General features: G+C 37.0%; 3 protein-coding genes and 1 long non-coding RNA gene across 5 annotated transcripts; 1 reads left to right on the top strand and 3 right to left on the bottom strand.

Annotated features, from left to right (window-relative positions):
• Window positions 1-30,713: 30,713 nt before the first annotated feature.
• Window positions 30,714-32,018, bottom strand: LOC127104593 (uncharacterized). The gene has a single exon (XM_051041774.1). The coding sequence runs from the start codon at window positions 32,016-32,018 to the stop codon at window positions 30,714-30,716; it is 1,305 nt and encodes a 434-aa protein (XP_050897731.1).
• An 11,205-nt stretch (window positions 32,019-43,223) lies between these two features.
• On the bottom strand, window positions 43,224-48,709 carry LOC127132688 (uncharacterized). Its single transcript, XM_051061655.1, has 7 exons — window positions 48,539-48,709; window positions 48,085-48,152; window positions 46,550-46,674; window positions 45,976-46,118; window positions 43,966-44,113; window positions 43,728-43,887; window positions 43,224-43,622 (listed from the first exon to the last, which is right to left on the bottom strand). Exons 2-7 carry the CDS (start codon window positions 48,098-48,100, stop codon window positions 43,528-43,530), a joined length of 687 nt encoding a protein of 228 aa, XP_050917612.1. The 5' UTR covers window positions 48,101-48,152; window positions 48,539-48,709; the 3' UTR covers window positions 43,224-43,527.
• Window positions 48,710-49,539: 830 nt separating this feature from the next.
• LOC127132678 (uncharacterized) lies at window positions 49,540-50,706 on the top strand. 2 transcript variants are annotated; one of them, XR_007806796.1, is made up of 3 exons: window positions 49,572-49,865; window positions 50,050-50,179; window positions 50,279-50,706. It is a non-coding gene; the product is annotated as an uncharacterized LOC127132678 (long non-coding RNA). The 2 variants fall into 2 exon arrangements; XR_007806795.1 differs by having other exon boundaries at window positions 49,540-49,865; window positions 50,050-50,706.
• A 9,733-nt stretch (window positions 50,707-60,439) lies between these two features.
• LOC127104576 (secreted RxLR effector protein 161-like) lies at window positions 60,440-61,027 on the bottom strand. The gene has a single exon (XM_051041759.1). It carries the CDS (start codon window positions 61,025-61,027, stop codon window positions 60,440-60,442), a length of 588 nt encoding a protein of 195 aa, XP_050897716.1.
• Window positions 61,028-72,089: the final 11,062 nt, after the last annotated feature.

Raw genomic sequence — 72,089 nt, 5'->3', positions numbered from 1 at the left:
TAGAAACAAAAGTTGTGAAGTTATGGTTTTGGTTGAGAATGAATGAGAAGTTTGCATGAATAGTTGAGTTTCAAGGAGTTTGTCATATTTCCCTAGCCTCTACAAGATTACTTCTGATCTCTTAAGATTGTTTATGATCTTTAGGGACAAGTTTCAAGGGTGAAAGAGTGAGTTGTTGGCATAAAGCTTGCTTTATCAAAGTAGTAATGTGACCTTTTGCAAATTCACCCATAAATGGTATAATGCAATGGACAAAACCTCAACTCCTTGTGTAATGCACTTAGGATTCATATAAACATCTGATTATGGAGAGATTTATACACAAGAGGACCTGCAATCAAGAGATTTTCACATTTGAAATGATTTTCCTCCAAAAATTCATCATGAACATGACTTGAAATTCAAGTTTGGAATCCTAACTTCCCATTTTTGAAACTCACAGATCATGCATGGGAAAAAATGTACTTGTACTTTTTAAAAAGCCCCAAACATGCTCTACAACTTTCATGTTTTGAGTTTTTTCTGAATCAAAGTGGATCATGATGAAAACTGGCTGTAAAGTTTATCACTTTTTAGGGATCAAAGCTGACTTGAAAATTTCCTAAGTGTTTAAACTTGAGATACCAACTTTATGTCCTCATAACTCAAAATCCTTGCATTTTTAGGGAATCAACCCTCTAGGACAAAGTTAAAGTATGGAACAAGAGATTTCATTTTAGCTTTGGAGCAAAGAAAATGGTTGCTCAAATTGGAAGTTATGGATTGAGAAAGTAGTGCACTTGAACATGAAATTTGGATACTTAGTGAAATTTTCAATGTTTTCAAGATTGCCCTTTTTGCAAGTAACCTCATTTATCTTGATTTTTCTTGATCAAATTCATCAATTAAATATATAATCATGAAATTTAACTTGAGAAGTTCATATTTGATCATAAATCTCAAAAGTCAAAGGTTTGACTTTGTAGTGCATTGATTGTGTATTAGATGAATTTGAATTTCTTGATCTTCAATGAATTCAAACTCTTGAGCCAATTGAACATCATGGATGGGATCTAAGATGTACTTTACTATGTTGATCCATGTCTCAAGGCTTGATATCATATCTTGATCAAAATTCTCAGATGAAATTGAATGTTGCTGAGAAAACCTAATTAGTGAGCCAGATGAAAGTGAAGCTTGATGCACTTGTGATTAGGCCATAATACCCTTATTTGTTGATGGAGAGAGATCTCTTGAGTGCATGAGAACTTTATTTATTTATTATTAATCCAAAACTTTGATTGATCAATCCTTTGAGCTCTTTGAGGGAAACCCTAATTCACATATGAAACAAACCAGGCATATCTTGATCTTGAGGTTAGCTATGCATGAATGATGTCTAGGATGAAAATGATTATGAAATCTAGGGGTAAAATTTGGGGTGTGACAGTTGCCCCTATTTAAATGAATTTTCCAGATGGCATGAGTGATGATAATACTCATGAAATCAGGGTGAAAAGTATTTAAATATAGAAATAACCGGAAATTTTTCCCTTAGATGCAATGGCATGCTATGTTATGGACAAACAAACTCTCTTTTTGGTATTTTTTTCTTCAGTTGGGGATATGATGCAAAATGCAATGAATTCTAGCATGATGATTTATGATGAATGATGAATATGATATGTAGAAAATGATGGAGATAAAGTATAATGTCAATGACCACGAGCAACAACTCACTGGGGATAACATGTACTGGGAAAAAACAAATTGGGGAATATTCAAAGCAGTTGATCACGAGATTCAGGCATGACCGAATGATACTGAGAATAACAAGAAATAAACAAACTAGAAAGAAGTGATTGATCACCAGGTTCAAGCATGACCGGATGACACTAAAAATAGAAAGTTGGAAGTATTCAAAGTGATTGATCAACAGGTTCAAGCATGACCGGTTGACACTAAAAATAGCAAATTGGAAGTATTCAAAGTGATTGATCAACAGGTTCAAGCATGACCGGTTGACACTAAAAATAGCAAACTGGAAGTATTCAAAGTGATTGATCAACAGGTTCAAGCATGACCAGTTGACACTTAGAAATATCCTCATTGGAGTTTTCAAACAAGATAAAACATCCAATCCTCTGGAAATTCCTTACAATGAAGAGTTCAAACATGACCTTCGGGAACCATCAGGAAGAATACAGGGTAATTAAACTCTTCTGTATGTGCCAAATCAGATTCGATTTTATACCGCAAGCAAAGGTATCACGACCATCTTCTAGCGGATTTAATGCCAACAACAACTGGACTTTAACAATGATGTCAACAATAATTGGACTTTCAAAGTAGAATGCCAGTAACAACTGGACTTCAAGGGGAATATTGGGGTTAACCAATTGGACTTTCACAGGGGACACCAATAACTTACTGGACAAAAACATTGGTTATGTTCAAACTTCAAGGTACCAACAACAATTGGATTTTCAACTGGAGTTCCAATGATAGCTGGACTTTTGGAGTTAGAAGAACGATAACTAAGAACAAGGATTTAGATTAAATGTCAAACACACATGATTGAGCATGATGTGAATGATCATGATATGCAAATGCTGACTCTGGAGAGACAAAGAGTTTTGTGGAGACTTACTGGGGAATACATCCTCAACACCAGTAACTTAAATAAGTATCACAAGATGGACACTAGGGAGATCCTCAAACTTGAGAGTTGCACACAATCGAAGGATTTATCCAAAAGTGCTTGTCAGTTTAGACTTCAATGGGGATTTCTATATTGACAATGTAAAAATGCTTCTGCAACCTTGAGACTTATTGGGGGGACAAAACATTTCCCTTTCAATGTTTCTATATATCAAAGAAAAATTATGTTTTTCAAAGTTTTTTCAAAACATTTTCTTTTCAAAACCTTTTCATTTTCAAAAATTATTATTAACAAACAAATAACGTTTTGCATAACAAGGAAAGGTAAGAGAAGTACAAATGAGAAAATTGAAAGGAAAAGTCTATTTTTTTATTCAAGAATGGTAGCTTGCAAGTGGAAAAAGCTCCATGGAGTATTACATTTCGAAGATGGCAATAGGGAAAGGTTTACATTGAATCCAATAACCACTACTATCCCTAATAACTAAGATTTTCCCAAAACTTTGCTTCTGACGAGAGCAACTAGATTGATCTTCAACTTTGATTCTTTAGTAATGGTAAACAATCTGATACAGTCAAATGCCTTTTGTCCCTAATTTTTGCCTGGACCGCCCTTTCGGGTTTTCAATCCACCAGAACGCTCTTTTTGCCTAAGCCGCCCTTTCGGATTTTCAACTTAGCGAGCTTTCATTTTTTTTATTTTTACCCCTAACTTTTGCCTGGATCTCCTTCATAGGTTATGATCCACCGGGATACTCATTTTTTTTGCCTTAGTCGCCTTTTTAGGTTTTCGACTTAGCGGGTTTTATTTAGGCATAATATTTTTTGACCGCATCAGAGTTCACAGGGTGTGCAAGCTCTTCACCGTCCATAGTTGTGAGAATCAAGGAACCTCCGGAGAATGCTTTCTTCACAATATATGGGCCTTCATAGTTCGGACTCCACTTTCCACGTATATCCTTGCGTACTTGCAAGATCTTCTTGAGTACTAGATCTCCTTCTTTGAATTCACGAAGACAAACTTTTTTGTCAAATGCCCTCTTGATCCGCTTCTGGTACAACTGACCATGACACATAGCAGTCATTCTCTTCTCATCAATGAAGTTTAATTGGTCATATCTACTCTGGACCCATTCAGCTTCCTCTAGCTTGGTCTCCATCAAGACTCTCAAAGATGGTATCTCTACTTCAATTGGGAGAACTGCATCCATCCCATATACTAGAGAGAAAGGGGTTGCCCCTGTTGAAGTGCGAACTGAGGTTTTGTATCCATGCAAAGAAAAGGGTAACATTTCATGCCAATCTTTGTAAGTTTTCACCATCTTTTGCAGGATTTTCTTGATATTCTTATTTGCAGCTTCAACAGCTCCATTCATCTTCGGACGATACGGAGAAGAGTTGTGATGTTCAATCTTGAAGGTCTCACACAACTCTTTCATTTTTTTGTTCAAATTTGTCCCATTATCCGTGATAATTCTTCTTGGAACTCCATAGCGACAGATAATCTGGTTCTTAATGAAGCGGGCAACCACTTGTTTCGTCATGTTGGCGTATGACGTAGCTTCTACCCATTTGGTGAAGTAGTCAATTGCAACAAGGATGAAACGGTGACCATTGGAAGCTTTGGGCTCAATTGCCCCAACCATGTCAATGCCCCACATTGAGAAAGGCCAAGGTGATGATAAAATATTCAACAGTGTTGGAGGCACGTGCACCTTGTCAGCATAGATTTGACATTTGTGACATTTTCTAGCATAGTTGAAACAATCAGACTCCATGGTCAACCAATAATAACCAGCTCTCAAGATCTTCCTAGACATGACATGTCCATTTGCGTGAGTTCCAAATGATCCTTCATGAATCTCTTTGATCAACAGGTCTGCTTCGTGTCTGTCCACGCATCTGAGCAGAACCATGTCATAGTTTCTTTTATATAGCACCTCGTTGCTAAGGAAGAATTTGGATGCCAATCTCCTTAGAGTCTTCTTATCTAGGGTTGTTGCATTCACTGGGTATTCTTGATTTTATAAGTAGTTCTTGATATCATAGAACCACGGTTTCTCGTCAATTTCTTCTTTAACCAATAGACAATAGGTTGGCGCAATTTTCCTCTCAATTGTGATAAGTGGTGCCTCATTGAGAAATCTGACTTGGAACATAGAGGCTAACATAGCCAAAGCATCTACTATCTGATTTTCTGCTCTCGGAACATGATGGAAGGTGATTTCATCAAAGTACTTTATCAATTCCATAATATGGGCACCGTATGGGATTAACTTCTCATCACGAGTTTCCCATTCTCCTTTGACTTGGTAGATCACCAAGGTTGAGTCTCCATATACTTTAAGGATCTTGATTCGGGTGTCAATTGCAGCTTCAATACCTAAGATACATGTTTCATACTCTGCAATATTGTTGGTACATTCAAAACACAATCTTGATGTGAAAGGAGTATGCCCACCATTGCGATTCATCAACACAGCTCCCACACCATGCCTCATGCAATTGGAGGAACCATCAAACATCATCTTCCAACAGGAACCTGGCTCGGGACCTTCATCTGAGCTTGGAGTTTCACAATCTTTCACCAACATAATGTCTTCATCTGGGAAATCAAACATTAATGGCTCATAGTCTTCGACAGGATGATTAGCGAGGTAGTCAGATAAAACACTTCCTTTGATAGATTTCTGGGTTATGTACTGGATGTCGTATTCAGATAACAACATGTGCCAACGGGCAAGTCTTCAGTCAAAGCAGGCTTCTCAAAGATATACTTTATTGGATCCATTTTGGAGATCAACAAAGTAGTGTGACAAATCATATACTGCCTAAGACGTCTGGCAGTCTATGCTAAAGCACAACAAGTTTTTTCTAAGAGTGAATATCTGCTTTCACAATCAGTAAACTTCTTGCTCAAGTAGTAAATGGCATGTTCTTTCTTTCCAGTTTTATCATGTTGACCTAGTACGCAACCCATGGATCCTTCGAGCACAGTCAAATACATGAAGAGAGGCTTCCCTGGAATGGGTGGAATCAAGATAGGAGGTTCTTGCAGATAACCTTTAATCTTCTCAAAAGCTTGCTGACAATCAGAATTCCATTCAATTGCTTAATCCTTTCGGAGCAATTTGAATATAGGCTCACATGTAGCAGTCATGTTGGAAATAAACCTGAAAATGTAGTTCAATCTTCCAAGAAAACCTCTAACTTGCTTTTCAGTTTGTGGAGCCGACATTTCTTGTATCACTCTGACCTTATCTGGATCTACTTCAATTCCTCGTTGACTAACAATGAAACCAAGTAACTTCCCTGATCGGACCCCAAATGTACACTTAGCAGAATTCAGACGCAATCTAAATTTTCTGAGGCGCTCAAATAGTTTCAATAAATGGTCCAAATGATCCTCCTCACTCTGTGATTTGGCAATCATATCATCTACATAGACCTCAATCTCCTTATGCATCATGTCATGAAAGAGGGTGACCATCGCCCTTTGATAGGTTGCCCCTGCGTTCTTGAGACCAAAAGGCATAACCTTGTAGCAGTAAGTTCCCCATTGTATGATGAAGGTGGTCTTTTCCATGTCATTAGGATCCATCTTGATCTGATTATAGCCTGAAAATCCATCCATGAAGGAGAAAACAACAAACCTAGCAGTGTTATCAACCAAGGTGTCAATATGTGGGATAGGCAAATCGTCCTTTGGACTAACTTTATTCAAATCCCTATAGCCCACTAACATTCTGACCTTGCCGTCCTTTTTAGGTACTGGCACAATGTTATTTACCCATTAAGGGTACTTTGCAACTGCAAGGAAGCCAGCACCAAAATGTCTTTTGACCTCTTCTCGAATCTTCAAAGCCATGCCTGGTCTTATTCTTCGGAGTTTTTGTTTTACTGGTGGATAATCTGGTCGGAGTGGTAATTTGTAAACAACAATGTCTGTGTCTAAATCGGGCATATCTTGATACGACCATGCAAACACATCCACATATTCTTGTAAAAGCTTGACCAATATTTCTTTGATGTTTGCCCCAAGTGTTGTACCAATCTTGACCTCTTTCTTTGCTTCCTCGTGTCGCAACGCGAAAAACAACCGGCGGAATAAACATGGTTACAAAGCCGCCACCGACGATATTCATCCTATGACGGAAAGGAAGAGCAGGACTAACCTAAGAAAGAGAAAAGGAACGGTCTTACGACCAGAGATTGCAAGGTACGGGAGTCGGTTACGCAAGGGGAAGGTATTAGCACCCCTCACGTCCGTCGTACTCGACGGGATCCACGCTCAAAAGAATAGAAAAAGGTTGCTAAATAACTGCTCAAAGAGAATGCACACACTGGAATAATAAAACAGGTGAAAGAAGATGGGGGAAGCGGACTCGGCAGGATGTCGCATCCTGGGCCTACGTAGTTTGTCAGACACAAACATCAGAGTCGACGTAGTTCGGGGAAATGGGAAACATGCTCGCTAGGATATCGCATCCTATGCCTATGTATCTTCTCTATTCAGAGAAGAATCAGAACACTCGTAGTTCGGCTAACGCACGCCGAAACAAAATACACAACAGAGACGCTGAGACGTCAAAAGAAAAACCCAACAAGGAAACAGACTGCCAATAGCTGGACTTACATCCGACTCCAAACAAACAAACAGGAAACAGAATGCCAATAGATGGGCTTACATCCGACTCCACACAAACAAACAGGAAACAGAATGCCAATAGATGGTCTTACATCCGACTCCAAACAAGCAACAAACAAGGAAACAGAATGCCAAACCTGGACTTACATCCGACTCCAAACACAAGCAAACCAGGAAACAGAATGCCAATAGATGGGCTTACATCCGACTCCAAACACACACATGCTAACCAGCGAACACCAAAGAAAAAGATTATCAGATTGACAAGATAACAGGGAGTCTGGAACTCGAGCCTAATAGCTATCACAAAAACACAAACAAAAAGGAAAAAGGTTGCCCGGAGAGATCTCGCACGATCTCCTGCCTACGTATCTCATCTGGTATGAGAATCAGGGCGACGTAGTTCCCTTTAACAGGGGAGAAACTCTCTCCTAACCAGAGACCAGGTAACAAACTAAAAGGGAGACTGACTCGAGCCTAAAAGTTGTCATGCAATCCACAATAGCCCTAGGTTGAGGTGTCTAAACAAAACCTAACTCGCACATGCAGCAAGTCAAAACGAACAGCAAATAAAAATGTATGAAAAGCAAACACACAAGCAATCATCACACTCTATATACAAACAAGAGGCTCAGACAAAATGATTGGACTTTAGTCCAGGGGTCATATCAACCTCAACAAACAAGCCAAAACTGTAGGGGTATGTCGAAGCTCTTAACCACTGACATTGACCGTCAGGGTGAGTAGATGAAAGGTAATGAGGGTTAGACCTCATAGCTCTTAACCCTAGCCTGGGTGAGCTCAAATCAAAGAAAGTGTGGGGGTCCAGAAAGAGGGACCCTATTCCACTTGACTGACATTGTACAAGATCTTGGGTTAGGTTCAAGAGCATCAGCACGTAGTGCGAGCATAATGAACGACTCAACGACTAACAGGGGACTGATTGCTAGTCCCTTCTATCTGTCAATTGCCTCTTCACTTAGGAGGACTTAACAAGTAACATGCCTCGACAAGGAGGTCTTCAGCACAAATATAAACAATCACAGTCATTGCCTCTTAAGGAGGACTTCAGCCAAAACGCCTGCCAAAAAAGTGGCAGGACTTCCAGACTACATGGAGTTAGAAGGCTAAGCTACCTCAGTGGTGTACCAACCACACTCCAAAGCAAAGCTCAAGCAAGAGCTAAAAGCGACTAATGTACCTGTACAAAAGCCAACCAGTCAGTATTGTATTCAGACAGATTAAACAGACAACAACAGTAAGACAATTCCAATATGTACACAAAGCAAGTCATAAATGCAATCACTCAAGTGAGTTCACCACATCAAAGGACCTACAACACAATAAGAGTTAGTTATTAAAGCAACTTGCATCTCAAGTAATGAGATCACATCAACCCTTAGAACTAGATGCTTGAACCTGAAATACAAAACTCAAATGGTGAGTACAAACCACTAGTGCAAAGACTAGGGTCAAAGGCAAAGCAAATAGTCAAAACAGAAGTTGATATTTCACATGAAGCACATTTAATCAAACAAGCACATGTCCTAAAAAGGATCAAAGCCAAATCATAAGGCAAAGCCATCACATGAACAAGATAAGGCAAAGGCAAATAATGTGATCAAAATTGGACATCAAGAATAGAAAATTCACATTAAAATAGAAATGAATCAAATGATCATGAAAATTTTTATACAAGCTTATCATATTAATAACAAACATCATACAAAAATTCAACTCCAGAAGAGATCAAATGGCATGTGAATGAAAATGTACAAATGCAACATACAAATTGTGACACAAATTGTCACACCCAATGTCCATGTATCCAAAACAGTGGTAGAACAAGATAAAAATGCCAAACCAATTCTCGAAAATCCAGTCACATGTTAGGAACAAGCATGTCAAATTTCAAGCCAATTGGACAAATCATGAGCATTTTACAATCAAATGAATTCAACATGTCAAAATGAACACATGTGCAAACAAAAAATCATCATTAAAAATCCAGAAGCACACAATTCATGTAATTAATGCTAAAAAGTAAAAGACATCAAAACAAGAATGTGGAATAAAGTTGCACTCAATTTGGATCATTCTACAATTTTTAATGAATTTTGGAAGTTGAATGAAAATAAAATGAAATAAGGAAAATCATGTTAACATTGGAAATATGAATAAAATATGGAAATGCCATCACCAAGTGTTGAACACAGGTCCTGCAGGTTACAAAAGGCGCTCACAAAATAATTGGAAGTTAGCAACATGCAAGAATCGAACCTATGCGCTTGAGGTCACAATAAGCGCTCAAATATTAATTCACAAATCATGCATTGCCAAGGATCGATCCCAGGCCAAGGAGGTTACCAGCGCTCAAGAAAAAAATGAACTAGAATTTAAGAAACGCGCTGAGCCAGGATCGAACTGAGGTAACAAGGGTCAATGGCGCGCTCAGGGACAAAACGACGTCGTTTAAGCTTGAAACCCTAAGCCATTTACAGGCGGTGGCGGACGGTGGTTTCCACCGTCTTCTCCGGCCGTCTCCGGCGGAGCGCCACCGTGCCAATCACCAGAATTTGATGAAATTTATACCGTTGGAAAGGTCTTTCAGTGTACATTCCAGATCTATGATTATCTAAGCCTAATTCCTAATATATTTTCTGGATCGAACGAAAGGAGTTTCATGCACCAAACTTTAAATCCATATATCTCCCTCAATTCTCAACCAAAATTAATTCTAAGCATATCAGAATCATCATCATCACAAGATCTACAATATCATGTACATGGAAAGGCAAAATAAGACGATCAAATTTTCACCAACATGTTGTGCAGTGATCAAAAACAGTGTTCTTAGGTGCTCAACTTCTCCAGATCTCCTCCTCTCTTTGTGTCTTGAAGCTTTATGCACGAAATAGCAATTGAATCCACTTGAATGAAGCTTAATTTCCAAGATCCACCTTCATGTTCAAGCTTTGAATATGCATGATTCTTGCTCAAATTTTTCAATCCAAACCTTGATTCATACTCAATCATCCATGATAAACCAGAATATGCAAGAATTTTGATGAGTTGTGTGAAGAATTTTCAAGTTTGAATTGAGAGAATTTTTGGAGGGAAATGAAATTTCTAGATCTAGAATTGTGATTATGAGCAAATTCTGTTATGATTATCTATTTATACCATGTACTAATCACTTTACTAATCCCACTTAAGCTTGGTTAATTGAAATTAAACAGAAATAAGGTGAATGACCAATTTGGCAAGTGTGTGGTGCATGGAGATTTTACACGTGAACAGTGCACATGCATGGTTCAAAGTCACTTAAAATCATCCAAAGATCACAATGGCATTGGTATTTTTCATGTATGATCAATAGAATTTGAATTCTCCATTTTCCCTCCAAAATATACATGCATGGACAAATGATCATGTGAGTTAATTTCATGCAATGCAATGTTTGATTTGGAAAATATTGGTCATGATAAGCATAATACAAAAAGAGTGGACCAATTTGGAGTTTTGGATCAAAAGTTATGCCATGTTGAACTTTCATGTACACTTTGCAATCATTGGATCATAACTTCTTAACCATTCATCAGATGAACATGATCTTGGACTTTTTGAAAAGAGGAGAGAAAGATCTTCAACTTTCGTGTTCACCAAAAATCCATTTGAAGCTTCTTTGATGTTGGAAAGTCAAGTTGAATGTGGACCAAAAACTTGCCATTTTTGGAAACTTGAAACTACAGGTCACTTTCCATTTTGGGAAACTTTTGCCCTGACTTCAAAATCTTCAGGATAGATGTTTGAAATGACAAATGAACCTCTTTTGAACATGATGGAGATGTTGAAACTTATTTCCCCACCTCATAGCCCTCAGCTCTTGCACAGTTGACTGTATAGGCCCTCAGATGACCTTGACATGCTCTGATCAGCTTAAGCCTCTACCACTTGAGGAAATGGCTCAGAAATGAACCCCTAGCTCATATAAGCTTAATATAATGATCATGTGATTCCCATCTCAATAGAATACCTCTTCTCCTTGAAAAACCCTGGCTGAAGGAATGGCATTGATTAGGGTTAACCAGAGGTCAAAACCCTAATCCCAAGGAACTGGAGGATGAATCATGAAACCCCTGGTGATGACATAACCATGATGATGGTGATATACCCTTGCACACAAGATAATACTAAACCTCCTTGAAGAACCAAGAAAACCCTAATTGAAGCACACACCCTCAAATGGTTGATCCTCAGTTCATAGAAACCCTCAGGCTTGAATCATGCAACTTCCAATCTTCTGAAAAGACTTTGGAGGATGACTGTCTTATTTTTGTTTCCATATGATATGCAAAATTCAATGCTTAATGTCCTAAGAAATGAAATGCAATGCTAAACTAGTCCCAAGAAAAGGAGGGCAAATTTTGAGGTGTTACAGCTGCCCCTATTCAATCCACCGTGAACCTGTCGATATGAACAACCTCGGCTTTCAGATGATCAGAGTGAAGAGTGGTTGAATACCAAGAACAGACGAACAATTTGCGCTCCGCTGGGAAATAAACAACAATGCCTGTCAGAATCGGCAAAGAAGTAATCTTGAAAGAAAAATTCGTCTGGTACGGTGAAAGTCGGTCTGAATACCGAAAAGAATGTTAACCTGGATACCAAAATAAATAGTAACACAAGAATAACCCTGGCCTGAATTCCACAAGCTGCATCGATCTGAACTTCAGAAGCTTCTTCGATCTGAACATAGGAAGATATGAGATTATCAATATTGGTCTGAACACCGAGAGATTGGCCTGGACGCCACTTCAGTCTGAATACTGGAAAGCTGACCTGAACGCCACAAGTGCTTCGACCTGAACGTCGGAAACTTCTTCGATCTGAACATCGGAAAACTGGCCTGAATGCCACAAGTGCTTCAACCTGAACGTCGGAAACTTCTTCGATCTGACTATCGGAAAGCTGGCCTGAGTGCCACAAGTGCTTCAACCTGAACGTCGGAAACTTCTTCGATCTGAACATCGGAAAAATTGGCCTGAGTGCCACAAGTGCTTCAACCTGAACGTCAGAAACTTCTTCGATCTGAACATCGGAAAAACTGGCTTGAGTGCCACAAGTGCTTCAACCTGAACGTCGGAAACTTCTTCGATCTGAACATCGGAAAAACTGGCCTGAGTGCCACAAGTGCTTCAACCTGAACGTCGGAAACTTCTTCGATCTGAATATCGGAAAAACTGGCCTGAATGCCACAAGTGCTTCAACCTGAACGTCGGAAACTTTTGTCGATCTGAACATCAGAAAAACTTCATGCCTGTCAGCATCGGCAGAAATAAGGAAAAGTGATAAATGAGGCGGCACGCGGGCCAACGACCTATGATGGGGATAATAAGTCATAAACAGGTTGGTCTTTCATTCAATCCACTGTGAACCCGTCGATATGAACAACCTCGGCTTTCAGATGATCCGGGTGAAAAAGTGGTTGAATATAAGGAACAATCGAACAATCTGCGCTCCGCTAGGGATTATTCTTTTATTACTATTATTTTTTGCATTTCTTGAACCCTAAAACTTTTTGATCTGATTTTTTCCTTGAACCCCGGTACTTCTTTTATTGATTTTGCGCGGATAATCCCTAATCACCGCATTTGGACCCTGACAACTTCATGTCAAACTTACTGCCAAACAATGAACCCCGTTCTCCATTCTCTTGTGATAATTCCGCTGGCAACGTCGGAAATAACACCAAACACCATTCTGATGGCGACATATCAGAGGGTACACCTTCACAACAGGAAGGTAACCATGTGCATTTCTTCCCTCGAAGACACCCATAACGACTTCTCTTGGCCTCGCCAAAGTCTAAGGTGACACATGATCAGAAGACAATCCTGAGGACCTCATCCCGGATACAATCTTCAACTCCAATCTCCAATTGAACCCCGTTCTCCAGAAAATGCCCCGCACTTCCCTTTCTCCATTTGAACCTCGCTCTCTAGAAAATGCCCAGCACTTCCCTTTCTCCATTTGAACCTCGTTATTCGCGCTGATCGCGTAACATTCTCTGATCTTCATTTCCATCTCCGCCCGACGGAAAATTTTCCTCCAATATCGCACTACTGGGGAATATTGTTGATTCAGAATCACGACGCTGAACTCCTCAGAGTAACATCTTCACCATCCGGCGAAACCAACTCTCAAACGGTAACCACGGCTTGAGTCGCGCTGATCCAACGTCATGATGCTAAGCTCCTCAGAGTAACATCTTCACCATCCGGAGAAACCAATTTTCAAACGGTAACCACGGCTTGAGTCGCGTTGATGCTTGCAATGCTGATGCTGATCTTCCAACCGGCGAAACCAATTCTCAAACGGTAACCACGGCTTGAGACTAGCTTATGCTTGCAATGCTTATGCATGAGTTTTTTTTCAACGTAATGCTCCATAACCATGGAAATGCTACGCAATGAGTTATGCAATATGCTATGCTTCTCTAAATGATGAATGCATAAAAAAGTATCCCCCTCAGGGGACTCTACTGGGGAGCTCGAGGCACTCTGCTGAGGAGCTTGATACCACTCCAATCTCCACCCTGCTGGGGAATAGCACTGCTGCCGGGGAAAGAACAACCCTCACCAGGGATGAACTCCACTGAACTTGATCCGCTTGGGGACTTCGCTGGGGAAGAATCCACCGACGCACACCTCCGCTGGGGAAACGGCAACCTTCCACCTTGCTGGGGATATAACAATCTCAACCCTACTGGGTGAAACAACAACCTTCAGACCTGGCTGTTGAGGAAATACCGATCTCGAACCCGCTGGGGAGATATGGAATATTTGACATGGAACATCTGTCGACTCATCGAACACCGGCATTCACCATCTGACCATGGTGTCAACTTTCCATTTCAGACTTTGAAGAGTCTTCTTGATTAATCCTCAAGGATCGTCACAATTCTCTTCGCCGTCTTTTCACCATTCTTCAATCCCTTGTCCCTCATTAGACTCCACGGGGATCTTTTGTCAAAAGGCTTCACATCACAACCTGCGAGTGAGTGAAAATATCTAACAGCACCTGCAAAAGAGATCGTCAGATAAAAACGTGCCCCAGGCGTGCCAAAATTTCAACACTTGGGTCACTCAACCTTCCAAATAAGATTTCACGTTTTCAACCTTATAAACATGCATCGGAAGGGACCCCTATGTCTCAAAATGCAAAGATTCTTATCAAAATAAACTGATGTTTTTTCTATCAAAGCGGTAATGAAAACAAAAACAAAATTATTTGACTGAATATGCATTTTATTGATTGAAAAAGGTGGCTCGCGACTGAGCAGTACACAGGAAGCAATCCCTGAAAAGAGGTAATTGCGCACAAAAGGAAAATCTATCCTAATGGAAATGTGAACCCGTGATCTCATCGAGTTCCAACTCGGTTACACCCCATATGTCCTCAAGACTCTCCATGCTTTCTGCCTTCTGAACAAGACGCTTCCGACCGATCCCTGTCGGGGATTATCCAAGGTGTCTTAACCAAAACACAAACGATCATGCTAGACGCAGTTGTTCGTTTCATTCCCTCTTTTGCCTGGACTGCCCTTTCGGGTGTTCAGTCCACCGGGATACCCTTTTTTGCCCAAGCCGCCCTTGTGGGGTTTTCGACTTGCCGGGTGTACAGTTTTTTCTTTTTATCCCTAATTTTTGCCCGAACCTTTTTTCATTTTTTATGGTTCGCCGGGATGCCCATTTTTGCCTGGACTATTTTATTCTTTTCGTCCAGCGGGTCTCTTATACGAAGTATTTTTTAACTGCATCCGCATTCACAGGGGATGGAAAATCCTCGACATCCATGGTCGTCAACAACAATGCTCCACCAAAGAAAACCTTCTTAACCACGAATGGACCTTCATAATTGGGTGTCCACTTGCCCCGACGATCGTTCTGGGGAGGAAGGATCCTTTTCAACACCATATCTCCCACGTGATACACACGAGGTCGCACCTTTCGGTCAAAAGCACGCTTCATTCGTTGCTGGTACAACTGCCCATGATAAATGGCTGCCAGCCTCTTTTCCTCAATCAGGCTCAACTCTTCGTACCGAGTCCTTACCCATTCAGCCTTTTCCAATTTCACGTCCATCAGGACTCTCAGTGATGGAATCTGGACCTCAACTGGTAGCACGGCTTCCATCCCATACACAAGTGAAAAAGGCGTTGCCCCAGTAGATGTACGCACCGAGGTTCGATACCCATGCAATGCAAACGGAAACATCTCGTGCCAATCCTTATAGGTCACGACCATCTTCTGTACAATCTTCTTAATATTCTTATTAGCTGCCTCGACCGCCCCATTCATCTTCGGACGATAAGGAGAAGAATTGTGATGCTCGATCTTGAACTCCCAGCACAATTCTGCCATCATCTTATTATTCAGATTAGAACCATTATCAGTAATGATTCTTTCGGGAACCCCATATCGGCAAATGATGTCTCTTTTCAAGAATCTGGCAACGACCTGCTTCGTCACGTTTGCATAAGAGGCTGCTTCCACCCACTGGGTGAAGTAGTCGATAGCCACTAATATGAACCGGTGCCCATTCGAAGCCGTAGGCTCAATCTTCCCAATCATATCAATGCCCCACATAGCAAACGGCCATGGAGACGACATCAAACTCAACGGGTTTGGAGGCACGTGCACCTTATCAGCATAAATTTGGCATTTATGACATTTCCGCACGAAGTTGAAACATTGGGCCTCCATCGTCATCCAATAATAACCAGCCCTTAACAACTTTTTTACCATCACATTCCCGCTGGCATGGGTACCAAGCGACCCCTCGTGCACTTCTTTCATCAATTGGCTTGCTTCTTTGTCGTCGACACATCTAAGCAAAACCCAATCAAAATTCCGCTTGTACAAAACCCCATCCTTGTTCAGATAGAACACCATGGCCAACCTCCTCAGAGTCTTTCGGTCCTTTTTCGACGCCCCCTCGGGATACTCTTGGGTTTCCAGATAGCGCTTGATATCATAATACCACGGCTTTTCATCATCAGGCGCTGCTTCAACAGCAAACACATAAGCCGGTCTATCCAGACGTCCCACCTCAACACTAGGGAACTGATTCCACCATTGTACCTTAATCAGGGCAGCCAGAGTGGCCATAGCATCTGCCAAAGGATTCTCTTCTCTCGGCACATGGTGTAATTCCACCTTGGTGAAAAACGTCAACAATCTTCTCGTATAGTCCCGGTATGGAATTAAGTGAGATTGATGCGTATACCATTTTCCGTTAACCTGATTCACAACCAAAGTTGAATCTCCATATATAACAAGGTTTTTGATCCGCAAATCAATCGCCTCCTCAATACCCAAGATACAAGCTTCGTATTCAGCCACATTGTTGGTGCATTCAAATGTTAGCCGGGCAGCAAAAGGAATGTGGGATCCTTTCGGCGTAACCAAAACAGCACCAACTCCACTACCATTCACGTTAACGGCCCCATCAAACATCAGAATCCATTCGGATTCAGGGTCAGGCCCCTCCTCCGGGATCGGTTCCTCACAATCCTTCGATTTGAGAAACATGATGTCCTCATTAGGGAACTCAAACTTCATCGATTGATAATCCTCAATGGGTTGTTGGGCGAGGTAATCAGACAATACACTCCCCTTGATTGCTTTCTGAGAGGTGTCCTGGATATCGTATTCAGTCAAAATCATTTGCCATCTCGCAACCCGTCCGGTCAATGCTGGCTTCTCAAATATATACTTGATTGGATCCATCTTGGAAATCAACAAAGTGGTATGAACCAGCATATACTGTCTCAGTCGACGAGCAGCCCATACCAAAGCACAGCAAGTTTTCTCGAGCAATGAATATCTTGTTTCACAGTCGGTAAACTTTTTGCTAAGGTAGTAAATTGCATGCTCTTTTCGACTAGACTCGTCATGCTGCCCCAGTACGCACCCCATAGACCCCTCGAGGACTGTCATGTACAGAATTAACGGTCATCCCTCCACAAGAGGCATCAGAATCGGAGGCTCCTGCAAATATTCTTTTATCTTTTCAAATGCCGCTTGCAATCATTATTCCACCTGACCATTTGATATTTTCTTAACAACTTGAATATGGGTTCACACGTGGCTGTTAGATGAGATATGAACCATGAAATGTAGTTCAATCTACCTAAGAAACCACGAACCTCCTTCTCTGTTCTCGGTTCAGGCATTTCTCGTATTGCTTTTACTTTAGCAGGATCAACCTCGATTCCTCTTTCACTTACAATAAACCCCAGCAACTTACCGGACCGCACCCCAAAAGTGCACTTATTCGGATTCAACCTCAGTCTGAATTGTCTCAATTGGGCAAACAACTTGGCCAGATCTACCAGATGCCCCTCTTCTGTTTGGGACTTTACTATCATGTTATCAACATAGCATTCGATTTCATGATGAATCATATCATGAAACAAAGTCACCATAGCCCTCTGATACGTGGCACCGGAGTTCTTGAGACCGAATGGCATCACCTTATAGCAAAAAGTGCCCCACGGTGTGATGAACGTTGTTTTCTCCATATCATCTGGCGACACTTTGATTTGATTATAGCCAGAAAAGCCATCCATGAAGGAAAACACCGAGAATTGAGTTGTATTATCTACCAACACATCAATGTGAGGTAATGGGAAATCATTCTTCGGGCCAGCTCTGTTCATATCCCGGTAGTCCACACACATTCTCACCTTCCCATCTTTCTTCGGGACCAGCACAATATTCGCGACCCAAGGCGGATAATTAGTAACAGCTAGGAAACCAGCATCCAACTGCTTATGTACTTCCTCTTTATTTTTCATGGCCATCTCAAGTCGAATTTTGCGTAACTTCTGCTTCACTGGAGGAGAATCTGCTCTCAATGGTAACTTGTGCACCACGATATCGGTATCTAACCCTGGCATATCCTGATAAGACCAGGCGAAGATATCAACATACTCTTTCAACAAGGCTACCATTCTGCTCTTGACATTTACATCCAAAGCGGCCCCGATTTTCACTTCTTTTCTAACCTCCTCGGTACCCAGATTCACAATCTCGACTCGCTCCTCATGCGGCTGAATCACCTTCTCCTCTTGTTTCAACAACCTGGCTAATTCCTCCGGCAGTTCACAATCTTCTTCGCCTTCTTCTTCGGCATGATAGATCGGATTGTCGAAGTCATACGAGGGTGTAACAGGATTGTTATCAATGAGATCCGGAGAATGATCGCATCTGCATGAATGTTGATTCATGCATTGCTTTAGAACCGGAACGAGACAAATTAAAAGGAATATGAAAACAAACATTGCCATTTTTATTTTTTAAACTGCAAAAATAAATGAAAAACAGGGAACACCGCTTTTAATGTGAAAAACATATTTTTATTGATGATGCAAATTTTGCAAAATGAAACACATGAGGTGGCCCTTACAATGAACCAATATGTTTCAGGCAAAACACATGGCTTTCATGCAAACAGAATTGAAAAACAGAAATATTACTCTTCACGTAGAGTGACAGTGATGATCTTTTAGGCCTTTCAGTTCTGGATCTCCATCCCTAGTACGCACGGTTTTATCCACGAGTTGAGCTCGCAGTCACTGTCGATCTCTTCACCCACCGCACAGATGTGATCTGGATCCAGCATTCCAGCACTGGTGAACGTGAACGGCTGACGACGTCCTCTGTTTTGTCCAGACGAGCCTTGGCCCGACTGATAACCAATCCCAAAACTTGTCTCCTTTCACCGTAATGTCTATTATTCTTCCCCAACCTGGGGCCTCTCCGCTCTTCACCACCTCAGCGGCCTGTTTGTACGAAGAAATGGACGGCTTCTTCTCTTTTTTGACAAAAATGGCATTCTCCACCTTGACGGTTTCGAACGCCTGGCTCGGTGTTTCAAATATTTCGTCGTCCATTTCTACGCATTTGAACGACGAGAGTTGACTGACAAAGATGTCCTCCTCCTCCCAATCAACTTTCTCAAATCGGAGACGTCCCCTATCCATCATCCTCTGAATCATCTCCCTCAACAATACACATCCATTTGGAGTGACAGTGCAAGCAGTGCAACGATTATCACAACCAGGGAAAACTCCACTCTTCATCAGATATCTCTTAACCACAGACATTGGAGTCCTCAGCTGATCCACATTTGTCACCTCTATTTTTCTCTTATCCTCCGACATCACGTTCACCCCCATAGGACCATGCATCGGCATGAGGTTAGCATTAACATTTGGCGTCGGTGCAAAATTGATGGCTTTAGAATCCACCAAATCTTGAACGACATGCTTAAAAGCTTTACAACCCTCAATGTTATGCCCGGGTGCACCAGAATGGAACTCGCACCTGATGTTCTCATCATAGCTTGCAGGCCTTTGATCTGGTCCTACCGGAGCCAACGTCCTCGGCTAAACCAACCCAAGATCCTTCAACCTCCTAAACAGAAAGGCATACGTCACGGGTGGCCTATCAAACTGATGATTTGTCATCCTTCTTCTCACTTGGCACCCCGCTCTCTGTGTTTTCTATTGAGGTGACTGATGTTTCTGTTGTACAGATTGATTACCAGCAGGAATCGTTACTGTAGCAGCATATGGGTGGTAACGATCCCTACCGTGTCCCCTTTGGGCATACACGTCACTCGATTCACCCTCCTTCTTGCGCTGACCATTACCAATGGGCTTCTTTACTCTAGACGACGGAGCATTTCCCTGCATTTTCCCCATTCTCAGCCAGCTTTCAATTCTCTCCACCTTCTCGACGATTGCTTTCTGTCCCAAGGCGAACCCTTGCATGATGTTGATCAAATCACTCATCTTCTCTTTCAGCTCGAGAATGTCAGCGTTGGGTGTATCCATCAGTTTGGATTTGTTGCGTCTGGTAGGGTATCTGTGCGGACGAGCTATGTGCAGAGGAATGACTCGGTGTGTGCGAGCAATGATTCCTGAGTCAATCAAACATGTTAGAAACTGACACCTACAAAACAGAAGACAGGTTATTATGACTCACGCATGAATGCAATGTCTATCCGTATGAGGACCATTCTGTCTTTCGATCCTGGCTTCATCGAGACGGATAGTAATTTGACAATAACATTCTGATATTAGGATGTCTCTCAACCAGAATCTCAATCGAGAATGTACCCTGAGTATGGATAGACATGAGTTAGATGCGAATGAATGCAAAATGGGGAATGATGCAGATGCATGTATGCAAGTCACAGTGCCATCCTCCGAGTCATCTGATCATCAACTGTACTAGATTCCTGGTCTCTGAACTGATCACAACCATCTGAGGAAATAAGTAACCACAAATCCAACTCAGGGTTCCGAAATAAACGGAACGGAGGATATATCACCATCATCACCAGACAATCACTGAGCGGATAACACCAAGATCCTTTGAACCAATAACTTCAAATCCAACCTGGGGATCCGGAATAAACGGAACCCGCTGATAAATACCACGGACAGAACTCCGGCGTCTCAGAAATAAATATCCATAAATCCGACTGAACCAGAGTCACCATCAGAGAGTCACCAACAGAATCTGCATCTGTAGGAATAAAACCCTCCCCTCACAGGTGAATTCTAACAAGGTCATCCTAAGGCGGATAATGGTCTCAATAATCGGACAAGATACTCAACGGGTTTTCCCTTTCGGGTGTGCCGTTGCAGCTCTCGTAAGATCATCTAAACCAAAGATCCGGGAAAGAATGATCACCGAAGTCAACAGCTCAAAAGAGATAAACCCAACCATAGTGGAAACTCCACAAGGAAGAGCTTTTCTCAAAAGAACCTCGTCCGGCTGTGGTATGTCACGTCGCAACAATCATGTTAATCCAACATGTGAGGAAACGCGAGACCACGCTAATCCTAGGTGTATACTCGGGCCTGGGTTTTAGCCCCACTTAGAACACCCACCCCAAATCAAAGGAACCAACCTGTCCAGAATCCAGCATAATGATAATATGATGCATGCAAACATATATGCAAATATATACAATCACAGTATAATAATCACAAATGCAATAAATAAAGCAATAAAAGCAACCCAAACTATCCTAAAGAGCGCTAGGATCGACTCGCTTAGGGTAGATGGACCAGCAAGAAGTCAACTTCGAAGTCCCCGGCAGAGTCGCCAGCTGTCGCAACGCGAAAAACAACCAGCGGAAAAAACATGTTTAAAGAGCCGCCACCGACGCTATTCATCCTATGACGAAAAGGAAGCGGAAGACTAACCTAAGAAAGGGAAAAGGAACGGTCTTACGACCAGAGATTGCAAGGTACGGGAGTCGGTTACACAAGGGGAAGGTATTAGCACCCCTCACGTCCGTCGTACTCGACGGGATCCACGCTCAAAAGAATAGAAAAAGGTTGCTAAATAACTGCTCAAAGAGAATGCACACACTGGAATAATAAAACAGGTGAAAGAAGATGGGGGAAGCGGACTCGGCAGGATGTCGCATCCTGGGCCTACGTAGTTTGTCAGACACAAACATCATAGTCGACGTAGTTCGGGGAAATGGGAAACATGCTCGCTAGGATATCGCATCCTATGCGTACGTATCTTCTCTATCCAGAGAAGAATCAGAACACTCGTAGTTCGGCTAACACACGCCGAAACAAAACACACAACAGAGACGCTGAGACATCAAAATAAAAACCCAACAAGGAAATAGACTGCCAATAGCTGGACTTACATCCGACTCCAAACAAACAAACAGGAAACATAATGCCAATAGATGGGCTTACATCCGACTCCACACAAACAAACAGGAAACAGAATGCCAATAGATGGTCTTACATCCGACTCCAAACAAGCAACAAACAAGGAAACAGAATGCCAAACCTGGATTTACATCCGACTCCAAACACAAGCGAACCAGGAAACAGAATGCCAATAGATGGGCTTACATCCGACTCCAAACACACACACGCTAACCAGCGAACACCAAAGCAAAAGATTATCAGATTGACAAGCTAACAGGGAGTCTGGAACTCGAGCCTAATAGCTGTCACAAAAACACAAACAAAAAGGAAAAAGGTTGCCCGGATAGATCTCGCACGATCTCCTGCCTACGTATCTCATCTGGTATGAGAATCAGGGCGACGTAGTTCCCCTTAACAGGGGAGAAACTCTCTCCTAACCAGAGACCAGGGAATAACAAACTAAAAGGGAGACTGACTCGAGCCTAAAAGTTGTCATGCAATCCACAATAGCCCTAGGTTGAGGTATCTAAACAAAACCTAACTCGCATAGGCAGCAAGTCAAAACGAACAGCAAATCAACATGTATGAAAAGCAAATACACAAGCAATATTCACACTCTATATACAAACAAGAGGCTCAGACAAAACGGTTGGGCTTTAGTCAAGGGGTCATATCAACCTCGACAAACAAGCCAAAACTGTAGGGGTATGCCGAAGCTCTTAACCACTGACATTGACCGTCAGGGTGAGTAGATGAAAGGTAATGAGGGTTAGACCTCATAGCTCTTAACCCTGGCCTGGGTGAACTCAAATCAAAGAAAGTGTGGGGGTCCAGAAAGAGGGACCCTATTCCACTTGACTGACATTGTACAAGATCTTGGGTTAGGTTCAAGAGCATCAGCACGTAGTGCGAGCATAATGAACGACTCAACGACTAACAGGGGACTGATTGCTAGTCCCTTCTATCTGTCAATTTCCTCTTCACTTAGGAGGACTTAACAAGTAACATGCCTCGACAAGGAGGTCTTCAGCACAAATATAAACAATCACAGTCATTGCCTCTTAAGGAGGACTTCAGCCAAAACGCCTGCCAAAAAAGTGGCAGGACTTCCAGACTACATGGAGTTAGAAGGCTAAGCTACCTAAGTGGTGTACCAACCACACTCCAAAGCAAAGCTCAAGCAAGAGCTAAAAGCGACTAATGTACCTGTACAAAAGCCAACCAGTTTGTATTGTATTCAAACAGATTAAACAGACAACAACAGTAAGACAATTCTAATATGTACACAAAGCAAGTCATATATGCAATCACTCAAGTGAGTTCACCATATCAAAGGACCTACAACACAATAAGAGTTAGTTATTAAAGCAACTTGCATCTCAAGTAATGAGATCACATCAACCCTTAGAACTAGATGCTTGAACCTGAAATACAAAACTCAAATGGTGAGTACAAACCACTAGTGCAAAGACTAGGGTCAAAGGCAAAGCGAATAGTCAAAACAGAAGTTAATATTTCACATGAAGCACATTTAATCAAACAAGCACATGTCCTAAAAAGGATCAAAGCCAAATCATAAGGCAAATCCATCACATGAACAAGATAAGGCAAAGGCAAATAATGTGATCAAAATTGGACATCAAGAATAGAAAATTCACATTAAAATAGAAATGAATCAAATGATCATGAAAATTTTTATACAAGCTTATCATGTTATAACAAACATCATACAAAAATTCAACTCCAAATGAGATCAAATGGCATGTGAATGAAAATGTACAAATGCAACATACAAATTGTGACACAAATTGTCACACCAAATGTCCATGTATCCAAAACAGTGGTAGAACAAGATAAAAATGCCAAACCAATTCTCGAAAATCCAGTCACATGTTAGGAACAAGCATGTCAAATTTCAAGCCAATTGGACAAATCATGAGCATTTTACAATCAAATGAATTCAACATGTCAAAATGAACACATGTGCAAACAAAAAATCATCATTAAAAATCCAGAAGCACACAATTCATGTAATTAATGCTAAAAAGTAAAAGACATCAAAACAAGAATGTGGAATAAAGTTGCACTCAATTTGGATCATTCTACAATTTTTAATGAATTTTGGAAGTTGAATGAAAATAAAATGAAATAAGGAAAATCATGTTAACAATGGAAATGTGAATAAAAAATGGAAATGCCATCACCAAGTGTTGAACACAGGTCCTGCAGGTTACAAAAGGCGCTCACAAAATAATTGGAAGTTAGCAACATGCAAGAATCGAACCTATGCGCTTGAGGTCACAATAAGCGCTCAAATATTAATTCACAAATCATGCATTGCCAAGGATCGATCCCAGGCCAAGGAGGTTACCAGCGCTCAAGAAAAAAATGAACTAGAATTTAAGAAACGCGCTGAGCCAGGATTGAACTGAGGTAACAAGGGTCAATGGTGCGCTCAGGGACAAAACGACGTCGTTTAAGCTTGAAACCCTAAGCCATTTACAGGCGGTGGCGGACGGTGGTTTCCACCGTCTTCTCCGGCCGTCTCCGGCGGAGCGCCACCGTGCCAATCACCAGAATTTGATGAAATTTATACCGTTGGAAAGGTCTTTCAGTGTACATTCCAGATCTATGATTATCTAAGCCTAATTCCTAATATATTTTCTGGATCGAACGAAAGAAGTTTCATGCACCAAACTTTAAATCCATATATCTCCCTCAATTCTCAACCAAAATTAATTCTAAGCATATCAGAATCATCACCATCACAAGATCTACAATATCATGTACATGGAAAGGCAAAATAAGACGATCAAATTTTCACCAACCTGTTGTGCAGTGATCAAAAACAGTGTCCTTAGGTGCTCAACTTCTCCAGATCTCCTCCTCTCTTTGTGTCTTGAAGCTTTATGCACGAAATAGCAATTGAATCCACTTGAATGAAGCTTAATTTCCAAGATCCACCTTCATGTTCAAGCTTTGAATATGCATGATTCTTGCTCAAATTTTTCAATCCAAACCTTGATTCATATTCAATCATCCATGATAAACCAGAATATGCAAGAATTTTGATGAGTTGTGTGAAGAATTTTCAAGTTTGAATTAAGAGAATTTTTGGAGGGAAATGCAATTTCTAGATCTAGAATTGTGATTATGAGTAAATTCTGTTATGATTATCTATTTATACCATGTACTAATCACTTTACTAATCCCACTTAAGCTTGGTTAATTGAGATTAAAAAGAAATAAGGTGAATGACCAATTTGGCAAGTGTGTGGTGCATGGAGATTTTACACGTGAACAGTGCACATGCATGGTTCAAAGTCACTTAAAATCATCCAAAGATCACAATGGCATTGGTATTTTTCATGTATGATCAATAGAATTTGAATTCTCCATTTTCCCTCCAAAATATACATGCATGGACAAATGATCATGTGAGTTAATTTCATGCAATGTAATGTTTGATTTGGAAAATATTGGTCATGATAAGCATAATACAAAAAGAGTGGACCAATTTGGAGTTTTGGATCAAAAGTTATGCCATGTTGAACTTTCATGTACACTTTGCAATCATTGGATCATAACTTCTTAACCATTCATCAGATGAACATGATCTTGGACTTTTTGAAAAGAGGAAAGAAAGATCTTCAACTTTCATGTTCATCAAAAATCCATTTGAAGCTTCTTTGATGTTGGAAAGTCAAGTTGAATGTGGACCAAAAACTTGCCATTTTTGGAAACTTGAAATTACAGGTCACTTTCCATTTTGGGAAACTTTTGCCCTGACTTCAAAATCTTCAGGATAGATGTTTGAAATGACAAATGAACCTCTTTTGAACATTATGGAGATGTTGAAACTCATTTCCCCACCTCATAGCCCTCAGCTCTTGCATAGTTGACTGTATAGGCCCTCAGATGACCTTGACATGCTCTGATCAGCTTGAGCCTCTACCACTTGAGGAAATGGCTCAGAAATGAACCCCTAGCTCATATAAGCTCAATATAATGATCATGTGATTCCCATCTCAATATAATACCTCTTCTCCTTGAAAAACCCTGGCTGAAGGAATGGCATTGATTAGGGTTGACCAGAGGTCAAAACCCTAATCCCAAGGAACTGGAGGATGAATCATGAAACCCCTGGTGATGACATAACCATGATGATGGTGATATACCCTTGCACACAAGATAATACTCAACCTCCTTGAAGAACGAAGAAAACCCTAATTGAAGCACACACCCTCAGATGGTTGATCCTCAGTTCATAGAAACCCTCAGGCTTGAATCATGCAACTTCCAATCTTCTGAAAAGACTTTGGAGGATGACTGTCTTATTTTTGTTTCCATATGATATGCAAAATGCAATGCTTAATGTCCTAAGAAATGAAATGCAATGCTAAACTAGTCCCAATAAAAGGAGGGCAAATTTTGAGGTGTTACACCTCGGTGCCAAGGTTGATTGTCTCTACCTGGTCTTGATGTGGTTGGATATCTGTGTACTCATACTCAACCAATCTTGCCAGTTCGTCGGAAACATCACAATCTTCCTCACCCTCTTCTTCAGCTTGGTAGATTGGTGAATCAAAGTTAAGAGTGAAAGTAGAGTCATTGGATTCAACATGGTTTTCTTTTATTCTGCATATTTAAATTATTTGTTTTTATTAAAAGTAAAAAAAAAAGGAATGCAAGAGGAAAATGATTTTTATTTTAATGGTTTTGAAAGATTGCCATTTTTCTTTAAAAGTGAAAGAGAAAAAGAAGTAAATGAACAAACAGGAATTTAACAAAACGCCTTCATTGATATAATCTTGGAAATGAAAAGGTGGCCCTACAAAATAGTCCAATAGCTTTGGGCATAGCTATGGAATTTTGAAAACACCAAAGAAAAAAACAAATTACTTTGACAAAGGAAACATCTCTGGGATTTTAATCGCCTTCCGATTGTTCAAAGCCACATCAGATTGGTACACCAGGTTGCTCAAATCTTCATCTTCAAGATATTCATCAATAACATTGACTAGATATCCAGTGCTGACAAACACTTCTTGGATAGTCTTCGGACGTCCTTCGATAGAGGTTGATGCTTCCTTCTTGACATTGGTTGGTTTGTAACCAAACCCAAAACGGTCTGACTTTAGTTTGACATCAATAACATCTCCCCAACCTTCGGAGCTTCCTTCCTCAATGGTTGATATTTCTTTCTTCCATGATGCAAAAGATGGAATACCCTTACCCTTTGGTTCTTCGACTTCCACAAGGACAGCGTTGGCTATTTCAAGAGCTCAGAAATAAGTTTCCAAAGCATCCTCATCAGCCTCAATGTAACTGAACGAAGAGAGGTGGCTTACCATAAGATCTTCCTCACCTAACACAATCACCAGCTTATCTTCAATAACAAATTTCATTTTTTGGTGCAAGGTTGAAGTCACGGCCCCAGCGGCATGAATCCATGGCCTTCCAAGCAAATAGCTATAATTTGGGTTGATGTCCATAACCTAAAAAGTAATTTCAAACACATGTGGACCAATTAATATTGGCAGCTTCACCTCCTCTATGACGATCCTCCTCGATCCATCAAATGCCTTGACAATTAATGCGCTTGGCCTTATCTCAGTCCCTTGATATGCCAACTTAGAGAGCGTCCTCTTAGGTGAAACATTCAGAGAGGAGCCAGTGTCCACAAGGACTCTTGCTAGGGTATCTTCTTGGCATTTCACAGATATGTGCAAATCACGGTTATGGTCTTGGCCATCCTTCGTCAAATCTGCTCTACTGAAGCTGAGATGGTTGCATGCTGTAATGTTGGCAATGACCCTATCAAATTGATCAATAGTAATGTCGTGAGTGACATGAGCCTGAGCTAACAATTTCTGCAAGGAACTCCTATGAGCTGGAGAACTCATGAGAAGAGACAAAATGGATATCTTTGAAGGAGTTTGATGCAGCTGATCAATAATCTTGTAACCACTCTTCTTGATAATCCTCAGAAATTCAGCGTCTTCATCAGTTGTGATCGCCTCTTTGCCTTTGTTGGTAACAGTAGTGGTGGTTTCTTTCGGTGGAATTGGTGGTGCCAAGTTGAACTGAGGGGTATAAATGCGACCATTGCGGGTCATTCTACTTCCCATTGCTATATCAGTGCTTGCAATATTTAGACCTTCTTTCTGACCTACTTTCTCAGACCTTTGGTTAACCACAGTTGTATCATACTTCCAAGGAACTGCTTTAGTATTCCCAAAAGGAAAAGAGCTAGGCCTTTGGACAACCACTAGATTAGGCATATTGAAGATTGGTTCAACTGATTCTGGAATGTTGAAAATTGGTTGAACAAATGTAGAATCTAGAATGTTGAATATTGGCTCTGGAATATTGAAGATTGGTGTTGTAGTACTTAACTCAGGTAGAATTAAGATGGGTTCAATCACTGCTACCTCATTCTTTTTCGTACAACCGCTTACTTGCAACACACCTTGGTTAATCAATTCTTGAATATCCTTTCGGACCATTTCACATCCTTTAGGACCAATAGTACATTCTTCACAACTCTTATGGCAATTTTTCAATAAACCTGCCTCCACTAACTTTGCATGAAAATCTCTTAGCGGAGTCTTGATTTTGGTTGCATCAAGAATCATACCTTCATCAGGCTCATCATCAATAGCACTTATAGACCCATGAGCGGGCAAAGGATTGTTTTTGACATTTGGACTGGTATCCCCAAATGAAAGAATCTTTTTCTCAATCAATTCCCTCACAATATGTTTCAAGGCATAGCAGCCTTCCAAATCATGCCCTGGGCACCTTCATGGAACAGACAATGTGAATTGGGATTGTAATATGGTGGGAGAGGATTTGGTGGAGGTCCCAAAGGTCTCGGAACAACTAACCATTTCTTCAACAATGGTGGATATAATTCAGTGTAAGGCATAGGGATCTGAGGAATCAGAGGTTTTCCACCTTGTATTCTATTTTGAAATGGAGCATTTTGGCGCAGAGCTGGAGTCCTTTGTTGATAAGCTGGAGCATTGGCCGCTTGTTGATAAGTTGGAACGTTGAGCGCTTGTTGATAAGTTGGAACGTTGGGTGTTGTTTAAAAGATCAGAACTGCTTGGGTCGACTGATACACTAGGACTTGTTAATTGAAAGTTGGTGTAATAGCTGTTACATACGTCTGTTGAGCAAATTGCGGTTGTTGAACATATTGTTGTTGAGCAAAAGATTGTTGCTTTTTCCAAGACTGATTCTTTCTTCTACTACCCATCACTGCATTTGTTTCTCCTTCCTTTTTCTTAAGGAAACTGCTAGTGAATTTCTTGGTATTGTTGTTATTGTTACAATTACTAGCTGAAATAATCATCTTGCCATTTTTTAAGCCAAGTTCCACTTTGATCCCCATGGCCACCAAGTCAGAAAAACTTGCAGTCACGCTTCCCACCATCCTTTCAAAAAATTCTGGTCGCACTGTGTCGATGAACCAATCTGCCAATTCTTTTTCAGTTAATGGAGGTTCCACTTGAGATGCAGTCTCTCTCTACCTTTGTGCATATTCTTTAAAGGATTCAGAATCCTTTTGGGACATGCTCAACAATTACCTTCTATCGGGAGCTAGATCCATGTTGTACTTGTATTGTTTGATGAAAGCATCAGACAAATCTTGGAAACAACAGATGCGAGTCTGATCAAGGGTCAAGTACCATTTGGAAGAGGCACCTTTCAAACTGTCTTGGAAACAGTGGATCATGGGTTTGTCATTGTCCACGTGAGCTGCCATCTTTCTATAATACATGATGATATGACTTTTGGGACAAGTAGCTCCTTCATATTGATCAAGGTTGGGTGTCTTGAATTTTGCAGGGATCACCAATCCAGATACAAGGCACATTTCTCTGGCAGCAGCACCAAAGATCTGATCACCTTCCATTGCTCTCAGCCTTTTCTCAATGGTTTCAACATTTTCTCTCAGCTTTTCATGTCTTTCATCACCTTCTTCAAACATATCAGGTATATCATACACTTGTTGATGATCATCGAAGTACGGTTGAACTCGAGTGTGCATGGCAGTGGGTGCAAAAGTAGGAATCACTTGATTAACTTCAGTAGTTAATGGAACTATGTGTTGATTGGACTGTCCTAAAGGAGGAGGCACAAAACCATAAGGAAGACCAAAGGGAGGCCAAGTTGTTGGAGTAGTAACTGTTGGCTGAGGAGTAATCACTGGATTGACGATCTCGGAAACAATTGTGGGTTGAGTATCCATCTTTGCATGTATTACTTGCAACATCTCCATGATTTGACCTATATTCCCACGTAGATCTGTAAGCTCTTCATTGACTCTTTCTATCTCTTGCTCTTGCTCGGCCCTTCTACATCGGGCTTGAGCTCTGGTGTTGTACTGGTGTGAGGGTCTCAGTGTGGAAACTATTGGAGAAGAAGTGACGGAAATGAGTTTTTCATAAAAAATGCAAGTGTGATGACATGTGCATGAATGCAATGAAAATGCAAAATTTTAAAAGTTTCAAGGAACTTAAGAGATAATTGCAAACATCAAAAGGAAAATAACAATGACCAAAAGAAACTCATTTCATTAATCAAAGGGAGTTACAAAATTTGAGTACACTTTCAAAAGTTCTAAACAAAGCTAAATAAAAGCTAAGTAAAGTCCTAAGGAGATTCCCCTAGTAGCCTCAAGTTCAGCTTCTTAATTTGTTCTTCCATCTCAGCCTTCTCGAGCACAAGCTTGTCCACGATCAACTTCCAAGGAGTATTTGACTGAACGCCATAGGAAAATAAATCCTCTTGCACCTTCCTCTTCTTGTTGGAGATCTCTTCTTCATTCTTCATCTTCAACTGCCTTTGAAGTTCTTCATCCTCATTGTTGATGATTTGATACTTGTTCTTCCAAGCGTCCCTTTCTCGAGGCGCTTTGGTCAAAGCAATCTTCAACTTCTTTGCATCAGTCATGAAGATATAGGTAGGTTCTTTGTAAGTTAAAGGCAAAGGCTCTTGGCGAGGATAAGGCATTTTCAAGTTAATGTCCCTATCTTGCACCCATTTAAGATAAGGTTCTAAAGAGACACAATTTGTCTTCCCTAAGACTTCCTTTTCTAGCTTATGAACATGGCGCCAAGCATGCACAATCTTTTCTTTGAGCGCTTTGCAATCTTCACATTCCTTGAAGAACAAACCCTCCAAGTGAATATTCTTTGGCTTATCTCTCATTGGATAACTGAGTTGACGCCGAGCTAGGATTGGGTTGTAATCGATGCCTCCTTTTGTACCAAGGAGAGGTACATTAGAAAATCCTCCACAACTATCAATGATACTAACTCCATCATAGTCACGACTATACCAAACAATATCTGAATGTGTGAGCGACATAATCTTTTGTGACCACAAAAGACCATCCTTAAGATCCCAAAAAGCATGAGACCTAGGCAAGTGAGAAATAAACCACTTGTACAACATAGGCACACAACATGTAATCATTCCTCCGCTGTAAGAATTCCTCATATGAACAGAATGATAGGCATCAGCAAGCAAAGTAGGAACTGGATTTCCTATTAAGAAGATCTTGATGGCATCCATGGCAACGAAGTCATCAAAACTAGGAAAGAGGAACAATCCATAGATAAGTAGAGCAAAAACAGCCTCAAAAGCATCCACACTCCTCATTCTAGCAAAATACTGAGCTTTGTTCATTAGAAACTTAGCTGTCAAACCAAGCATTTTTCCTTTTGTGGTCATGTGATCCCTGATCTCTGACATTTTCAAGTGAGTAGCCTTTGCAATGTCTTGATCTTTGGGATCTTCCTCCAAACCAGAAAATGGAGCTTGACTAGAAATAGGAACACCAATCAAATGAGAGTATTCTTCAAGTGTTGGCATAAGCTGATAGTCGGGGAAAGTGAAACAGTGATACACGGGATCATAAAACTGAATCAAAGTAGAAAGAAGTCCATCTGCCATATTGATCTTTAAAAGAAAGAGCAAATGTCCATATCTTTTGCTGAAAGCCTCTGTGTCAACAACCAAAGATCACAATCTCCTTAGGTCTTCTAACTTAGGACTCTTGAAAGTGTACTTTTGAGTCTTTTTCCTTCCAAAATACATGATAAACCTAATGTTTGCAACAAAAGTTCCTAAGTTCCTTGAAAAAAATTTTTAAAAAAATGATGTTTATGATGCATGGATGCATGAATGCACAAACACACAAACAAGGGTCACACATAAATAGGGTTCAAAGGTTCGACGTTGCGAGCATAAGGCCATGGGTCTAACCATCCCAAATGTACTATGGGTTTATTTTGTACCTGTACAACGGGTTCTACAAAGGTTCCCAAAAATCATTAACCCATCTTTCGGATATTGTCAACACGCCAATTACTCAGGAGTTAATAATATTCTCAAGAGAATCTAATTTGAGTGTAGTATCGCGTATCAACTATTTCAGATTTACACCTTCATAGTCATCGCACTACATCCTAAAGACCAAGTGGGGTAAAGGGGGTTACTAAGGTCCTCAGCTTCTCGGGTTACCCAAATCAATATAGTATGTGTTTTCACAATTGCTTGATCAACAATACTAATTGTAAAGGGAACCTCCACATGAGTGGTGGATTCTCAAGTCAGCTTGTTCGGGATTAAACTCCCTATAAGCCTTCTTGACTATACCACATCCTATCTTATTTATGTACACCCAAGTCCGGGTTAGGACTTATCTCACCACACAATGGATCACCCAAAATAAATGTCCAAACAAACAAGGAAAACAACTAATAATAACAACACAAATATAATTAAAATAGGCTTAACCCTCTTTCAATGTCTCCCCAATGAAGTCGCCATTTCTGTCGCGGTGAGAATCGGATATCAAGCTATTGTATTAACTTGAATCGCAAAACATTAAATGTTCACCACCGAACTTTAATTTATCCAAGGGAAGGGGAAAAGATCGAATAAAACCCTAATTGTGCAATGTTAAAACAATGCGAAGAGATCTAAAGTTCGGGGGTTGGTTATACTAAGGGAAGGTATTAGCATCCTCAGTATTTATAGTATCCTATAGGAACTTTTTGAAAGTATTTTTGTTATGTTATTATTTGTTTTCTATTATTTGGAAATGTTTTATTGGGAAGGACCTAAAGGTTTTATTAAGTTTGCTCGCCAAAACTCCGCGGTCATGTGCCTACGTATCCTTATAAGGATGGAATCAGAGCAACCGTAGTTCACTTAACTAAGGGTGAAAGAACACTTGGTAGTGATCAAGGTTCCAAAGGGGGAAGTAAGTGTTCATACCAAACATACTTACAAGAGTTACCAAATAACTCTTACTTAAATATAAGTTGAAAGTAAAAATGACTCTAATAAGGTCAAAGGGAAACTAGGGATTGCTAAACTACCTATGACATGAAGTCAATAAAGAGGTTTTTCCCTTAGATTTAGGCAAAAAGATAAACAAGATATAAGCAAGATGAAGAAGATGTTCAAGCATGACATCAACAAATATAAGCACATGATAAAGAAGATGTTCAAGCATGACATCAACAAAGATAAACAAATGGTAAAGAAGATGTTCAAGCATGACATCAACAAGGACAAACAAATATGAAGAATATGTTCAAACATTACATCCACAAAGATAAGCAAATGAAGAAGATGTTCATACATGACATCAACAAATATAAGCACATGATAAAGAAAATGTCCAAACATGACATCAACAAAGATAAACAAATGGTAAAGAAGATGTTCAAACATTACATCTACAAAGATAAGCAAATGAAGAAGATGTTCATACATGACATCAACAAATATAAGCACATGATAAAGAAAATGTTCAAACATGACATCAACAAAGATAAATAAATGGTAAAGAAGATGTTCAAGCATGACATCAACAATGACAAACAAGGATGAAGAAGATGTTCAAACATGACATCCCAAAGATAATCAAATGAAGAATATGTTCAAGCATGACATCAACAAATATATGGAAGCATGATCATAACAATATCAAGCATGGTATGTAAACACATATGTACAACATTTGAACATGAACAAATATACAATAACATCAATCAAAGATGTATAAAGTTAACATGAATATGAATTACATGGATATATCATCATGAAGAAACAAAAATGAATGACATAACAAAATATGAACATGTATATGGATGTCATAATAAGTATGAATGAACATGTATATGCATGAAGTAAGACATGGTTTATACATAACATCAACTTGATCATGAAAACAATTTAAGGTATTAAATACATGCATGTTAAGGTTCAATATGATCACAAAAAAAGGTTCAACATCATAAAAAAAGTTTGAACATGTAAGCATACAACTCATACAAAGACATGTTACTACAAGTTTAAAGCATTTGTAAACACATAAACAAAAACAAACACGAGGGAAAACATGCATACAAAGGTCCAACAAGACATGAAATAATGACATGTGAATCATGGATCAATGGGAAAATAAGCATACAAAATTTCATGGCATATTAACAAAAGTTCAAAGCACATAAACATGTAAACATACATTAAAGTAAGTCAAAATTAGGTAAAAACCAAGAGGCACATATTAATAACATCAAAAAAAGTTCATGTATGATTCACAACATTCATACAAGTTATGGTGATTAAGAAAAATTAAAGTATCAACCAAAGGTCATTTGAAATCCTAAAACAATCCTAAAAAGGTACCAACTTTATACAAGTATAAGTATGTGAAAAATAAATAAATTCTGGAATTTATTTTCACCATAATAAAATAGACAAAATTATGAACACATAGCAAAAAGAGTGGCTCAAAAAGGCTTAGGGATCATCAAGTTATGAGTCTTTGAAGTTATGAAAAATATCAAAATAAAATAGGCAAAAAAACATTGAATAAAATTGGGTCTAGGACAAGCAAGATTCGAACCACAGACCTCTTGCACACACAAAGCCTTAACACATACACTCTAACCGTTCGGGTGGTGATACATCCACTAAGTAAAACGCAAACACTAATATACATAATAAAAAGGTTCAAGAACTTGGAAAATGGCACCAACTCATCATCTTCTTCCTTGTGTTCTTGCATGTTTCTTTTCATTTTTTTCTCAAAACTTCAAACAACCATAAATCTCTCAATTTTCCATGAAATTAAAAATCGTAAGAACCTAAATTGCTCTATTTTTCGCAAGGAATCTAGTGGTATCATTATCTCATCCTAAAACTCAATGTACAAAGCGTGCCAAGGCAAAAACCAGAACTGCACTTTTAATTTCCAAACAATCAAATCTCAATTCATGAGCATGGTATAATGCATACAGTAGAAAACATACAACAAGCACACTACGTACTACATTTTAACTTTAATAAATATTCAAGAATGATACATGAATAAGAGTTTCAAGTGTAAGTGCACTTACCTATTGGAGAAAGTCCAATGCTTCTTCTTAGCTACTACAAAGATAAAAGAGAGATTCTACCAGCCTTGTTGATCCTTGAGGATAGTGTTTGAACAATAAGAATGGCCAGAAACAACTTGTATTATCTCACACAAATATTCTTGCAAAATGAAGAAGTGAAATGGTGAATGATAAAATAGATGCTACAGAACTTGTTCAAGTGATTAAACAAGCTCTAAATGATGTCTAGAGATGATTTGTGGTGTTTGTTTGGAAGATACACGTGGAGAATAAGTTTGGTTAGAGAACTTGCAAAAACAGTGTATTTTTGCAAATTCTAATGGAATGGGAGTTTGATGAAGTGTCGAGGGGTTATTGTTGTGTGTTTTGAGGCTTAAGGGATCCCTCTATTTATAGGAAAAGAGTGAGGATTGGAACTGATTAGAAACAAAAGTTGTGAAGTTATGGTTTTGGTTGAGAATGAATGAGAAGTTTGCATGAATAGTTGAGTTTCAAGGAGTTTGTCATATTTCCCTAGCCTCTACAAGATTACTTTTGATCTCTTAAGATTGTTTGTGATCTTTAGGGACAAGTTTCAAGGGTGAAAGAGTGAGTTGTTGGCATAAAGCTTGCTTTATCAAAGTAGTAATGTGACCTTTCGCAAGTTCACCCATAAATGGTATAAAGCAATGGACAAAACCTCAACTCCTTGTGTAATGCACTTAGGATTCATATAAACATCTGATTATGGAGAGATTTATACACAAGAGGACCTGCAATCAAGAGATTTTCACATTTGAAATGGTTTTCCTCCAAAAATTCATCATGAACATGACTTGAAATTCAAGTTTGGAACCCCAACTTCCCATTTTTGAAACTCACAGATCATGCATGGGAAAAAAATGTACTTGTACTTTTTAAAAAGCCCCAAATATGCTCTAAAACTCTCATGTTTTGAGTTTTTTCTGAATCAAGGTGGATCATGATGAAAACTGCCTGTAAAGTTTATCACTTTTTAGGGATCAAAGCTGACTTGAAAATTTCCTAAGTATTTCAACTTTAGATACCAACTTTATGTCCTCATAACTCAAAATCCTTGCATTTTTAGGGAACCAACCCTCTAGGAAAAAGTTAAAGTATGAAACAATAGCTTTCATTCTAGCTTTGGATCAAAGAAAATGGTTGCTCAGATTGGAAGTTATGGATTGAGAAAGTAGTGCACTTGAACATGAAATTTGGATACTTAGTGAAATTTTCAATGTTTTCAAGATTGCCCTTTTTGCAAGTAACCTCATTTATCTTGATTTATCTAGATAAAATTTATCAATTAAATATATAATCATGAAATTTAACTTGAGAAGTTCATATTTGATCATAAATCTCAAAAGTCAAAGGTTTGACTTTGTAGTGCATTGATTGTGTATCAGATGAATTTGAATTTCTTGATCTTCAATGAATTCAAACTCTTGAACCAATTGAACATCATGGATGGGCTCTAAGATGTACTTTACTATGTTGATCCATGTCTCAAGGCTTGATATCATATCTTGATCAAAATTTTCAGATGAAATTGAATGTTGCTGAGAAAACCTAATTAGTGAGCCAGATGAAAGTGAAGCTTTATGCACTTGTGATTAGGCCACAATACCATTATTTGTTGATGGAGAGAGATATCTTGAGTGTATGAGAACTTTATTTATTTATGATTAATCCAAAACTTTGACTGATCAATCCTTTGAGCTCTTTGAGGGAAACCCTAATTCACATATGAAACAAACCAGGCATATCTTAATCTTGAGGTTAGCTATGCATGAATGGTGTCTAGGATGAAAATGATTATGAAATCTAGGGGTAAAATATGGGGTGTGACAGAGGCCAAGTTAATTCTTTAATTGTTCAAATAGTGTCACGTTAGTCCGTTTTGTTTGCCCCGTTAGTCAAAGTCAATTTTAGTGTACATGTGGCGCATACGTGTTGCTGATGTGAAAGGTGTCGCTGATGTGGAAGTTAGGCTACCTTAAAAAATAAAATGAAGGTTTTTTTTCAAAAAACACATGCAGAGCAATTGATGAAGGAACCCTAGTAGAGCAATTGACGAATGCATTAATTGCGATTGTAGGCGAATTTGAAACACTGTTTCAAGGTGAAATCAAAGACACCATTTTTTACTACAGGTTTGTTTCATACAAAAAATTTGCAATTCTAAAATGTTGTAGTTTTAGGGTTTAGGTTTTGGTGTTTATGGTTTCTACAATCCTTTTGAAATTCATATGTTTCTGCAATTCTATTTTGAGAGTATAGTTTGAAATGGACGAATATTTACATCTAAAAATCCATCACAGTGGTGAATTCGTTGATGAGGAATTTAGTGTGTACGAAGGAGGAGAAGTTTTTGATTTTAAAGTAGAGGTTGACAGGTGGAATTATTTTAAGTTGTTAGATTACTTCAAGGAGTTATGTTATAGTGCCATAGAGAAAATATATTACAGTGATCTCATATTTGGGATGAATGTGTTTGTTGATGATAAAGGTTTCTTAGAGATTGATGATCTTTATAGGGTGCATCTAAGTGTTGATATTTATATTCCACACACTTTGTCTCGGTCTGAGTATTATGATGGTCCTCTTGATGAGATAGAAGTAGATCATGGTGACATTGTAGATGGGAGTGGAGAAGTGCTCATTGCAATGTATGAATAAGTAATTAATGGGGTGTTGAAGGGTGGGGAGTTGAAGGAAAGTGAGGCAACTGAAACTGAGTTGAAGGAAAGTGAGGCAAGTGAAGCTAAGTTGAATGAAAATGAGGAAAATGAAGTTGAGGAAAATCATGATAATATGAACGGGGATGTTGAGGTACATGATGATGTTAGTTCTGATGACACTGAGGATGGGAGCTTCAATTATGATAGTGCTTTTAAGGTAGGTTTTTATGATGAATCTGATGAGTTTGATGATGGATTGGTTGAGGAATATGAAATGGCTAATCTAATTGACTATGTACATGAAGATGATCAATAGGGGAACAACAAAAAAGGGAAAGAAAAGTGGAAATAAAATAAGGAAAAGTTTAAAGGGAGTGATAATGAGAGTGGAGATCTAGAAAGTGGATGTGAGAGTGATGATAGCAGTGGAGTTAGGAGAAAGAAGTACCACATGTTTAAGTTACATGTCCATTACACATGGGAGGTGGGAATGTATTTTAGTACAAAAGGTGATTTTAAGGAAGCAATAATCCCATATGCATTCCAATATGGTAGAAAATTGAAGTTCTCTAAAAATGACAAGATAAGGGTAAGGGTTAGATGTAAAGATGGATGTGAGTGGGAATCATATTATGCTAAGTTTCCTAATGAGGATTATTGGCAACTAAATAAGGTAGTTAACATTCATAGTTGTAGTAAAGAGTATAATGTGAAGATGATGAGCACTAAATGATTAAGCAAAAGGGTCCAAAATTCCTTGAAAAATAATCCTAGGATGAAGATTAAGGATATAAAGGAAAAGGCACAAAAGAAGTGGAATGTAGGGGCCAACAAGACTAAGGCCATAAGAGCTAGATTTGCATCTAGAGATATGGTTGATGGTTCTTTCCTAAGGGATTATACTAGAATTTATGACTATTGCCATGGGCTATTAAGATCAAACTCAAGGTCAACAGTAAAACTAAATTTCCAACCTGTTCAAGAAGGTATTGATGATCAAATACCCCATTTTAGAAGGCTATACATATGTTATGTAATGTGTAAGGAGAGCTTCGAGTTATGTTGACATTTCATAAGCCTTGTTGGTTGCTTTTTGAAAGGTCTTTGTGGAGGGAAAATCCTGGCACGCATAGGTAGAGATCCCAATGATCAAATGCTTCCAATAGCTTTTGCAGTAGTGGATAGTGAAAATATGGATAGTTAGACATGATTTTTGGAGCTACTTATCACCTTAGAGGTAGAAATGAGTGTCTCACATACACTTTTATTTCTGATCAACAAAAGGTATGTTATATTTCTAATCATATTGTGTTGTTATAATTATGTTTTATGTGTTTTCATTTTTTATTGATGTTATATTTCTGCTGATATACGGTTTATTACCTATAATGGATAAGCTACTACCTAGTGTGAACAGAGATTCTGTGTCAGGCGCCTGTATAACAACCTTAAGAAGAAGTTCTCTGGTAAGATGTTGAAATAATTCATATGGAAGGCTGCAAAATCAACATACTTGCAACCATGGGAAAGAGAAATGAAAGGAATGAGAGTTGTCAATGAAGATGCCTTCAAACACATGATGAGCACCCCATCAAGATTCTAGAGTAGATCATACTTTAAGACACATAACAAGTGTGATGTTGTTCTCAATAACATGTATGAAGCTTTTAATAGTGTCATTCTTGAGTCAAGGATCAAGCCACTGATAACCATGGTGGAAGAAATCTGGACCTACATGATGGAAAGATAGGCTACCAATAGGATGAGGTTTCAAAACTTGGCAGATGTTGATGTGTTACCTAATATTAGAAGGAAAATTGAAAAAATAAGCACATACACAAATTTATGGCTTGTCAGGTAATTATACATGAAAAAATTGTGTATGTCATACAAGTTTTGTATGAGTTTCATGTGTTGACCTAAAATTTCCTATTGTAGGATGCCAGTTGAGCATATCTTTGAAGTGAGACACCTTGAAAATCCAGCAAATAAGTTTGCAGTCAATTTGAAGGAACACGTATGTTCTTGCAGAAGATAGGAACTCACAGGTCTTCTTTGTGTTCATGCACTTTCATCTATGAAGAGTAGAAACCATGAGGTTGATGACTATATCCATGAGTATTACAAGAAATCAAGATACATGGAAATCTACAAACATGTGATTTATTATATAAATGGATCAAATATGTGGGTTAGAACAGAGTATCCTGATTGAAAAATGAGAAGAACGGGTTTCATTGTTAAGTGCAGTAGGTTAGGTCACAACTAACTTACTTGTAAGGTGACAACAACTAGTCAACCATCTCAACGATAAACATCTCAATGATAAGCATCTCAACAACCAGCATCTCAACAATCAGCCATTCAACAAGTATCTCAAAAGCATTCAGTCAACTAGCTACTCAACAACCATCTACTCAAACATCTCAACAATCAACTCATGGAAGGGCAAAGAAGATAATTGTTAAAAGGGAATCTCAACTAGCCACTCAAACATCTCACCAATCAACTCATGGAAGGCAAAGAAGCTACCTGTTAGAAACTCATCAACATCATTTGTACCACTAGGACCTACAACTAGATTGTGTGCAGCCAAGATTGCAGTTGATCCAACAACAAGAAGGACTACACTAACAAAGAGAACCATACCAAAGAATGAAATTTAGTTTAACTTTGAATTGTCTATTGAACTCGGTTTAAGTTATAGGTTATTTTAAGTTTGAACATGTGTCCTTATGCAGTGTGTTTTGGATATGTAATGTGTTTTGAACTTATGTTGTTATGTAGAATATTTTATGTGTTTTGAACCTATATTGTAATGCAGAATATTAGTTGTATACATCATATATTAGTAATGTGTTTTGGTATAAATCAATTATGATTTATTTTCTCTATTTTAGTATAATGTGTTTTGGTTTAAACCATAAACTGTGTTGGTTTTATGTCTCAACTCATGTAAACCAGACAATTATATTTTATGTCACTGATAATAATTATGTGTCAACTGATAAGTTGATGTAAACCATTCAAACTGATGTAAACAATTCAACTAATGCAAACAAAAGTTGTTCTTATGTTAACTGATACAAACTCGAAACATTAACTGATACAGACATTAGTTATTCTTACAAGCTGAAAACAAATTATCTGATAAACTTATGTCATTCAAACTGATACAAACAGATTCAACATGATACACTTATTACAACATCCTAAATACCAACGCACATAAAATAATACAAAACAAAACATGTTCTTCCAAAAAAAATCTCATTTCACCATCTTCTTCATTTTAATTTGTAGTTCCCTCAATTGTTGCTTCAGTTCCTCATTTGTAGCCCTCGGATTTTCTACCACCCTTTTTGCTGCATCAACTTCTTTTGCTAGCTTCTCCAACCTACTTTTTTTCTTCTTCATAAATTGGTCATTCTCATCTACCACATCCTCATAAAGCCAATCAAAAAATCCACAACTAACTTGCATAACCCTGTGTAAATGGCAAACAGTTTATATTACAACACATTATCGACGTCTCCAAAATTATTTTCCAAAATTTGTAACAATTGATGTCATGCGAAAAACAACCATGTCTCCACAATGACATATGGGTTTCCATCGAACATTTGAGTCTGTGTGTACATTGAAATCAAAACTTTTAGAACTCTTCTGATTATACTAGTTTGAACAACGCCCATAATTCATGGTTGATGGTTGCTTCGATTTCCACGAGCAATTTCAGTAGAGAATTCTGCAAATGACGAATCCTATTTTGATTTGACAAAAAACCTAACATGAAAAGGAGGAAGAAGGCGATATTGCAGGTTGAAAACGAAGAAGATGGCATATCAAAGTCACCTCAGTTGTCAAGCATACATAAACAAACGTCGTTTCATTCAAATGGGCGGAAAGGACTTCTGTGACGCTATTTGAATAATTAAATGATCGACTTTGTCTCTTTTAAAATTAAGGGACTAAAATGGACCCCGAGATAAAATTAGAGGATCAAACAGAGTAATTTGCCTATTGAAATAGTAGATAAACAGAAATCTATGGACCGAAGAAGAAAAGAAGAAAAGTCAAATTTTATTTTAAAACTTAGTATTTTATGGTTAGTGTTATAAGCTCAAGAGATGCCTTTCATTTTTTAATTGCATTCTGATCAAGAAATTATATAAAATTCTTAAAATGATCCATTGAGATTTTCTTGCGACCAGATAAGAGAGAAAGAACATACATATCAAAGATGAGTCACCAAATGAAAATGAATATTCTTATCACATATGATTTTCAAGCAATGGGATAGTTGAAAATTGTTTTAGAAAGTTTATATCTAACAAATATCTCATACTCAAAAATTGATGTTAAAAAATTTGATCCAATAATTAATTCAAATGATAGAAAAGTTTGTGTTGGATTTCAGAGGAAAAAAAATCTAAAAAACAGAAAAGTTATCTCTAGACTCAAAGCAGCTTCTATATGAAGAAATTGTGATACATTTGTTCTGTTAAAAAATAAAATAGACAATTCACATAAAACCTATGTGAATTTACCAAGGGTAAAAAAAATCAAGATCTAATAGTATCAAATCACAAGTTTTTGCAACTTCAAGAGATTAATTATAAATTCAAAAGATGGTTTTGATGATCTTCATGGTTCAGGAACTCTTTGAAAAGTTTTATGATCCTAATTAATCACTATTGAAGAAGTGAACTATCAAGAGATGAAACATGGATGGTGTGATATCGTTCTCTTCAGTAAAAGACATCTCAGTTCTCAGAAAAATTATGGTAAAACACTTGATAGATAATAAACTCAAAATTCAGATTAATCCTCTATCAAATGGTTATTTACGGGCCTTGTGAATCTATTATTTTTACTAATATCTTGTTAACACAATACACAAGAACATTCCTAGTTTCAATTGGTCTTCAATTACATGTTCACAATGACATGAAGGAATGCATTAGTCAATGGTTCAATCCACCAACTTGCCTATTTATTAGATATAAACTCATTTCCTTGACATATAGACCTGTTCATTTTTTAGAAACAAAAAAAAAAGCCAAAGCATGTTCTATTCTTACAATCCAACATGAATGTACCCAAGGTAAAAGCAATATCCAATGTTTAATACACATTCATCTTCAAACTTTTAACCTGTATAAATCATCTAGTGAAAGATCAACCAACTTCCAAGTATAATGGTGACAAAAATGTAAAGAAAAGACACTACTGATGCACACTCTTATTGGACAAAATACAGGACAGAACTCTTCAATTTTGAACAAGGTTATGCCGAAGGGTCTTGTCCCAATTTCCAATGTAGAAACAGTTGAAGCCCGTTACTAAGACAATCAACAGTTTTCACATGAAATCAAAATCATCCAAAGCATCGTATCGATCAGCGGCAACAAAATCTTCATCTGGCTTGTCAACATTAAGCTGTTTTTTCTTGCCACCTACAGACACGACAAAAACCTTAAAATCAATGGGAAAAAAATAGAAAGATAGCAAAACATATAAGAGAAGCAACATAGAAGATTCTAATGTTCAGACAAAGTTACCTGTCTTCTTTTTACCAGCATTGGATTCCTTCTCTGCTTTAATCTTCTCATTTGCAATGGCAGTTACGGAAGATGCAATATCTTTGGCATCGGCTCCTTTTAGAGAAGTCATGGATATTCTCATTACAGACTTCAGTAGATTCATATAATGATAACTTTTCTGCATTCATCAAAAAGAAAATTAGGATGCACATTCGACTAATACTTAAAAGGAAGGTAAAAAGCAGAAGTGTTTAACCTCAAAAGCACGAAGCCTGTGTGAGATGAGCTCTGCGTACTCCAAGAAATCACCCTCAGATTTCGGTATGAAAGTATCGATGTTCTTTTCATCATTGGCCCCACCAAACAATTCCTTAGTTGACTTGTAATCTGCTTCTTCAACTAGTCTGTTACAGGAAGAAAATCAAATCAGAAACAGTAGAGTACTTAGACTATAAGTTATTTATCTGATTCTTTTATACACTGCACTCACTCAGAAGCTATGACAGACATATTTAGTCAAAGGAAGAAACAAATTTACATAAGATACTACATAAACATCAAATTAATTGCAAGTTTACTATAAAAAATTTCTAATCATTGAAGTTAAGAGGTTTTAATCAGAGCAAGGAAGCCAAAATCCTACTGCAGTGACGCTATGTTTACTATACTTTAATAGACTATGGTCAGAGAGATGTTTGAACTTAAATGAAGATACCAATCCTTAGGCTATGCTTATAAGTTAGGTCTAAATTTTATTTCTAAATCGAAGACATTATAAAATGATTCTAAAATCAATTACAAGAGTGATTGAAATATTATATGATTATCTATCACATCATTCCTTTAATTATTTAAAAACTCAAATATATATCAAGAAATAGATTTATTCCTCCAAAACCCAACCCACAAACATACCCTTAGTACATCTCACCACCCTCCCTCATTTGCACCTATTCTTTTCTCCTATGAAGTTCAAAATTCAATAAACTGCACGCAATTGAGGAGCTATGTCAAATTTAAACCTCTAAGTGCTTGGATATTAAACTTCATAGTGCATATATATTTCTGGCCTTCGCTGTCATATGGATGCGAATTTCAAGTAAAATTCCAACTGTTTCGTATGTCTTTCTTTCTCGGAAGTTAGAGCCTCTTATTCACAAAGAGCTTACAAGTTACACCATATCCCTTACCTAACCAAAACCAAAATCCCAACTCAGTAAAAGCTTTTTCTACCGATAGTTCTTGCAAACAGCAAAAGCTTTTTCTGCTGATAGTTCTTGCAAACAGCATAAGCTTTTTCTACTGATAGTTCTTGCAAACAGCAAGAGCTTTTTCTAGCTAAGTGGAATTGGATATAAGGATTAAACAACACAATGGTCTCCCTTTATGACATGCAATTTAAATATCCTTTTGAATAGCTAGAATTATAAGTTTTCATTGGTCTCCCTTAAACTACTAGACTATCCTTCATCTGATTTATTCTGCCCATGTTGTTGGCTTGCTTGCATAGCCGGTCACAAGCCCGAATTGAAAGAGACGATTGTGTTTGGCAGATGGGAGTCAATGTAAACATTAGTTGAATTTTTATTACCCGACCCTATATAGTGGGATAAGACTGGGTTGATATTGTTACCCTAAAAATTTCAACAAGTCTTTTGCACACATGTCTAAACTCTAAGCTATCTAAAGGTTCAGCCATCTTTTGTGTGTGGTACCCAAACTTTCACAACAATGCTGTCATCACCATGTTATGTTTGGTGTGTCCATAAAAGTCTCATCCTTACAAAAAAGAACTCAACTATTGACACTTCACCATCCATGTTCAGGGAAAACACCAGGCCTTAAATGTGTGGCAGGCAGTAATTTGTACTTAGGCTTAAGTAAAAGCAAACCTTAATAACCACTATATTGCCTGCTCAAGTAGGAGCCAAAGAAGAGCTAGCTCTAAAAAACAGAAATTTTATTGAAACGACGGATATAGTATTTTAAAACCACTTAACCACATAACAAAACCAAGTTGTCATGAAAGAAGTACATAAAAGCAATCTAACAAGAAAGAAGATTTTGGTTTGTGGTTGAGTTATTATAACAAGCACTTGCTCAATCATATTTTCTTAGCCAACATAAATGGCAAGCGATTTTACGTGGCAAGGCTACACAAGGTTACTTGTAGCGTGCAATAATATATGAGACCAGAACGAATAACAAGTTATTCTAAAAGGAACATTAGGATCAGATAAATCAAATTAGAGGCAAAACAACAAACCTTTGTTGGCGAAGTTTTTCAGCTAGAGGATCCAGTGGTTCTTCCTTTACTGGTTCTACTTTCTTACCCTTCTTATCAGTAGCTTTTTCAGAAGATTTTTTAGGAGCCTTTTCAGTTGTTTTTACTGCAGGTGCTGCAGGTGCCTGATGATATTATGCAAGCAATAAAAAAACTGTCAAGTAGTATCCAAGGAACTGTTCAAGACCATAATCATAAGAAATGCTGCATCATTTTTTAAAATCAAAATGCTGCATCATCACATTAGAAGAAATCATGGAATTCATTTAAATATACTAACTTCATAATTGTTTAAAAGTATAACTAAAACAACTGCAAAAAAAATTATTTCAAACAAATCCCCACACAACATCTTGTCTAAAAAAAAATTTATGCTCATTGAACTATAGCTGTCTGCTTAGTAATGCACAACATGTAAAAGATTTAAAATTATAAGATGGTAGTTGAGTAACTGAATGAGCTGTGTGTATCTTTTTTAATTTAAAATTATAAAAGTAAACAATTGTACACATGTAAATGAAATAAGGTATCGAAAATCGTTTCCAATTGTCCTTACAGGAGCGGGCTCATCGTCATCCTCCCAAGAATCCTTAACATCATCTTCATCAACATCTTCATCTTCCCATTTAAGTTTAGGCGGCTCTTGTAACTTAAGTTCAATAGGTGCCAACTTCTCTTCCTCTGAAACAAATATACAAACATTTCTCCAATAAATAAATAATACAGTACAAGAAACACAGTGTGCTTAGACTGAATTAGTGATTTATATGCAACTTGTATGTCAAAATCATGCACAGTGTGATTGAAACTTGGAATTGATTTAATTAATAAATGAAACCTTTAGTTGGGAAATCTAATATAATACTACTCGATTTAGGACCAACCCTCTAATCCCCTATAGAATTTTAGGGGGTTGGTGCTACACAGCCCTATATGGGATTAACATATTATATAGAAATTATGATTAAATCTCATTTCACTCAAGTTCACTATTAGAGTGAATCTCTAAATTTACACTACCAAAGAATAAGATCTCAAAATCGAGTAGTTTCCTAATTACTCTTTCCTAATTACTCCCTCCATCCCAAAATAAATGTCACAAGAGCCGCTACTGCAAAGACTATATGAACTAGTGTACAAAGTAAACATAAATAGTCAAAAATAGAAAACTAATTATTGAGGAACCTAAAGTACAAAACTTAAACAGAGAAGAACATAACAGAACTGAACTAAAAGTAGAAAGAAAAACAAATCAATTGTGAGCAAGAACATAACAGAATGATGAGCAGAAGAATTCCCCTTAACAGGGTTCAAATTAACAATCATAACCTTAAAAAAACAATTATTAAAAAAATATAAATTTTGGCATGAAATACTAATTGCGGAGGCAAAAGCTGTTTGGGGCCGCACGTAGCTGCCTCAACAACTGCTATTGCTGACGGAAGCTCGCAGCCCAAAAGAGACATCCACCAGCATGTTATTCTGCTACAGCATGCTATTGACATACTAATCCACATATACATGGACAATATCATACTAGAGTAGCCATTTCAAAAACTATTATGTGTGCAATAATAATAACATTAACTCAAATCTTTAACACAGGGTGAAATTAAGTTTATTTACCGATCAAGTAAAATCAACAATTTTACAAGAATTCCAAATAATTCATAACCCTCCTTGTAAAGGGGAAGGTTAGGACTGAGATAATACTAAACATGACGAGAAAATATCAAAGATGGTATCTGTAATTGGGCAGTAAAATAGACAATAATATAACTGACCAACACATAAGCTGTTTGAAAGTAAAACACACACAACACATCTAGGGTCAGTTTGGATTGACTTATTTGGGCTTTTCTAATACCATAAGCACTTGTGAGACTGTTTAAGAGAGCTTATAACAACTTATCACATCATCAACATTTCCATAAAATAAGGCACTTATATACAAACAATAAAGGGGTTTAATAGAGGTGTTTACCCAAACAATAACCTAGTTGAACGAAATTTTTCACCAAAACAAAATAACAAAAGAATAATCATAATCGAATTGAGTGTGCTAAAATTGAAGAAAAAGAACCACATTACCCCAATCATCCTCCATTTGATCCGATTTCACAAGGTCAATAAACCAGACTGGATAACAAAAACCGTTCCTGATTTTGCATGAAAAATAAAATTCGTCAGACATCAGAATCAATAAAAACAATAAGAGTTCAATCAGGACCACCTCATCAAACTCTACAAAAACAACTGATAAAGACTGAATCTAGTTAATCGTGGCCAAAAGCGGCACAATCGGGGCGGTGCGGATGATAGCGGCCACTGGACGCTACAGTGATGCCAATTGCGGCGACATCACTGCTGCGGCGGCCTGAGATGAATTTTACTATAACGATGCGGCGCGTGTAACCACCGTCCCGGAGTTTCGCGCCGCTACATTGAAGATTTTTTGAAAAAACTATCTGAGCAGATTAGCCTAAATAATGACAGTAGAAAGAGGAGGGATGGAGAAGAAGGATTGAGTAATCGAGATACGAACCAGCGGAGGGCTTGAATTACGGTGGCGGCGGCGGCAGATTGTGCTAGGTTAAACGAAATGGAAGAACTCCAACTTTGCAAAGTGACGCGATGAAATAAAAATAATATTATCGATATTATAAATATAAATAATGAGTTTTGTATATGTAATTTCTAGATACCCAACATATGGGTTATGATATATAACTATTCTTATTCTTGTATTTCCTACACCAAATATTTGTATCCTACTATTTACCGTATTTATATGATAAATATTATATTTTTAAAATAAAATAATATATTTATGAACCGTGCGTGAATAATACGCGAAGAGTACATGAATAATACACGTGAACAGTATCTATAAACAGTGCACATGAACACTGAATTAAAATTGTGAAAAAAGTTTGTTAATGGACAATACACGTGAACAGTGTCTATGAACAATGAATTAAAATAGTGATGGTTAATTAAATGTAAAATGTTGGTTAATGAAGTGACGAAATTGATTAATAAACGTGCAAATATTAAAAATATTTTTTAGTGATAAATCAAAATTGGTTAATGAAAAGTAAAAAGGTGGTTAATAAAACTATGAAATTGTTTAATACACGTCCAGATATTAAAAATAATTTTGAATAGTCATCTAAATTGATTAATACAAGTTATGAAGTTGGTTAAAAAAGTTATGAAATTGGTTAATAAACATTTAGATAATAAAAAAAAATAAAAAATAATAATAACTTTTATATATTTTTAAAAAACAATATATTATTATAATATTTGACTGTTCACCGTATTGATGAAATAGTAAAATACGGTGCAGGTGTAGAGTTTAGTGTAAGAATAACATTTTTCTATATAGATATGATTCATTATATATCAAATTTTTATTTAATATTAATTAATGTTTTTTTATAAAATTTGACTTTGGAAAACTCATCAATATCCATGCTTATTCTTTTATCACATCCTTAATTTATGGGTAGTTTAGGTTTAAAATTTACTTTTTCCAAACTGGTCTTTTATTTGGTTATACAATTTTATGTCTATTATTTTGGTTCAGTAAATGATTTTTGGTTCTCTGTCTAGCAGAAATCCTTATGTCTTTCAACCTCTCATCCTTCTCTCTTATTTCTTCCTCTTTTGTTATCTTCTTTATTTTGTTGCCTATCTCTTCTTTTTCTTCTTTCTTCTCTCTTCTGTTGCTTCTCTCTTTCTCTTCTTTTTTCTTCTCTTTTCCTTTTCTTCAACCAATACTATAGGATTTTGGGAGGATTTACAGAGATTTATGATTCCAAGTTTTTCAATGGTAGATTTGTGGTGGCGGCAACATGTTTCATGTGGTGAGTGTGTTGGTGGTCCGATTCGAAATGATTTTTGTGTGACTTTATCAGTTTAGGTTTTGTTATTAACTTATTCTACCTTAAACCCTAAGTTTAGGCTTTTTAAATAATATTTTTATATAAGAAAACAATGTTAATAATCATATTTGTGTATTATTTGATTTGTTTTATTTGATTTATTTAGGTTTTGAGTGTCGGTATGGTCCGCAGCAAAAGTCTTAGCAGAAGTCGGTATGGTCAACAACAAATTATCTTGGAAGAATAGTTCTAATGATTGTGGATCTGACGGTAAAAAAAATTTTAAAAAATTCCTGGTATGTAAATTTGTATTTCATCACTCTTTTACACTTCAAAATCAAATTATGTTGTACTAAATGGAAGATATGTCAACTGCATATTCATTTCACGATAAGATCTAATGGAATGGAGAACTCAAGTTGAGTATGGATTTTTCTATGGGATAATTGATCAGGTAAGCTATATTTTTAAAAGACAAGTATTTAGGGAATTTTTTTAAATATGCGTGATGAAAAGCTTCTCTTGTTTGTCATCTCTTAAAATCTGACATTTTTACCATCCAAATATCAATTGAAAAAGCAGGTTATATGGATGTAAAAGAGATAACTTCTGCAGGAGTTTATTTGGACATGTTGGCAAGAGATAGTAGTATACTTCAAAATTATTGGATGATGGTATCTCAGATCTTGATTCTAACAGATGCTCTGAAGAAGATAATGTTAATATTGAGTTATTGACTATTTTTAGTGGTTGATTCATGTGTTATAACATATGTATCAAGAAACATTGACTAATGCTTGAAAAATCAATGATTTTTCTTTCTTACTTGGTGTAATTAATCTAAATTCTATTTGTCCTTTTTTAGGTATGTCATAATACAAATTTACCACCAAAAATAGCATCTTTAAAAAAAACACTTTTCTTTAAAGACTACAGTCTCAGAGCTTGGTTAAAATATTTTAAAAAGTTGGTTAAAATAAAGTACTGTAAATAATAGAAAAGTACAAAAAAAATAGATGTTGTAAATAAGTGCCTGCTAATACCGATGAAATTTGGTTATGCATATGTGAAGGGTCTGATTGTTTGTATAATACTTATGTTTTTATATGCGCTTTAACATCGATACTCATTGGATTTGATCTATTTTTGCACCTGTTGTGTTGACATGGCTGATATGTATCGGTTCTATTGGTATCTATAACATTATCTACTGAAATTTGCATGTTTAACAAGCTATCTCTCCATACTACATGTTCAATTTTTAAAAAAAAGTCTCAATTAGAGGTTGGATGTCCTTGCGACGAATTCTATTATGTATAACATATACGAATTATGAGATATAATTGTAATCATATTTATTTCACTAATTCATTGATATTACTACATCTATTGAATGTGTTGAAAAGAGCTTATGATGTTTTTCTTTTCCTTCCTTTTTGAGTTTTTGTTAATTTAGTTAAGTTTCAAGTATGTCCACCAAGTGTTTTTTAAAATTATGTAGTAGATTCGCTAACACTGATACAATCGTTTCTACATATGCTTTTGAGAATTTGAAATCGGCTCCTAATATTATCTCAGTTGCATCAAGGATATTGAATGTTACCCTATTGAGGTATGTGATACTAGATTCAATATGTGATTAGATACCTAAGTTGTAGTTTTAGGTGATTGGTTTTTTATAGTAATTGTATTTTATTGTTGTTGGTTAATAGGATAACATGAATATGTATATGATAATTAATACACATGTACTCAAAAAAAAAAATACTAGGTTGGTACTTCACTTTCATATGATAATTTTATTTGAAAGTTTGTTACTGTTTTTTTGTTTAAACCGCTTCTACCGTTGTTATTAGTTGCTTCTACAATTGTTATCATGTTAGGGTTTAAGACTCTCAATTTTCAACATGTATTTGAAGTGATTAATTTTGTGCTTGATTTTTTTATTTGAATTTTTCTTAATATTATTTGGCTTTGCTCTGTTATGATTTCTAGCATTGTTTTTGCTTGTGTAGGTATGTACGAGGATTTGTTATTATATGATTTTTAGCACTATTTTTGAAATTGAGTTTTTTTGTTTTTTCTTCATTAAATTTTATTGTCTTTTGCTATTGTCTTTGATGTCGTCTATTTCTTGATGCAGTCTTTACTCTTCATGATTTTTAATTTATTAGAATGGTATATCTTGTTGATGTAGTCTTTCACTCATGATTATTGTAGAAAAGCAGACTATGGTAAACAATTATAATCGCCATAAGCGCAAATATTTAGAAAAGTTGTTGAAGAAATTGAAAGATGAGACAGTGGATGTGATATAAAGTAAGCATAGTAGTTGATTGTAGGGGTGGAGAGGAACCGTTCACCCGGCCAAATCCACCGGTAACCGAAAAAGAAAACCGAAATGGGCGGGTTCAAATGGCTTATCGGGTCAGTGATCAAATTTAGCAGTTTCAATTGGGTTTATATGGGCGGGTCGGGTTCAAAATTCTGAATCGCGGATACCCTAACCCGCCCAATTGAGATACCCTCCCAGGGTTAGTAATTCATTCCAGCCAAAGTTCATTCTTTGTTTCCCTGTTCTCTCACTCACACCCAATACCAGTAAGCATTTTCTTGTTCTCTCACTCACAGCCGCACCTCCATGAAAATCTTCTAGCTTCAATTCTCAACATCGTTCCACCACCATCATTCACCACCCACCACCTTCAACTCTCACCACCATGAAATCCTAGATCTAACAATCACCATCCATCATTAGTCCACCACCATCATTCACGACAACTGCATCACCGATCCACCTTGAAACCCTCGTAGCTTCAAGTTTCACCACCGATTCACCACCATCATTCACCCACCATGTAACCCTGACACTGATGTGTTTATTACGATAGATGGAGCATGGAGACAGTAGCAATCAAAGAACTCAAAGAACCATAAAACAATATCCAATAAATTGTAAGTGTATTCAACTTGTTCTATATTATGCTTGAAAGTTAAAAGTTGTTTCTATGTTCTATATTTTATATGAGAAAGAGTTACTTACAATTTGTATACACTCTGGCATAATGGGGCTTAGTACTTTGGACCATTAGATCAGATTTTGTTTGAATTGAGTTTCCTAAATTTTCCACTAGCTAGATTATGTGATATTATCTCTAACCTAAATACATGCTTCACTAGTTCTTCTACTATTAACTTGTCTGATATGCTCTAGGTTGTATTTGGCTGGGACACAAGATCAGGATTAAAGATTCTAAAGCATAAAGGGCAAACATATAACATTAGGGATCTACTTCTGGATTCTACTGGTAGGTTTGTAGGGAAAAAATAAGTTTATTAGCCAAATTTTACTTGATTTCTATTTTAAATTTTGCAACCTGCTTTTCCTTCAATTCATGTATAATTCCCTAAATTTTGTTCTATAAAGTATATTTTGTTTACTCTACTCAGTTTCAAAATGACATGTCCTTATCGTATTGTAATGTTATAGCTTAGCTTTATGGTTATGACTTGTGAGATGTATATTGTATTGTTACAAGAACTTTTCTTATAACTCGTGAAATTTGTAAGCGTCTAACAAGAGAGTGTATGTTGAAAGGAGAAATGTACCACTGAAATTTGTGATTCTGAAACTCTGGATGTATATTGTATGGCTATTTAATTATCTTTCTGTGATGGTTTGTTAATTATGGCTCCTTCATTTTTCAGTGATGGGTCAGCCTAATCAAACTATACCTACTCATATGTCATGAATGAAGTTGGTTCAACAGCAACAACTGAAGTTGTTGGAGAAGAATTAGTTAATACCCAACCTACAAAGAAGAGGAAAGCTATTGCAAGTGGTTCTAGGCAATCATCTGCTTATTGGGAGCATTTTATTAGATTACCAGATGACTTAGTTGATACACCAACTGCAGCTTGTAAGCACTGCCACAAAAAATACCTATGTGACCCTAGGACTCATGGCACCACCAACATGAACCATCACATTTTAAAATGTGCAAAGAAGCCTAGAACCACTGATCCCACCCAAACTATTCTTACATACCCCTTTGTAGAAGGATCTAGTTTGGGTCATTTTAGCTCCAAATTTGTCAAGCAAGCTTATAGAAAAGCTTTGTCAATTTTTGTGGTTCTAGATGAACAACCATTTAGTGCAGTTGAGGGGGAAGGTTTTAAGTACTATTCTAAAGTAATGCAGCCCCAATTTACTCTCCCATCTAGGCGTACAGTAGCTAGAGGTTGTTTTCAGCTACACTTGGATGAGAAACAAAAACTAAAAGCCTTCTTTAAGTCTGACTACAATAGAGTAGCACTTACTACTGATTGTTGGACTTCTATCCAAAATCAAAACTACTTAACCCTTACAGCACACTTTATGGATAACGAATGGAACTATCAAAAGAGAATTATAAGCTTGACAGTTATTCCAAACCACAAGGGTGATACGGTAGGTAGGAAGATTGAAGAGGTGTTAAGGGATTGGGGAATTAGGAATGTGTCTACCATGACCGTTGATAATGCAACTTCAAATGATGTAGTTGTAGCATATTTGCATAGAAAAGTATCAACTATGAATGGGATGATGGGGGATGGAAAATGTTTTCATATGAGGTGCGTTGCTCACATATTGAACTTGGTGGTAAATGAGGGTTTGAAAGATAAGCATTTGTCTATTACTAGTGTTAGGGAAGATGTTAGATTTGTCAAGTCCTCACCTCATAGGGAAACCAAGTTTAAAGAATGCATTGAATTTGCTGGAATAACTTGTAAAAAATAGTATGTCTCGATGTTTCAACACGTTGGAACGCGACATATTTGATGCTTGAGGTTGCAGAGAAGTTTCAAGTTGCTTTTGATAAGCTTGAGCATGAAGAGTTGAGCTATAGGGAGTTCTTTGGAAAAGGTAGTCCTCCTAGTAGTGATGATTGGGACATTGTTAGAGCTTTTATCTCTTTTTTAAAGTTATTCTATGAAGCAACTAATGTTTTTTCCACCTCTCAAAGTGTGAGTTTGCATAGTGCTTTTCACCAAGTGTCTGCGATCTATTATGAGCTGAAGCAAGCTACTATGAACTTGAATGGTGTTTTTGCAAGTGTGGGTGGGGATATGATGGAAAAGTATAATAGATATTGGGGGGTGCTACTAAGATGAACAAGTTGATTTATTTTGGAATTATTTTGGATCCAAGATACAAGTTGAGTTATATTGAGTGGACTTTTAAGGATATGTATGAAGTTGGATTTGTGTTTGCTACCGGGTTGATCAAATCTATAAAAGAGAGCTTACAAAAATTGTATGATTGGTATAAGCAAGCTTATGACCAAAATCATAATAGACAACCTCTTGGTAGTGGTGAAAACAATGTTTCCAATGATGAAACAACAGTTGGCCGTCCTTCACTAATGGCTAGAGCCGATGCTTTTGAGCAACATTTAGAGGAACAAGACTCGATTGATCAATAAAATGAGCTTGAGGGTTTTTACTCTAGCAAGTGTGTCAAAAGGGATCCTAGATTTGACCTTCTTGTATGGTGGAAACACAATTCAACACAATATCCTATTTTATCTACAATAGCTAAAGATATTTTTGCCACACTAGTGTCTACGGTTGCATCAGAAAGTGCCTTCAGTACAGGAGGGAGAGTCTTAGAAACTTATAGGAGCTCCCTAAAACCTGAAATGGCAGAGGCATTAATTTGCACCCAGAATTGGTTAAAGCCGTCTTTTACCTATTTCAAAGACTTGAACCTCATGGAAGATTTTGAGCTTTCTGAAGATATTATAGCAGGTAAAATTATTTTTAAAAATGTTATATCTTTATTTCATAATTGTTATATCTTTCTAAAAAATGTTTATTTCATTATTTCAGAATTTGAAGAAATTTCTTCTACAACAAGAAGAGGATCTTTACCGTCTCAGCCACAACCTTCTGGTTGTGCTTGAAAAATATGGAGGTATATTTACTTTATTAATTTGATTTATTTATTACTTTATTCCCTTTTAAAGCTTAATATTTTTCTTGTTTAATTTTTCAGTTCAACTATGTTTTTTGAAGTCATACGTGACTTATATTTTGTGACTACTCAAAGGCCAAACAATATATATTTTGTCATGCGGATTTTGAAGATATTCAAGCTAGCCAAATTTTGGTATGCATCAAAAAATATATTATTGTGTTAATTATCATTAGTGGGTTTTTAGTTGGATTTACTACTAATTAATTCTGAACTGAAGTTGGTAATGTCATGGTCGGTTGTCCATTAGTTAGATGAAGTATTGCTAATTGTGTCAATATAACATTTTGAGGCCATGCAGGAACAACTTGGTAAAACTGTAATGATACGCTATATAGCCAGGATCAATTGATACATTTTGCAATATCTTGGTAAATGAGCAGCAACATACGCCATATAGCCAGGATCAACTTGGTAAATGAGCAGCAATAGAGGTCGTGCAGGAACAACTTGGGTTGCAGCAAATGCAAGGTAAGGTAAAGGTTATGATTTAACATTCTTGTTTTTAGGCTTACTGTAGTTATCATTTTAATAGGTCAATATGAAGGACATTTGTTATTATTTATATGATGACTTAAAATTTTAACCTGTGAATCAACAACTGCTTCCTCAAGCAAAGTTATTATTGGTTCCACAGATTTGCGTGGACTTTCGTTTATTTGATTTGGTAATGGAGAAGGTTCTATGTTGCTAACACTACCGTCTTATGTGCTACCACGCTTTAATGGTGTGTATACACTTAGATATTGAACCTAACTTAATCCTACAAAACCAGTTTCTAAGGTGGCGATTGTCCGGGTTTTATAACTTTATATAGGCTATATGTCTAACCAGTGTGAGACTAGCCAGTGAAAAGTATTGCATACATTAAAAACGTATGCCATACCTAGATTGCCTAGCTGAACCATTACAGACTGGCCAACAGAACATTCTAGCTTAAGCAATCGCAGAATTCCAGCTGTTATACGGCCCATGGATTCAATTTCAGATTTGCATAAAAAAGTGAGGCTCTGGAACTCATCCTTGGTTACAACAACCTCAAATTGCAATGTAAAATCTTGATCATACAAAATCATATCCTATAAAGAGACAGTGATCACACACTTTAATTAAGAAATTCCCATTACCGGTTGCTTTATAGAGAACTTTAGGTTTTCCACTTCCCAATTAACCATTTCATCATCGATATTATCTTCCTGTAATATCAAGCCCACTTCAAGGCCTATTCCCCCATCTGCATCAGTCAGTTTTTTAACTCCATTTGCAGTTAACATGGATGATGGAACATCATTTTGAGCATTAGGTTTTAAGAACTGCACCCCTTGAATTCCAACCTACAAGTACCATCTTAATATGCAAGGGTTACAACAGGACATGTCCTAACAACAAGTGAGGCGCATAAATAATAAGACACGCATAGTTCCAATCAATAAGTCTGAGTTTTAGAATATGGCCCTGTTTGGATAAGCAACATAATTTGCAGCTTATAGCACAAGTGTTTATCATATAGATGTAATTCTTTGTTCTATTTAAGTAAGTTATTTAAACTTTATTATTTAACAGTGGTCCCTGTTTTGTTTCATGTTTGTTTAATAGTGGTCCTAATATACTTATTTGATTTTTATTTAACATGTTCAGATTTTGTGGTCCATTCAATTTCTCTTATGTGGTTATATGGTTATGTGGTTTAACAGGTTCATATTTTGTGGTCCATTTCATGTTTCTGTTTATGTGGTTATGTGGTTTCTTTTAGTGTGACTAAAATGTAGTTTAATTTTGACAGGATTTGGCAACAGTTTGTGTGAAGGTTCTTGGAAATGATAATGTTTATCAAACACCCTGTCAAAAATTAGCATTTACATATGACAATACCAACTTATGTATTTGATAACATTTACTCATAACAAAAATATTTCAATGTTGTATTAATTTGGATTTATATTATATTTAATCATCTAAACTAGACATTGATAGTTTATATCCATTGGTCATGTGAACAATTATTGAATTTTTAGATTAGCTTATATCCATTGGTAAAATAAAATTTAAAGAATTTTTTAAGAAATAATTTAAAAATATTTTTGGGATTAAATATTGGATTAGTCTATTAACCCGAAATACCTATATGCATTAACCCGAAATCCATCTAAACCGAACCCGTTAAAAACATATTTAAATTTGGACGGAAATAGGTCTTTAAAAGCTACCCGCGGTTTGGGTTGGGTGGTGGTTTTGGGCTCGAACCCGCCCAACCCGGTCGTTGTCCATCCCTAGTTGATTGTATGTGATGTGGTAGCAGATAGTCGTAATAGGATGACAACTAATTTTGGTGGGAATCCAAAATTTTCAGTATTAAAGCTTGCACAAGTTAACAAAAATTGAAGGTTTGAAAAGTGTGTTACAATGATTTTTAAATAGCAATAATATATAAATAAGAAAATGATTATGAAATATGTATTATAAGGATATAAAGATTAATCTATCAAATCTTAATCTTAATTAAGCAAATTAGATAATAAATAATTATAAATATTTTTTAATTAAGCATATTAATTTATCAAATCTTCATCCTAATTAAGCAGGTTATTCAATTTTATTATAACTTAAAATATGTATACTCTAAAAATTTTATAAGTAAATCTTTACTTTCTATATAAAATAATCAAAAGAAATTTTAAATGTGTATAATTGATTTTTAAAAAAATTGATTAGATCTCAAAAAAATTAATTAAATGTTTGATTTTTGTTATTTATATTAATATGACGTATAATTACAAGTATGTAGGTAAATATATTTATTATTGATCAAAATATTTTTATAAACAATGTTATTAAAATATTATTTAATATTTATATACGAGAAAAATAATATAATGCTGATTAAAATATTAGTATATACGGAAAAAATATTATTGTTATAAACGGGAACGACTTTATTATTGATCCAAATATTGAATAATAAAAATTTATCGATAATTTATTTTCAAATATGTGAAAAATATTAAGGGATCTTATTAAATAAGATTGAGTAAATATTTTAAAATTGTATTCTCTCTAGTAAAATAATTCAATTATTTGTACAAAAACTAAAACGACTGATTTTTCTAATACAATTTCAATAGTTTTTAGTTTTAATCACATTACTTATAATATTGTTGTTTACATTTCATCTTCTATATGTATTATTATTTCTATTTCAATTTACTATTATTCTTAAGTTTTTTTCTTTTTTCAACTTTCTATTTTTATGACAATCTGCAACAACAGGTTATTGAAGAGGTAGATAAGGAGACACCTTATATTACTACTCCTCCCCATAAGCCACGGATTCCTTTCCTGAAAAGATTTGTGGAAGCTAAGGTAGGCACCCAGTCCAAAAGGTATACGAAAATAGTGGAAAATATCCTTACAAATGTACCATTAACCAAGTTCTGTCTAAAAAGAGAATATTAGAGGACCATGAACTGAGAAAATTATTGATGTTAAGAGGGTAAAGTTGATTTTTGAGGTGGAGATAAAAGGATAAATCCAAACTCGAAAATATGATACTGAGGATAGAATTATAACCACCCCTATAGGTTCGTAAGTATGAGTCACTCCATAGGAAGAAGAAAAAAAAGAGTAGTGGATACGAGAGATGGCTTGATAAGCGGATATGGACGCCTAATACTACCGAGAGTAAGGTTGAGGAATCATTTTTGGAAGAGCCACCATGAGTACTCGCACTCATCGAGGTCGACCTAAACGACCTAAAACTAAAGCATGATGTGGGAGATAGTCCACGCTTTTTGTAATAATTTTTTTCTTATTGTTTGACTTTTATTTCAGTTAATAAAAAGGCTCACTAGCGGGAAGCGAAATAAGTTATGAAAGTTAAACAAGTTAAGAAAAAACGATAAAGAAATTGTGCCAGACAAAACCACAAGAAAACCAAATTCCTCATACAAAAACCAAGGAACTACTACGGGTGGCCGTAGCACTAGCTACGTGCCATAACAGTCCCCCTCCTCTAAAACCTTAGATTCCACCATCCCCATATAAATTCTAGGGACCTACTATAGGCAGTTGCAGTAGTTGATACAGGTTATATGTAAGAACTAGAAATAATAGAAACGTTGAGAGGAAAGTTGTGTTATTCATTGGAAATTGAAGGTAAGCTTGTATAGCCTTTACAAATGGAATTAGTCAAAAGCCAATATTGCATGGCAATAAAATAGGAATAAAAGAAACTGATCCTAAAATATAGGACTTCCTCCTAAAGAATCTAACTTCCCTTAAGACTAGGATTTATTAGTAAATATGGACTGAATTAAAAAATAACTTTAACTAGCATTCTCTCCCTTAAGCTAATGCCTTTGTGATTAACTTACTTCTATGATCTTCATTACTCCAAGCATGCTTCGAAGCTTCTCAAACTGCTCGAACTTCAATGGCTTTGTCATTATATTTGCAGCTTGTTCTTCAGAGTAGCAAAAACTCAGTCTCACCACTTCATCATTTACCAAGTCTCTGAGAAAATAAAACACTTACTGCAATATGCTTACTTCTGCCATGAAAAAACTGGATTTTTGGACAATTGAATAGTGGAACTGTTGTCACATAAAATCACAATTTCTTCCTTTTCTTCAGCTCGAAGTTGCTCCAAGATTCTTCTAAGCCAAATACATTGACAAGCACAATGTGCTGCAGCAATATATTCCGCCTCAGTGGTAGATATGCTCACAACAAGTTGTTTTTTCAAAGCCCATGAAACAGCTTCAGACCCTATCATAAACACTAAACTAGAAGTGCTTCTTCGATCATCTAAATCTCCTGCATAATTGTTGTCAGAGTAAGCTATAAGACTTGTTTTTCTTCCTTTATTCTTATAGAATATTCCGTGCTCCGTGGTTCCTTTTAGATATCTTAAGAGTCTTTTTGTAGCAGCCCAATGTGATTCTTTTGGATTTTCCATGAACCTGCTCATCAAACTCACTCTGAACATCAAATCCGGTCGAGTTACCATTAGATACATGAGGCTTCCAATGACTTGTTTGAACATCATATCATCTACTTCAGTGTCATCCTCATCTTTTGATAAAATTGTTCCTGGAACAATTGGATTCCTTACTGAGTTGATGCTTCCCATGTTGAACCTTGCTAGAACTTCTTGAGCATATCTTCTTTGACAAATAAATATCCCAGCTTCACATTGTATCACTTATATTCCAAGAAAATGTCTCATCTTTCCCAAGTCAGTCATGTCAAAATCTAACTTCATTGAGCTTTTAAATTCGTCACACATGCTTCTATTATTTCCAGTAAAGATCAAATTATCAACATAAAGACTAACTATCAAAATGTTACCTTCATTTTTCTTGGTGAACAAAGTGTGTTCACTGGAGCACCTTTCAAATTTTTCTTTTGCAAAGTATGCCTCAATTTTGCTGTACCAAGCTCTCAGTGCTTGTTTAAGGCCATATAATGCTTTCTTCAACTTGTAGACTTAGTCTTCTTCTCCTTTCTTGACAAATCCTTCAGGTTGTTGTACAGATACTTCCTCCTTGAGCTCACCGTGAAGAAAAGCGCTTTTCACATCAAGTTGATATACTTCCCATCCATGTTGAGCTGCCAAAGCTAATAGTACTCGCACAGTGTCGAGTCTTGTGACTGGTGCAAATACTTCCGTATAATCCACTCCATATCGTTGTGCATATCCTTTTGCTACTAATCTCGCCTTAAACTTTTCAAATTTCCCACTTTTATTGATCTTGGTTTTGAAAATCCATTTAACTCCAATAGGCTTAACTCCTTTTGGTGCATCAGTTAGCTCCCATGTCTTGTTCTTTTCTATTGCCTTCATCTCCATGTTCATTGCTTCTCTCCACTTCCTGCTCTTGAATGCTTCTTCGAAGAGGTAAGGATCACTTCCATTTTCAGCCATCATCATCACAATAAAACTTTCTTCTTCCTCGGAAAGATTTGTTCCCTCTTCATAATCTGCCATTCAAACTGGTTTTCTTCTATTCCTTGCTGCCCTCTCTAAAAAATCTTGTTCAACATCATTTGTTTCATTTCCCGGTGATCCGGTCTCGTTTAAACTGCTTGAGGATGCATCTTGATTGATATCACCACTATTTTGTTCATCATTTTGTGCAGGTCCTTGGTTTTCACTACCTTCTTCGTTTTCTTCTTCTTCCCAATCTAGAACATCAGCTTTGCATTCTTCTTCAGTTCTTCCCCAGTCCTAACTCTTTTCTTCTTCAAACACTACATCTCTGTTCATAATGACTTTCTTTGAAATAGGATTGAAATTCTGGTGTAGTCAGAGTTCATATGTTCTACTCCACGTCATGACATCTGATCCAACATTGTTACTAATACAGCAAGATAGCTATACAATTAATACCCAGTACTAATGTGCACACATCCACAGATGTCACGACATCTGCTACTGTATTACCATAGAATGGAAGAACACCCAGTTCTGTCCATCTGGTACAAAGACTCAGCAGAGATTAACCATAGCACTAACTTCTGTTGATCCTGCACAGTTATCAGCATGATGTCTCAATAGTGATTTGAATATCACCTGTTACAGTATTACAGTTTGCTGGCCTTGTACTTGTATTTCCTAAAATAAAGGTTGAACAAGTTAATCTAATTTCCACATATTAGGGTGCTAACAAATAGGCTATTTGTTAGGTTCATTAAATGTAGCTCAGTTGTTAGTTTCCTGGATTTTAGCTCAGCTGTTGGATTCCTGAAGAATAGCCTGAGAAAAATACTGAAACAGAAAAACTAACCATCCTACAATTTAGCATATGCTGTCAGGAATGAATGTCACAACATTCAGTTTGACGTCCAGAACATAGACCATATGCTAAGTCTGTTATTTTTCTGAAAACAGACTGTACAAAATGTTGTACTGTAGAAGACCAACCAGTCTATACTTCAGTACCAGCTTATAGTAATAAATGTCAAGACATCTAGTTTGACATTTTCACAATGAGCCTTTTGCCAGGTCTGTTATCCTCCTGAAGAACATACTGAAATAAATACTGAACTGAAGCAGAAAAAACCAACCTGCCTATTATTCAGTATATGCGGTCAATGATGAATGTTAAAACATTTTGATTGACATCCAAACAGTATGCTATGTACCAGGTCTGTTATTCTCTTGATAAACAGACTGAAATACATGCTGAGTTATAACAGACAGGATTATAACGTGTAGAAGGAAAACAAACACAGGAAATTGTTAACCCAGTTCGGTGCAACATCACCTACTCTGGGGGCATACCAAGCCAGGAAGAAGATCCACTATCAGTAGTATTAATTCAGAGTTAAACTCCCCCGTTTACAACTCTTCACTTAATCCCTACCCAATGCAATCTATACCTAGGAACTCCTAGATAGAAACCACCAGTTTCCATTCCTATCACTAAAATTTCAAAGTAATGCTAAACAAATTGAACTTGCTTCACAACTTCGTTCAAGACCATAACAACTCTTACCTACAGGCTTTGAGTTACAAATAATCTCAGCTTTAAGCACTGAGAAACACATGGTAACCTTCCCACAGGTTGGGAGGTTTACCTCACACACACCCCTAATTTTTACATTGTTTGAGGCTCTCTTTACCTAGGTTACAATCTGCTATTTATAACCTAAACACCCAACTGGATTTGGGCCTTAGAAATTGCAGCAAGCTTCTCCTTTGCTGTTACAAAGTCAGCAGAAAACTTCTTCTACAATCAAGGTCTTCAATCTTTTAGTTCCTAAAATATCTCTATATATATCTCCATATTTAGAAACTGTATATTCTGATTGAGTCTTTAAGACCTCCACAAGGAAGTTAGGATATTCACCAAATATCCTCACTAATCCCAGAATATATGCCTGAATTAACTAATTCAGTTTTCTACACATGTGTGATGTCACAGTCACGATGTCGTGACATCGTACATGACATGTTGGTCCAAATGTTGAACTTCTTCAACCTAACATATTAAAACAATAGAGGTGATTACATTATTTGTTTTATAAAATTAATGCCAATCCTAAGGTACTAACAAGGATCAAATAATTTGTAAGCTTTAGACTCATCACTAACTCCCACAAATACACATCTTTTGCTTTTATCGTTTAGCTTGCTTCTCTTTTGGTCGGGTACATGGGCATGAGCTACACATCCAAAAATCCGAAAATAGTCAACTCTTGGTCTTACACCAGTCCATGCTTCTTCAGGGGTTTTGTGGTCTACTTCTGAAGTTGGACTTTTATTTTGTACGTGAACACACCATCTAACAGCTTCAGGCCAAAATACTCCTGGAACTTGTCTTTTATTCAGTACAACTCTTACTGCATTCATGATCATCCTGTTTTTTCTCTCGGCGACTCCATTTTGTTGAGGAGTATATGCAACCGTCAATTGCCTACAGATTCCTTGATCCTTACAGAATTCTTCAAACTCATTTGAGGTAAATTCACCACCTCTATCCGTCCTTAAACAAGTGATGAATGCACCCACTTCTTTCTCAACATATGCCTTGGAAATTTTGAACATACCAAATGCTTCTGATTTTTCATGTAAGAAATAAATCCAAGTTTTACGAGTAAAGTCATCAATAAAGCTTAACATATAACTCTTGTTACTGTTTGAAGATGGTGTGATCGGACCACAAATATCAGCATGACCTAGCTGAAGCTTTTTCGAGGCCCTCCATGAGCTTTTCTTTGGTATTGACTATCTATGTTGTTTTCTAATTAGGCATGTAGTGCATATCTTCTTTGAAGACTTCAGGGAAGGTAATCCAATGACCATCTTCTTGCCCAAAAGTGTATTGAGCCCCATGTAGTTAAGGTGTCCAAAGCGACAATGCCACAATTGAGTTTCTTTCTCGGACACCGTTTCAGCTTCTAGACACATGGCATTTTTGTTTGGTGTTGCAAAAGTTGTCAAATAGAACATTCTATTTACCTTCATATTAGTGTGCATTATTAAACCTTTATCCGGATGAAATACTTTGCAGGTGCCATTTTGAATTAAAATTGCCAACCCTTTTTCTTGGAGTTGTCCTAAGCTTAGCAAATTGTTCTTAAGCTGAGGAACAAAGTAAACATCGGATATTACCCGAGTAATGGCATTCATTTGCACATGTATGCTTCCTTTTGCCACAACATTCGTTGTTGTATCATTTCCAAGCTTCATAATTCTGCAAAATCCTTCCTCCATTTCTGAAAACCATTTTTTGTTTCCTGTCATATGATTGCTGCAACCGGAGTCTAAGAACCAAGCTTCTTCTTGTGTGGGTTGACACATCTCTTCATATGCCATTAATAAGTGTTCTTCTTCTTCCTCCAGCTCCGCATAATTGGCCTTTTTCTCACAGTCAGGGCACTCATACTGAATGTGACCTAACTTGTGACATTTAAAGCACTCAACAATTGCTTTGTTTAGAGATAGTCTTCCTTTTCCTCTACCACGTCCTCCTCTGAATACACCTCTACCTCCTCTGCCTCTGATTGATCTATCATCACTGGTTATTTTCAATACATGTTCTTCTGTCTGAAATCCATGCATTCTTTGCTCATGAATAAGGAGGCTGCCATGCAGTTCATCAATACTCAAGGTACTCAAAGCTTTTGATTCATCTATTGAACACACAACATAATTGAATTTAGAGGTCAAAGATCTGAGTATCTTGCTCACCACCTTACTTTGCTCCATTGTTTCACCATTTGATTTCATCTTGTTTACCACATTGAGAGTTTGTCCCAAGAAGCTATCGACCTTCTCGCCTTCTTTCGTGGTCAATAGCTCGAATTCTCTTCTCAAGGCTTGAAGTTGTGCTCTTTTCACCTTTGTGGATCCTTGATACTTCTGTTGCATGGACCTCCATATTGCCTTTGAAGTTCCCTTATCAAAAATCGTTTCAAGAATTTCTCTGTCAATAGCTTGAAACAGATAATTTTTGACCTTCAGATCTTTAAGCTTGGCCTCTTCCACACTCTTTCTCTGCGTTTCACTTATTGATGAAGTTCCAATTGCCGGTGTTGGGACTCCTTCTTCTACGAGGTTCCACATCTCTTTACTTCGTATAAAATTCTCCATCGTCATTGCCCAAAAATCATAATGACTATCGAACCTTGGAATGGCCGACTGTACGAACTTTTCAGATGTAGACATGTTGATCCTTTGGTGTTTCTTCTCACACACACACGCTTTTACTCCATTAGTGTTTCCCCTCTCTCACACTCACTCCCCAAACAATATCAGGCCCCTTGTGGAGCTCTGATACCAATTGTAAGAACTAGAAATAATAGAAACGCTGAGAGGAAAGTTGTGTTATTCATTAGAAATTGAAGGCAAGCTTATATAGCCTTTACAAATGGAATTAGTAAAAATCCAGTACTGCATGACAATAAAATAGGAATAAAAGAAATTGATCCTAAAATATAGGACTTCCTCCTAAAGAATCTAACTTCCCTTAGGACTAGGGTTTATTAGTAAACGTTGACTGAATTAAGAAATAACTTTAACTAACACTATAGCAGGCCCAACATAAAAAAAAATCATTTTTTTTCAAATCCCCATGAACCTCACCTCTCCCTCACCCAACCATTCTCATTTACTCACCTTTAAGCCATTAAATCTGATTTTTTTTAAATCATATTATCATAATCTCTCTCTCTCTCTCTCTCTCTCTCTCTCTCTCTCTCTCTCTCTCTCTCTCTCTCTCTCTCTCTATATATATATATATATATATATATATATAATATATATATATATATATATATATATATATATATATATATATATATATATATATATATATATATATATATATATATATATATATCCCTCTAAACCTATCATCTTCATCATTCTCCCACTTTCTTCCATTGTTATCAAACCTCCATTGTTATCAAACCAAAAGTTTCAACCTTTAACCCCTTTCCACCCCTAAATCTTAAACCACCTTCACAAAATCTTCATCAACCATCACCCTGATCACACTTCCGGGCACAAAATTTCAAAATGCTTATTTTGATTTTTTTTTTCTGATTTTGATCAACGCTAGCATAAAAATGTTGTGACATGGGAAAGCAAGTCATTGAATCATCAAGACCCAAAATGACAGGTAGCGTTAGAGCCTCAAATCCTTATAACATCGTCTTCGAGAATGACGAACAAACCAAATGATATTCCTCCTTGATCAAGTGGGAACTCACACCAACAAAAGGAGGGTGACCCCTATTTGTATTACCATTATGCATGTACCGCTATGGAAAAATACATTGTCCTACCACCTACTCATCCTACCCAACATGTAGCTGGGACTTCGAATGATAATCAGGGTGGATAGGGTGGGTACAATTGATTATTCAACGCTTGAAGGTATATCAAACAATACAAGGCATGGTCTTGGATTATGTTTAGTTGATTTTCCAGCAACTTATGTTGCATTCCCCACCTCCCGAGTGAGATCTTTGTGAGTTCACTCCCTCTTACTTGCACTAAAACATTAAAAACAATGTTTGGTTCAAATTTGAGGGTGAGAGGGGGTTCTTTTTGATCTTTCTTCCTTGTGTGTTTATGTTTTTCATTATTTTTAAGTTATTTTTGAATTTTAGATGTTTTAGTTATTTTGTTTATGTAAAAATACCACATTTTCAACAAAACAAAAATCCCAAATTAGGATCATTCAAAAAACAATTCTTGAAAAGCTTTGGTTATGACGAAACCGGGAAAGTATACAGAGTTAGAGGGATAAGAGGTTAAGTCTAGGGACATAGGGGTAGTTTGACAACATATGTATTACTCTAACATCCCAAGTTCCCTAAAGTAAGGTGTGAACCCAACATGTATAGCTGTACCATAGTACTCGACTTCGGAGAAGTTGATAACTCACCTTTAGTGAGTATTTGCATACCTTGGTTCTTTATTATTGTTAGTTTTATTACTTCTAAGTTATTACTTTCAGTTCATTTTAGTCATTTTATAGCAATTAGCTTAGAGCATAATATGTTCTCTCTTTTATTAGTTTGATATGTTATTATTTGACTTTAAGGTTAGCTATGTCGAGCCAAGGCAAGACAGAAGTGGACAACACCTGGGAATGCATGCTAAAATAGGAAAATGAATATTGTCAAAGAAATAAATTTTTAGAAGCAGTTGAGCTCCTAGGAAAAGCTTGATAGGAACAAAATACTAGAGGAAATGTGCTTGGACTGAAGAACATTCATTTGAATATGTGAATAAGATCAAAGAGGCGCTAGAAGACAAAATTAGTGCAATTATACGACCACTACTCTGCACCATCTACCAGAATGGACAACACCATTTATGCCCTACTGCAGCAGTCTGCCACCAGACGCTTTGTCTCCCATAAATGTCTCCTTGTACCTGATTTCTTGGAGGCTAAGTAGAAATAATATTGAGGACATCACTGAATTATTATTGGGCTTGATGTGATTTCCTTATTTTTGGCCCATGATCCAAGGTTCCTAAAGAAACCCCAGTGAAGGCTTATAAATAAACCCTGCTGGTGATTGAGATAGAAGTTTGTAAATTCCCAATATACAATACACAATATAAGAGTGTGAGTTCAGTGGAGAGAAAGGAGAGTTCTTAGTCTCACCAATTCCTATACCACATATCCGTTAATACTACCTTTACTCTTAGGTTTAAAGATCACTTACCTTTATAGGTTCCTATGCTACCATTGTCATTTGGTACAACTTATACTTTTTCATCACTTCCAATCTCTATCTTTCGTTTGTTTTCGTAGTTCCACGAACTACAAAGCTCTGATTTTCTCATTGCACGATGAGAATACGTAGGCATGAGGCTTTAAACCCATGATGAGCATCATTATTCTTTCTTCTGCCTTAGGGCACCGTCTATATCTTTCATAATCCATCATCTATATGCTATCATAACCATTCATCCCAATGACATACTACCTTTCTTTGAAACCAAATACAATTTCCCTGGAATTCCATACATACCTTTTTAGGACGTTTAATCGGAGTTCACCTTTATATCGAGAGATGCTTGTCTTGACGCCAAACACTTAATTCCCCTTGTTTTCATCCATACCATATAATGGTTAATACTCTGGCCGTACCACATGTAAGTCTGAAATCAGTCTAAGAGGGGGGGGGGGGGGGGGGGTGAATTAGAAACCTTGAAATTTTCTTGTTGTAAGGATTATTTTTCTGGTTTATAATGGTGTTTAGGAAAGTGGTAAAGTGCAGAAAAATAATGACACAAATATTTATCCTGGTTCCCTTCATAATCTGAAGGTACATCCAATCCCCTTTCCAACAAGAAAGAGATTTCCACTATTTGTTTGGACTTGTACAACGACCAACAAAGACCACCAAGAACAAACTCTTGGATTTCCAACAAAGTCCACTTATGAGAACAATCCTCTCAAAGTGACTCTCTTGTTTCTAAACAACAAGGAAACCTTCTTAGTGATAAGAGAACAATCCTCTCCTATGCACCTCTTACTATCAAACAAGTAAGGATAAAACACCCACTATCTTAATTCCACTAATGCTGTAAAAATTAAGATGTGAAGAACAAAAAGTGTATAATTTAAATGGAAGTTTGAATAATCTGGAAATATCTGCACATCAATCAAAGGATTGATCTTCTCCTTTTGGAATAATCAATCTCACAATGTTTATAGAAGTGTTCAAATGATGCATATGAATTTTGGACACTTATCTTTGAAAATAGTAAACAAAGAAAGATTGTGAAAATTAATTTTTAAGGAAGTGATTTACAATCTGAAAAATTTTAGTTTAAATATCCTTCTATGAACCTCTTTAAACAGGTGCAAACAACCAATGGATGCCATGGTTCATAGAGAAGAAGCATGAATTGAAAATATGAAAAGTTGCAATTTTTCTACAAAAATTCCCAGTAGTAACCGGTTACCCAAATTGTGTTAACCGGTTACATTAATTGTAACGTTAAGAAAAATTCAAATTTTAAATTGTGTAACCAGTTACCATGAAAGTGTTAACCGGTTACATGCTAACAAAATCTGCCCGGAAATTGAATTTTGTTTCGGGTTAACCGGTTACCCCAAAAGTGTTAACCGGTTACCACTATTGAAAAAAGGAAAAAATTGAGAACTTTTAAAAGTTGTAACCATTTTGAAATAAATTCTAAGTGTCCATATCATATTATGCATGCAACAATCAATTGAACACTTTATATATAAACATTAACTAAGATTAAATTCCAATACCTTTGTGATCAATTTCTCGAGCGACTTTGAGCTATGTATGATTGAAACTTTGTGTGAATTTGCTCTATTGAAGTCTTGATCCATTCTTTGATGATTGACCCTGTACGTGCATCGTTGTCTTCATCAAAATACTCAAGAAGCCATGTCTTCATATTCTCCCCCTTTTTGATGATGACAACCCGATTCAAAAGGCGATTCTTGAAAGAGTCATCAGACTTGATGTTCTAACATGTTTGCTCCCCCTATGATAATGCTCCCCCTAAATTCTTGATTTATTTGGAGACTTTGAAATTTTGAGTTCCTACAAGTTTGTTAGATACATACAATATATGCTAGAGAATCTCTTCTCCCCCTTTGTCATTATCGAAAAGGATGGGACAAGACATATTAACAGTTTGGAGATCATGCATATAAAAAGCATACAAAACATCATATAATTAAGAGCCATAATATATTTAGAAGATATGAATTAAAAAAATGAAATTTATTTTAAAAAAAAAACAGAACAGCAGCGAGGTAACCGGTTACAGGAAATGTGGTAACCGGTTACGTTAAACAAAAAGTAACACAGAAGTCAGAAACACTACTGGTTAACCGATTAACAGAAATGTGGTAACCGGTTACCTGATAAAAAAAATGCCCCAGAATTCAAATTTGCTACTGGTTAACCGGTTAACAAGGATGTGGTAACCGGTTACTTATTGAAGATTTTGTAACAAAATAGCAATTAAGAGTTCAAAACACCATTTTTTCTATTCTTTGGTAAGATAATAATGTTTTTGCGTACCTTTGCCCTGGTTCATCATAAGACAGGTTATGACGAGTTTATATGTCACCTTCATCCAATATTCCAAGCTCTCTTCGAATTTTGTAAAACGGTTCCTTTGCGAGAGGCTTGGTGAAAATGTCAGCCAGTTGGTTATGAGTATCCACAAATGTAACTTCAATATCCCCTTTGAGCACGTGGTCATGAAGGAAGTGATGACGGATGTCAATATGCTTCGTTCTTGAGTGCATGAATGGATTTTTCATAATGTTGATGGCACTTGTGTTGTCACATCGTAGGGGAATACATCCGAGATCTATTCCGAAATCTCGAAGTTATTACTTTAGCCAGAGTATCTGAGCACAAGAGCTGCCTGTTGCTATATATTCTGCTTTGGCTGTACTCAGAGCAACACACACTTGTTTCTTGCATGCCCATGAAACTAGTGCATTTCCGAGAATGTGACATGTTTCACTCGTGCTTTTCCTATCTGTTTTACATCCTGCATAATCCGCGTCAGAGTAACCAATTAAATTGCACATACTACCTTTAGGATACCATAGGCCAACATTTGTCGTTCCCTTGAGATACTTCATGATTCGTTTGACGGCGATGAGATGTGATTCCTTTGGATTAGCTTGAAAACAGGCACAGAGACATACACTAAACATTATGTCAGGACGGCTTGCCGTCAAATACAACAAGGAACCAATCATACCTCGGTATTTGGTGATATCAATTGAAGTACCAGATTCGTCTTGATCAACATAAGTTCCGGATCCCATAGGGGTAGACATTTGCTTGCAACTATCTGTAACACCTCAAAATTTGTCGTCCTCTCTTGGGAGTAGTTTAACATATTGCATTGCATTTCTTAGGTCATTAGGCATTGCATATTTGCATATCATATGGCAACATTGAGCAAGTCATCCTCCTAAGTCTTGATCAGAAGATAAAGAGGTTAAGATGCAAGCTAAGGTTTCATGGACTGATCATTAATCATCTGAGGATGTGTGATTCAAATTAGGGTTTCTTGGTTGTCAAGGACGGTTGAGTTTCATCTTGGTTGAAATGGTACATCATCATCATCATGGTCTTGTCATCACCAAGAGATTCATCATGCTTGATCAGATACCTTGAGATTAGGGTTTTGACCTCTGGTCAACCCTAAT

This window comes from Lathyrus oleraceus, chromosome 1 (genome assembly GCF_024323335.1).
Source record: "Lathyrus oleraceus cultivar Zhongwan6 chromosome 1, CAAS_Psat_ZW6_1.0, whole genome shotgun sequence".
Taxonomy (NCBI): domain Eukaryota; kingdom Viridiplantae; phylum Streptophyta; class Magnoliopsida; order Fabales; family Fabaceae; genus Lathyrus; species Lathyrus oleraceus.
This window is presented reverse-complemented; position numbering and strand designations above follow the sequence as displayed.

Excerpts from the sequence above, each read along its gene's own strand:
- LOC127104576 (XM_051041759.1), bottom strand. The coding sequence starts at position 61,027 with ATGGGAAGCATCAACTCAGTAAGGAATCCAATTGTTCCAGGAACAATT.
- LOC127104593 (XM_051041774.1), bottom strand. The coding sequence starts at position 32,018 with ATGGCAGATGGACTTCTTTCTACTTTGATTCAGTTTTATGATCCCGTG.
- LOC127132688 (XM_051061655.1), bottom strand. Across the intron at positions 44,114-45,975 it reads GAAAAACTTCGCCAACAAAG|ACTAGTTGAAGAAGCAGATT; the intron begins GTTTGTTGTTTT and ends TTCCTGTAACAG. Across the intron at positions 43,888-43,965 it reads ACAGGCTTCGTGCTTTTGAG|AAAAGTTATCATTATATGAA; the intron begins GTTAAACACTTC and ends TGATGAATGCAG.